Consider the following 60,948-nt stretch of genomic DNA (forward strand, 5'->3'; position numbering starts at 1 on the left):
ATTGGAAACTCTCCATGGGAAACATTTTTGGAAGGATAGAGAGAGAAAGATCGAAAACATAAAATGACATACTCATCTACTATTTTTTCTGGTGAGATCTCTAAAGAGAATGTCATGGAGGAGAATATGAGAGATGTGTGGAAAAAACCTCATTAGTCATTAGAAAAGCATTTCAATTTTTTCATGTTTTTTGTTAAGGGACTTGAATTGATATTGTGAGGTTTTCAGGTTCTACTACCTTACAAAGTGAAGAGATTTGAAATATATTTTAGCAAGCAACTAAGGAATGCACATACCCCATTAACGACTGTCTCAATCACATTTTTATTTCAAAGAAAATTGACACTTTTTGTAAAAACCTTTGACAGAGAAATTGAAGGAAACATCTTTTTTCTGGCTTCTAATCCTTTTAGTCGAATAATTACCCCTTAAAATAATCGCCCTTTAAGTTGTCTCGAGCCTGCTGGACGACCAGAACTTTGTCATTTTAGCCAGCCAAAGAACAAAACAAAAGGATACCAAAACCACAAATACTCTCCAGTAAGTTTGAATCTTTAATACCTCTCTCAGTTTAATCAATCCTTTCCCCATGGTTTAAAACTAAAATTTGGAGCTATGATATGATAAATCTAAAAGAATGCTAGATCGGTATAAATTAACACTATGAGTTCACCTCTTTTGACTTAACATACTAAAAACCATAGATTATTTCAACTTAGGACAAAAATGAGAGCACAAAACTTTCTCACATAAATAAAATGACGTCATAATAAAGTACCTCAGCCCGTCTTCTTATCCTTGTTCTTGCGGGGTGGGACCACTGACCATCCGTCCTCATCAATGACCTGCTTGGGTATTCTCTCAACAGCAGCTACAGGCTCCGAGTTCAACGCGTCCGTCATCATCATGTCTGATTCGTCTTCCTCGTCCTCGTTCATCATCTGTCTCAGCAGAAATAAACTTATGATAATAAGGTAAAAGGTGTAGTTTTGATAAGGTTTTCTTAAAGAAACATGATCCTTGTTGGAAACCCACAGAAGCCGGGTTTTGATTTTGGGAAACAAGTGGAAAAACCAAATCCACTGCATGATAAATGTATGAATGGGAAGGATCGTCGTTAGTTCTAATTATGATAATACCAATATAAGCCCACAAGTATTTTCTCCATCTTAATTAGGGCCAAAATATTTCCTCCATCTTATATAAGGCCAAAGTATTTTCTCCATCTTACAGGCCTGATTTCAAAGAACGAGAAATTAGGAATGATTCCCAAGCAAACCCAAACAACAAATGATTCATACTTCGAATCAAACAAAAACATATGGGAAACATGATTTCCAACACTAGAACCGAGAAATCCATTTTTTATTATGGAAAAACGGAGAAAGACCACATACATTGCTTTAAAAATGTATAACTAACTCATATAATGAGAAGGATCGCCGTTGGTTCTAATTATGATAATACCAATATAAGGCCAAAGTATGTTCTCCATCTTACATGACCGATTTGGAAGAACGAGAGATTCAGAATGATTCTTGAGCAAACCCAAACGACAAAATGATTCATACACCGAATCAAACAAAAACATGAAGGAAACATAAATTCCAACAAGAGAACCGAGGAACCCATTTTCATATTATGGAAAAGAGGAGAAAGACCACCTACATTGCATTAAAAATGTATAACTAACCCGTATAATCTTAGTATATCCACATATTCTGAAAGTGGAAATGATCCCAGCGATTTATTATTCATGTATATTGAATTAATAAGGAGAATAAGGGAAGAGAGTGGCAAAGTAACAGACAGAGAGAATAAAAAGTTACCATCTGGCTTTGAGAAATAGCTTGAACGCTAGGCTTGGTCATCCTTAACTTTTCAAGTGATGCGTAATTGCCTTCAAGGCATTCTTCATGAAGGATCATTAATTTCTCTGCAACCTGAGATGAAGGAACATAACAATTAAGTGTCACAAATATACATATTAAACATAAAGTCGAAATCCGCTTCAAGGGTAACAAGGAAAACTTTAATTCTACCAAAATAAACTACACCATCGCCATAACTTGAAACCGTGCCATACCTCCATAATACTGCCATCATCAATTTCCGCATTAAACGAGCGAACCATGTTTTCGTCGAGAATTGCCTCCAAGTCATCGATGTACAAAGGCTCTGAGAACAAGACAAACCCGGCAGTAAACAATCAATTTCATTCATTGAAGATGATTTAAGATATAGTTGGACTTAGCAAAAGAGGTATGATTACCATTGGTCTGAATGAACCAGGAGATGACATCAGACTCGAGATCTTTGGACTTCTGGCGTGAATCCTTGCCCCCCCATCCATCCTCCACAGCCAACTGGAGAGCAGTCCAACGAGAGAGAACGAGAGAGACCCCTTCTATGAACAAAGGGATGGCCTCTGCCGATAACTCCTGGGGACAAGGGGGTTCTGATCCGGTAGAATCCATGGAATTTTTATCTATCTGCGCCTTGACCGCACAAAAACCCCTAGAATATTTCACAATGACACATGTGAGGAGGAGGAACCGTCCAAAATCAAAATCGAAAACGAAGCAATAAAAACATGAAGGCGAGGTTCGAGATGAATAGAATCGGATGAGTAAATAATCCCACGAGATAGGTAAGAGACGAAATTTAGAGAAAACAGTAGTAAAACAATGCCATGAACAGACAGAATGAGTAAATAATCAGAAGAGATGGATAAGAGACGAAATTGAGAAAAATAGCAGGTAAAACAACGCAGATCACGAAGCAAAAATACGAGGAAATCAAGATTCAGTCAAACAAAGAAAGCAGCAACAGATCAGATCAAACCTTCGCGAAGAAACGGCGAACTCGGCAGCGACGTCCGCGGGAGAAGTGATAGAGGGTAAACAGAAATCGAATTTAAACCCTTGCGGGAGAAGAGGACGGTTAGCCTGATCGGAAATCATGATCGAATGGACGGTCGAGATCGATCCGGCCGGTTAGATCGACCTCTTGATAATAATTTTGTTAAAATATGATTAGAAGGAATAAACTTGGTATGATCGCCATGAAGACTAAAAAATGACTTTTTAAAAACTAATGCCGAATCAAAGGGAATAATAAAAATCCGATGAATGGAAGGTAAAGATATCTTGATAAAATTTTAAAGTTAACATTTTTTCAAGATGCCCAGAACACAATGGAGAAGAGTTGGGAAGGCTTCTTCTTCCCATTAGGGCTATATTTAGTCTAGCTATGAATGTATTTTAACAATAGCAATAAGAATATATTTCCAATAAAATACTCAAAATATAATTAAATTTGCAAATGTTCAAAGACATATAAACCGTTATAAAAACTAAAAAATGATCACTATATATAAGGGTGGAAGGGCAGTCAGATATGTTCAGAGATAAAGAAGAATGTTGAAAATCATTCAATATTGTAGGAATTATAGGGTTTGAATTTATTTACTCATACTGGTACGCATGATAATCTTTCTATTTAGTCCTAAATCATGTGTTCAATATGAGAATTACATGCACATAACATAGATAAGAGATATGGTCTCAAAACTGAAAACAAAGAATGTTTAACTCTAGCTTCTAATATTTAGGTCCAAAGAATGAGATGACTCCATTATTCGACTATGATATTCTTCTTCTTCATCAGTCATATGACTTTGTTTTCTTCTGCAATGAATCTGAGAAAGTGAAGTAAATCAGTCATTGGCAATAAAAAGGTCAAGGTTGCACTCCCCAAGAACGTTGATTATTATGACACTGAAATGGGGGTAGTGTGGAAAAGAAGCTGAGGCAAAGGATGAAGCAAATGTGGAAGAAGACATGTATATGTTCTGGAAGCCAACAAGGCATGGTGACCTTATTGGGTCGAAGGGGATATTTGGCTTTGGAACTTAATTTCTTATTTGTGATCAATTACAGGTATAAAATATTATGCAGCGGATCCATTGGTAAGGTATGATTTTATATTTTTAAATCATATTAACTCTTTTACCCATAAACTTCTCATGGACATATGAATTTGCATCCAGCTACATATTATGACTGAAGGGGATGGAAACATCGGAAATAAGTCAAGTCAGCATGCAAGATGGTGGGTTTGGCAGCCACCCCATACATCCATGCTATCAAAGTCAACAGCCTGGGTGCATCGGGCTGGCATGAACTACTAGTCAGAGAAAACCTGACATTATTTAATGTTGTCGAGACAACATGCCAAGTAGGCTTCATGTTGATTGTCCCACAACAATAGATCAAATGATAAATGGTCAGAATGTGGAAGAAAATATGGCATTAAATGTTATTTATTCTTCATCTCTAAATACATTAAATAAAAATCAATAAATTACATACATTTCAATTCAAAGTAGCCATCAAATGAACTTTGACCACCCATCCAACCTTTTAGAGTCAATAGTCTCTAGTGCTTCTAACTCTACATTCAACGGCTCTAATCTGGCACTAAATAGGACAACAACTTAACAGTTCTTGGGTCAAACAGCTGGATGAATCCTCATTGTCCATTAAGCTACACTGGTCTGATTGAATGATCAAATGATAAAATTGTGGATGGGAACATTAACTTGATCCAAATCGGGGCAAATATTCCCATATATCCCGGGTTTTTAAAAAGGTCCGAGATCTATCCCGGGTTTTTAAAAAGTTCCGCCATCTATCCCAGGTTTATTTTATTCCGCGATCTATCCCAGGTTTTCTAAAAGTTCCGCGATCTATCCCAGGTTTTCCCGACGATGACGTGGCGTCCGACGCGAAAGCCCAAGTGGGCAACTGGGCTGACCGTAATAGACGTGGCATCCAAGTCGGACGCGACGTCATCGTCGGGAAAAAACCCCACTCTCTCTCTCCCTCCGCGATCTCTCTCTCTCTTCTGCAATCTCTCTCTCTCTCTCTTCTGCGATCACCTTCTCACTCTCTCTCCCGCGATCTCTCTGTAATTCTCTCCGGGTCTCCCTCTCTTTCTCTCTCCCCCCCTCTCTCTCTCCCCTTCTCTCTCTCTCTCCGTGGTCTCTCTCTCTCCCTCCCTCTCTCTCTCCGCGATCAGTCTCTCTCTTCCGCGATCTCTCTTCCCCTCTTTCTCTCTCTTCCGTGATCTCTCTCTCTCCCCTTCTCTCTCTCTGCGGTCTCTCTCTCTCCCTCCCTCTCTCTCTCCGCAATCAGTCTCTCTCTCTCTCTCCGCGGTCTCTCTTCCCCTCTTTCTCTCTCTCTTTCCGCGAGACTTGGAGAGAGAATGAGAGAAAAATGAGGAGAGAGAAACTACATGTCTGAAAATTTCCTCCAGGAACCTAGAGAAAGAGAGGCACCAAAAAACCCATATGCGGCAATTTTACAGCATCCGCCGCCATCTCTCTCTCATACCATAGATAGAGAGAGAAAGAGGGAAAATTGCGGAAGACAAATACCGGTTTTGCAGAGACGCTTCTTCGGGATCGATCTTTTCGCCCTTGAATGGATTGCTCGTCGAAATTGCCAGAGAGATGAAAAGGGTTTTTTCCCCGACAATTTCCGATCGAAGATGATGACTTATTGGGTTTTTTCCGACGCTGATGTGGCATCCCACTTGGATGCCATGTCTATTACGGTCAGCCCAACTGCCCACTTTGCCGTCCGCGTCGGACGCCACGTCAGCGTCGGAAAAAACCTGGGATCAATCGCGGAACTTTTAAAAAATTGGGGATAGATTGCGGAACTTTTAAAAAACTGGGGATAGATCGCGTGGAAAAAAAAACCTGGGATAGATTGCGGACAATTAAAAAACCTGGGATATATGGGACTATTTGCCCATCCAAATCGAGAGACACCTAGAAGATCAGGGTGGAAAACAAAGCATCCCTGCTGTCGGATATGATATCATGGATGACATAGATGAATAGGCAATGACTCATCCTACTAGTTGGCCAATTTACCTCAACCTAGAGTCCTCATGTGTTCCTGTTCCAGAACGTAGAAGATTCCAAGTAGATCCTCCGAAGTCTAATAAATCTTGTGTGTGACATTCTAGGCACTTGCGCTATTCTAGTTTTTATCGGCAAAAACATGGTGTAAGCTACAACTAACCCCCAAGGTTATGCTGATAGATTGATCTATTCATGACATTGATGCCACCAGAGGGAATTTGATATATGCTAAAAGTTTAGTGTTTACAAGATGTTGTGAGCATGAAGTGAGATTTTTTCTGCACTCATGAAAAGAATAGAAGACGTACGACAGAAATACATTTACAGATTATTGAGTGGGCCTTAAATTCTAGAAGCAAGTTCACATCCCCTAGAGGTGTTGGTGGATGTAGGAGAGGATGCACTATAATCGACTTCATTGAATTTCATCACAAGAGTGTAACATTGTAAAAATCACATGTACCACTCTAATTAATAACTCCATAAGCCCAAAAAATCTTTATTCATTACCAATTAATCATTTCAAGTACCTTTTAATAACAGATCTCTTTAACCCAGGTTGATAGTGGTGGAAAGATATGTGTTCAGCTAGCCAGTCACACATCCCACCAATTGTTCACTGCAAATTACTAAAATACATTCATTATAGAGATGTGTGATGCTCATGGTGAACTCCATGAATACATGATTCAACTTATTGAATTATGATGAGATCATAATACAGAGATCTAATTATTCTTATTTGACGGATACTCAAGCCATCAAATAATGGCAATCTAGTCTCACTTACATGATGAGCATGGTCAATCCCAAAGCAATTAGTGAAGAGACACAGGATAGATTGTGGGTGCTCTTTAGCATAAAGATTTTATTTATCTGATATGTATGAATCCCTAAAGGGTATTATATTATAACGTAAATCAGGTTGTTCACGTCCTGGTTGTGTAAGTGGTCTTCAAATCTGAGATACCAAAGGCATATTGTATGTGAAGAGTCCTTAATCATGGAATTCTATGCATTATTAGTTTGGGTGCAGTAAGAAGTCTGCAAGGATGATGGAATGCTCAAGATGGGAATGTCCATCCTCAATATAAGAGGAGACATCTTAAAGAAGATGATGCAATGTAGCCCTTGGAAAATGAAATCAAATAAGAGTCCTTCCATGAGTTCCAAATGCATTTATACTAAATCGGAGGACAGATTAGTGCTCGATAGTAGACCATATTGTAAGTCATCTTATGAGCATTAGCATATTAGGAAGTACTCACACATGATAAGCAATGGTGAAAATATTCCATGAGTTACTATATCCATTGATTTGTATCTTCTAAAGCACAAGGTGTATTTTGGTATCCCCTAGTGACAGGTCCAAATTTACGGGTTTTATGTCGTTATTTTAATTCAGACTCAACCAAAAATATTTATGAAAATTTCCACTAAAATACTCTAAAATTAATAAAGGGAAAGTAACTAGTCAATCCACAGAGAGGGAGAAATTTAATTTCTGAATTTTCTAAATGAAGGAAATGAGTTTAGAAGTAAGAAATATAATTTCTGGAATTTTTCTGGATTTTAATTTGGTTTACATAATTTTCTATAATTTAAATTAAATCATAAATACAAAGAAAAACACTAAAAATATTTTACATTAATTTTCCTAATTTAATAAACACCATAAATCAAAATTAAATATTTTTAGAATTTTCTAGAATTTAATTGACACTAGAAATATTAAAAAACGAGATTGAGAGATTTTTTTAAAAAATTTAATGTTAAAATCACTAGAAACTGATTAAATTAATTTTAGGAATTTTTGCTCATTTTTTTGGAATTTGTAAATGCAAAAAATATATATATTACATGCTCCTGCGATCACTGGCGACAATGGTGGCGGAGCGGCAGTTTGGGCCTTTAGGTTCGGTGGGCCTGGTCTGGCCCATGTACGGCGGCCTAATGGGTCAACCCAATTGGGCCAACCCAATTAAGCTAGGACTTAGCCGATTTGACTAAGTCCTGCATAGGGCACTCTTTTGCCTGGCATGTGCACGCAGAGCGGTGGGTGGAATAGCACTCCTGCCAGAGCATCCTCCGCCCAGCAGCGTACATGGGAAATGAGAAAGGAGGTAGAAAGAGTTAGGGATAGATTTGAGAGAGAGATAAGACTGATCTAGAGAGAAGAAAAGTTGAAATGAGGAGATAGAGAGAGAAAATCAAGAAGGGGTGTAAAATGTGTTTGAGAAGGAATTTGAGTTGCAAATGAAGGATATTTTTATGAAATTTTTATGGAATAAACTAAGAATATGGATGAAGGTCTAGGGAGAGAAAGTAGAAAAACGAATGTTTAAGGTGAGAAAGTGATGGATTTTAAGGGTAAATGGATGGATAATGATGGGAAAATGTAAATCTAGGTTCCTAAAATGTCAATGCAAGTCTGGTGAGCCCTCAATGCTTCCTCGAAGGTCTGTATTCTTATATTTCACCAGGATCAGGCATTTTTCAATGCAAACAAGAGACGAGATTGAATGAAAACATCAACAAACTTACAATATGCAGGCTGAACAACCTGGATTCTGAAGTATGCCTCGTCCTGCTGACCAGCCACTTGCTAGGGCATGTCCAGAGTGAGGGGAATAGAGGGAGAAAAGGAGTATTTATACATATGGAGAATTACTAAAATACCCCAATGGGCATTTTATGTTCTCTTTTCTTGTCATTTTTGCCTCTGTTTCTGCATGGCGTGAGAGCTTCCCCTTGTAACTTTCAACTTCTTTCTTTGGAAGGCTTTTGAGAGCCCAATGGGAAGGTCAGGTCATGACCCATCTCTCTCTCATTTCTCTTTTGAAGGCACACAACATCATTTGCTCCTTTCAAGCTCCTTTTGAGAACAGCTAAACTAACAAAAATTCTCTAGCTCTTTAAGAACTATGTCTTCTCATTTCTGGAAATTTCTGCACCTGTGAAACTATAAAATACTCATCAGTACTAAAACTGCTTGACTTCGAAGAAGTCAAGAAGTTTAGTAAAAAATAACCATAATGTGCAAAAATTGGAATGTATAGCTTATGCATAAATATTTAGTTAATTCAAATAATAACATGATAAATTCCAAATTAATAATACCAAATCATCTAAAATGTATGCAAATACCATACATTTATCATGTTATCACTCAGCTAGAAACTCCAACTATCGGTTGGGTAGAATTGATCAGTGATTAGTTAATCTATGTAATGAGATAATTAATTATTTTATATTGTCGATAAGTTTATTGGGGCATTGGATACATTAAATGATCTTTTGGCAGCCGAAGGATATGCTTAAATTTTAGGTATTTTTATGAAAAAAATTCCACTATATAAGTGGGGTGATGGTGCTAAATCAAATTCACCCATGCTAGAAATTTTCATGTCCTTACCTTTTTTTCATTTCTCTTCTTTGCTCTTCTCAATTCCTGATGCAATCAAGACAATATGACAATGATGGTGGATCATGAATTGGCTCATTAAGTTGGACAATGTGATTTGACCTCTCAGCGATTGTGGCAAATGTTTACAGGCTACATATTTGAGAGGCTAAACATATCTTTCTTGAGGAACTAAGAGATAATGGATGTGATTTGTGCACATGCATTTTGATAAATAGGCTTTGAATGTTGTTTTGATCACATCACAATTTATTAATCATTGGATGTATTCATGGACTTCATTATGAACATCAAATCTGAATAATAATTACCATGATTGATTTCAATGAAATTAAATATAACATACAAGTGTGAGTGGCTTTGAGGACAAATAATCCTATCATACATGATGCATGTTCATCCCCGTTTCCCATTCATAAGCCTAAAAATGAGTGTAATTAAATGCAAAGTTAGTCGTGTAGTTGATGTTTAGAATTTTGCAATAATACTTACAAAAATATTTTTTCAAACTATTATTACGTCGCATAAGAAGGGATACAAAAGGGGTCAATCCACAGGTATGGGACTATCCATAAAAATATGGATTTAATTTTTTATTAAAGGTGTGAAAAGTAAAGAAATAAATATTTATGAATTAATATTTTATGATTCATTTATAATAATATTAACTTTTAATAAGAAAATTAAAATATGGAATCGACATGGAATAGAATATATTCCCAATCTAGAGAGAGAAATTGGTTTTCCCAATGTAGGTTTGAAATGCATTTGGGAATCTTAGATAGTAAATGAGAGGATAAACAAGATGGAATAATTTTATGTGTTTTTACCTTGATCTTGGATGAAATGCAATGCTCTTTGCCCTTAAACTTTTTCCAAAGATGTGATTCTGCCCTTGCCTTAGGATTTTGTAAACATTAAATAAGGTATTAAATATGAAAAATAAAATTAAAAGATCAATCCAATAATCAAGGGCATTTATTACTTCAAACTCTGTTGTAGTCTTCCAGACCGACTAGGGTTGGGGCTAGCTTCAATCATCTTTTCTCTCCCTCTTTCTAATGTTTTTTTTTATATCCAACCCTATAGATGAATTGAGGATCAAAACAAAAGGTTGAACTGAAATTTTTGGCCCAATCCAACAGTTGGATCTGAGAAATGTAAAGAAATCTGAGGCACCAGCTGGATCTAGATCCATGTCCTGATTGCTCATTGTCTGCTTATTTCCTTGTTTTGTCCACTAATGAACGATTTAATGACATATGTCAAGTAAAAAATATAGGAAGAAAGGAAGAATTATCTTTATTGATCAGTTATGGCCTTTCACAAATTTTGAGATGCCACATTTGTTCTATCTGCCTCTACAAAGGAGAAATCAAACAAAATAAAATTCATTTCAATTATTTAATAAGAATGTGTTGTCGCAAGTCACAAAGAGCAACAAATGATTTTCTCCTTTGTCTCCACACACATTCTGCCACATGTAATGGGTGTGCTATGATTACCTTGATTAAACCAAAGCCACACTCTTCACCAAATTAAGAAAAGGTAAGCTAATTGTTGTCTGAGCCAATCGTTGGCACAAACACAAGCCAATCTTTACCAAATTAATATTGGATGCAGGATATTTGTACATTTATAGTCATGTTATTACATCTTTAGAGATGTCACATCAAATGGATCATGAACAAGGTGCTTACTCAAGCACCACATCTTGGGAAACAAAATAGTGAATATCTTCTATTGGTAGGATTTGGTCCCTTAAAACTTGATCTTGTTTGGATTAGTTGGTAGTGGATGCAGGATCTTAAATAAAATTGGCTTTAAGGCTAGCGAAGTAAACATAACACACACAAGATAACGAGATACAGATATTAGAAGTGTTTAATGAGGTACTGGTTTTTATCAAAAACATCTGTGAAAAAGCAACATAAACTCTTAATTGGTGATAACATTTCAAAGCTTCACTCACAACAAAGGCATATTCCTATAACATTTAGATGGTGGTTTCATGGAAAAAAGATGCTCGAAAAGGTGTAGCCAATGTGAATAAATAAGGTATAGAAGTTGATGTGGAATGGTGACCATTTTTATCAATCTAAAAAATATATAATTTATTTGATTTATTTAAAGTCCCAATTTTCAATGAACGATGAAATTAAATAAGTAATATTGTGCATTTTAAATGAATGCCCCCATAAACGTGACCTAATTTGCATGTTATTTATGATAGATATTATGTGGCCGTCAATCCAATCACACCACCATATTGAATAAAATATTATGTTCATTATTATTCTAGTGTGATGTTTATAACGAAGTCCATGAATATGTCTAATGAAATAGTGAATTATGACGAGATCATACTACAGTGAGCATAGTCTTCAAACATGTATTCTAAATATTCCTATTCAATGGATAGTCGAGAGGGACATCAAATTATTCAATAGAATAGCACTAACTGATCCTACTTATACGATAAGTACAACTGATCTTGTGGTTATTAGTGTGACAACACTAAGGACATATAGTGGGTGCTCTTTAGAAAAAAGAGTTCACTAAATTGATCCTAACGAAACCCTGAATGGTGTTATACCAAAACGTCAATGATGTTGATTCATGTCACAGTTGTATAAGTGATCCACTAACATGAGACACCAAGGACATCTTGTGAATGGATGACTACATTTTGACTAAGACTTATGAGCCTCTAATCATGAGATTCAAAAAGGACATAGCTCGGGTGTAGCCAGAAGCTCACAGAGGTGATTGAGTGGTCAAGACAGGATCATCCGCTCTCGATATAAGATGAGATTGACTGAAGGAAGACGATGTAGTAAATCCCTGGCCAGGGTAGTGAGGATATTGGAGAAAGTGTTGTCCAATGATCCCCTTTACACATTAGTACCAATTGAATGAAGGATAAGGTTTTGACGATCAACCATACCATAAGCCATTTTAGAGTCTCCCGCGGATGATGGTTTATATATATACAGTAACTGATGACGTTAAAGGTTCCATGAGAGAGTTCAAACGCTATTTGGTATCTTCTAGAGCACAAAGTATAGCTTGGCACCCCAATGGCAGAAAATCTAACCTATTGATTGGGTTAAATCAATTCTTAGTTAATTAATCTATATGTTGATATAGCTAATTAGTATGGTGGGCCCATAATTACTAGTGGGCCACTAAAGTTATTAAATAGAATGATACATGGGCCTAAACGGTCACACGTATAAGATCACAAGGGCATTGGTGAATATATTTTACTTTATGGGTTTTTGAGAATAAATTAAGTAAAATATAAATAGTAAAGGAGCATTCATTTCAAGCACCCAGGCCAGCCAGATTTGAGAGTGATAAAATTAGCACAATTTTATGCATTTAAAGAGTTCAAAATAGAGTTGTTATCATATATTTCCATGTAATTAATTTTTCCAAGTGAATTCTGATTTTCCCTAATGTTTTGCTAATTTATGAATTTTATGGAATTTATTTATGCTTGGAATTCTGTTTAAACCAAAATGGTATGTTTGAAAAGTACTTTTAATGTTAATTAATTGAGGGGCGAATTATTGAATTTCTAGATTTTTCTAGATTTTTATTGGATTTTTTGGGAATTTATTCGAGGAAGAATGAATTTTTAAATATAAAAGGGATAGATTTATGAGGCAATATATAAAGTCAAAGGGGTTTTATTAATTTTTTGTTGAAATTATGCACTTAAAACAGCACTCGGTCGCCCATTGCAGGCATAAACATCCAATAAAATTATTTCCACAGTTGTATTGAATTACTCGGAATATTTCTATGATTTTTCTTTGTTTCCTTAGCAAAGATGGAGGAGAGAGAAAGTGAAAGGGGCATATATATATAAATAATTTTTGGGCGGCGTCCATTTGCGCGTGTTCATTAAATCAGGGACTTTTCTATAAAATTTCAGGAAATTCTTTTTCCAACCAGTAAGTTCACCGCCCATGCGACACATAGACAGTGCACACACATAAGGTGATGTGGCGCCTTGCGGTTGGCGGGCAGCATTAAAAGCGCACAGGTATGTGCAAAGCGCTATGTAAAATGTTTATTTTTCTAATTTAATTTTTTTCTATTATTTCAGCTAGGGCTGTGTGGCGCACCATAAGAGGAGCCACAAAAACATCTTTTAAATGCATTAGCCAATGGGAGATCGACGCATCATTGAGTGTAAGGGCAAAGAATTAATTAAATAAATGAATATCGATCCAACGGCTGTGATTGGTCAAAATTCATTTATTAATAACTTTTGATCCTGAAGTTTGATTGAGGTCATTTTTTTTGGATTTCCTCATCTCAACCTCCTCTGTCTATCTTTATGGTTTGATTTTTCAGATCAAGCCTTCATCTATGAATAAAAATTAATTACAAATTGGTGGTAAAATAGAAATTTTACCAATTAACCTAAATATAGAAGCTGAATTTCGAGATGAGGAAGTCATTCTGGAGGTGGCTCTATCACAGCTGCAAGACAGAGAGGAGCTTCATCCTAGATAAACCCTATTAGGTGCTCTCTATTTCCTTGTATTTGAATTTCTATTGTAATTTGGATGATGTTTAAGTGAATTTCTTCATCATTCTTCTCGATCTTGGTCTGAATTTCTAAATCGCTAGGCTTGAGCGGAATGTACAAGCCATTACTGGGATTTAGAGGATAGATTGTGAAATTTACTTAGCTATTCCATTAGCACATTAAAAAAATTATAAATAATTTTAATTTCTACAATAAATTAGATTGTGTTTATGATACAGTGGCTAGTGAATTTTGATACCCAATTCCCCTAAACAAACTAAAACAAAAAATCCTTATTAAACCCTCTAATTGACCCCTTTGATCCTTTTTATTGGATCAAAAAAGTCAATCTAGAACTCCTCACTTCATCTATTCTTCCCATCTCTTCTACCCCTCTTTATATATTCCTAACCTAATTAGGGTGACTTGATCTTCATTGAAGATTAAATTAACTCTAATTAGGATCAAATTATTCAAGAAGATAACTAATTGAATGCCTTACTAGCTTCCATTGGATGACACCCATACTTATCACTATACATCTTAAGTTTGGGTTTATAAAATTTATTGTATAAGCTAAAATCAACAATGACAAGGGATTATAAAATTGAAAATTAGAGCCCAATTTTTGGCTTATAATAGAGCCCCCTTTCTCCAATCTACTCTCTTCTCCACTCAACCAAGGAGAGTGGCTTCATGGTCAGAATATCTTCAAGATATTCAAGGAAAGTTGAAGAAGAAGTGGAGATCCAAGCGCCATGTGATTGCATGGATACTTTTAGAGGCCGGACACATGAACGTCTTCAGAACGATCTCAGAGCGGCAAAGTCAAGGGTGGAACAAATTTCCCAAAAGGAAAATTTGATCTATTTTTTTAATAGATCGATTATGAATCGATTAATACACTTCCACATCATGGAATCATGTTTTACATGAATGAACCAAGGCACAGAACCCAACATTAGTCTATATGACAAGTCCAAAAACTATGGTGATTTTTGTCCCTGTTTTGGCTCTTGAAACTTATGCCATACAATTTATAAATTTTCCTTATTATCTATTCTATACTATATATAGGGTGCAGCAAGGGGTCGAATCCACGAGAGACTGATAATTTCTCTCTTAAATGCTTTAGAAATCAATTTATAAGGATGTGAAATCGTTAGGTACGAGTTTATTCATGGTGATTTATTTTTCCTGAATTGAGATTCTTCTATGTTTTTATTCAGGATATTTTTGTTGCTAATGTTTATTTGTTAATTTATTCAAATCATAAAGTTTAGGTGAGTTGGAAATTCCTAAAATAAGTAATTATAAATTTGTATGAATTACTATAGTAATACTCATGAATTCAAATCAATTTGTATAGTAATTATAAATTTGTATGTTTATCCTCAACATGAATTCTCAAATCAATGTTCCTTGATGATTAACTCTAGTTACAATCAATCAAACTTAGTTTTGATGGAAGTACCCTAATTGGTGAAATTACCCAAAGAATTTGAGCAATTGCATCGTAGATCCAATTAAAAGAATGATTATTGAAAGTAAGTGGAGCTAATCAAATGAAGTAAATTAAAAGTTTAAATAAAAATTCAATCAAATCAAAATTTGGAATTAAAAATTGGGAAATTGCGAAATCAACCAAATTTTTATTTATCGCTATAAACGCATAAAAAACCTTGTAAACTCACAAAAATTATTGAAACAACTCCTCATATCACAATTTTCTTCTTCGTGCAACAAATTCTGCCCAAATCTGTTAGATGTGGAAATGGTTTCAATTATTGCCGGAATCCACTCCAGGGGCTCAGGATCACATTGTGCCTTCCAGGACAGAAAATCTTTGTGGCGCCATCCAGAATAAGACTCTCCCCTTCTGTTTTCTCACTTACTGTGCTGGAAAATGCAAGGTGTCTTCCGATGAGTTTGTTACGACTCATGGTCCTCCGCATGTGTGTGTGTGCATGTCAACCTGCTCAGTCATCAAAGTTCAATGTGCACTATGATTGGCCAGCCTGTACTTTGTGTGTCTCTGCTTTGCACGTAATAGGTAAGTGAGTTCATGTGGTCTTGCATGCGTAGCGCTTTGCACACGAGTGTACATTGCAATACAATTGGTTGATGAGATAGCCATGCACTCTGATTGTCTGGCACATCTTCCATGTACATTCACCTTGCACCCTACAGGTAAGTGACTTAGCGCAGTAGCGCATACATAGTGCTCTACACGTATCAATTGGCAAGCATAGGTGGTTCGTCTAGCACTGACCGTGTGCATTGGCTGCACTACTCACACACACATTAGTACATTTCATCCAATAAAGGGCTGGGTAAAATGAAAATAAAATAACTAAAAAACATTATTTAATAAAAGAAATATAATTAACTATCAAAAGTTATTCAGATTAAAGGAATAAATTATTTATGTATAATTTATTTCATCATTTTTTATTATGTTTTTCTTTCTTTGATAATTATCTCATTAGTTCTTTTAAACTCACATAAATAACCTAACTGTTTGTCAAAAACTTAATTATTGATTTTCAAATAAAGTCTTCATTTTTCCATCAAAACATTCCAAGAAAAATAGGCAATTTAAACAATATAAACCCCAAAATATGATGAAAATGAGTACTTTAATGCTCATTCTTGCATGGCATCACTATGTTACATGGTCAAGGACATGCTACTCAATCTGGAAGTATCGCATGATTCTGAGTTTATTTGTTTCTTGTAGATGGTTTTTACATCACCTCGCCGTCAAGAAATAATAGTCTAATGATATTCTAATTTTTCTCAGCAATAAACTTTAACTTTTTCACTATTTTGTGACCCCCATGGTATGATACCCTGTAGCTTCACATTGAAAAGTTATTTTCTCAGTTCTTTGGATCTCTCATTTATATTACTTCATCTGGATTTACTTTATTTAATGATTTCAAAGAAACCGACATCATTTTTAAAGATTTTTATTACCTCTAGGAGTCTCAGTGCCGTTAGCACCTTTTTTAATATACATTGAGCTAATCCCTCATTGTTTATTTAAAAATAGGATTGCAGGACATAGTTCATTAAATATTTTAAGTGGGTTTTTTTGGAACATGCTATGTGTGAAAATTCTTTAGAGTAATGGATTTATCGGGTCAGAAATTAGTAGTATCCAAATCACAAGCTCATTTGTCTATAATCTCAATATGCATTTACTTGATTGATGCTACCAATCTCCACTGTGAAACATTTGATAACTGAATAAAAATGAGGTTCAAATTGTAACCTCACCCCTTAGAACATAATGAAATAAAGAAGGTTCTTATTTTAAATTAAGACAGATATTATGTTTACATAACAGATTCAATAGCAGATCAATGCCAGAACTGGGAATTTTGCATGTAGAACTGACCAAAGTGACCGGAGGGACACCATCTGCTTTAGTTTTTGGTTGATTCTCAATCAACCAGAGCATGGACTAGATATACTACGATGCTTTGAACCTCTAGCTTAACCACTTCCTTTTGGAGGGACTATTCAGTAGAAATACTTAGACAGCGGACCACGGTTTTGACTTAAATGCTGCTAAAGCTACTCTTTATGGATCAGGGATAGGTCTAATTTTGTTGGCCGAGAAAAGTGGCCAAGAGATTTAAAAACTTCATATCAGCTGAGTCTCAAGCATCAGTACATCTTTAAGCTAGTTGATAACCAAAACCCTACCATTGTTCTATTGAGGTGATTATCGTTGCTAATGAAGAATGATGGATAAATAAAGAGAAGAAGAGTATAAAAGTAACTTCGAGCATATTCTTTTACAATTCAATGAATATTTATATTAAGAAGTAAACTGTCCTAATTATTTACTGGTAGTTGTCCAGCTGTATCCAAACAATAGTATTCTAGAGGAGAATGCATCATAGGTAAATAATTTTGCGCCAGCTTTTGCTGAAAATTCAGAATTTATTTTTTATTTTTCAATCATATGAAAACATAAAATTTTAAGCTCAATAGCTAAATATATGGCAATTGAATCATAAGCTAAATTCTGAATTATTTTGAGAAGGAAGTGGAATTCTTACAATAAAAAACATCAAACCTCTCTTGTAAGACTGAATCAAAATGCACCAAAATGGTACCAGCCATATGTAACAATGGAAGGATTTGACAAAACACCTAGAATGGTACCTTATAAAATAGAGCTGTTGGACGTAGACGAGTGACGGTTTTGGACAGGCGGAATGGAACTGAACGGACTTCGGTTCAGTTATCCATCTAGAGCACTTTGGTTCGTCCGATTTGTCGTCTGTCTGGGTTTTGTCATCATCACAAGTCCGTCATCAGTCCTGTTCTGTCATTTGTATTTTACAGAAAATGGGGCTGATAATGGACGAATGGATGACGAAGTAGACTGAGAGGTTGGAGAGAGAGAGAGAGAGATGGAGAGAGAGAGGGAGAGGGAGAGGGAAGGAGAGGGAGTGATCAAGAGAAAGAAAGAGAGGAAGAGGGAGAAGGAGAGGGAGAGATTGAGGAATAGAGAGGAAGAGGGAGTGGTCGAGAGAGAGAGAGGGAGAAGGAGAGGGAACGATCGAGAGGGAGAGAGAGGAGAGGGAGAAATCGAGAGAGAGAGAGGACGAGAGAGTGATCGACACAGAGAGAGATGGAGAAGGAGAGGGACGATCGAGAGAGAGAGAGAGGACAAGGGAGTGATGGATTGAGAGAGATGGAGAAGGAGAGGGAGCGTTTAGGAGAGAGAGAGGGAGAGGGAGTGATTGAGAGAAAAAGAAAGAGAGAGAGGAAGAGGGAGCGATCGAGAGCAAGAGCGAGATATATATATATAGAGAGAGAAAGAGAGAGCCATCGAGAGTGAGAGATAGAGAGAGAATGAGAGGGAATAATCAAGAGAGAGAGAGAGGACAAGGGAGTGATCGAGAGAGAGAGAGAAGGAGAGGTAGCGATTGAGAGAAAGAGGGAGAAGGAGAGGGGAGAGAGAGGAGAGGGAGTGATTGAGAGAGAGAGGGAGAGGGAGAGAGAGGAGACAGAGCAATTGAGAGAGAGGGAGAGGGAGAAGGAGAGAGAGAAGGAGACAACGATTGAGAGAGAGAGAGAAAAGGAGAGGGAGTGGTCGAGAGCAAGAGAGAGAGGGAGAGGAAGCAAGTGAGAGAGAGAAATATTTCCGTCGCCACCAAAAGTCATCTGTACCTTCTGTCATCCGTTTGTCATTTCCATCATCTATCATTCAGTCACAAATGACGGATGACTAAAAGCTCTCCGTTCAGTCATCCGTCTGTCACTTCGAATGATGACAGATGACATTTTTTGAACTTCCAGAATAAATAGGCAAATAGGTAGGAGAGGTGCACCAATGGTGAGCAAAAGCAAGGATAATAGTTATCAAAGGTTCTAAATAGCCAAAACCACCCATGAAAATGTACCTTCATATGACTAGTCCAAGAAAACTATTTAGTTATGGAGCATTGATTCAAGCTAGAAAATACCTCTATGTGATTGAAGTTATGACTGATTCCAAATTGATCTCTAAAAAAAATCAAATTTTGTGAACCTTGTGGTGAACTTTTTTCACCCTTGACTTTCTCCCTTGAACATTTTTTAAGGTCATTCATGTGTTTGGTCTCCAAAAGTATCCACACAATCAAGGTACTCTTCGATCACCACTTCTTCCTCTTCTCCAAGTCTTGTTGAAGCTCTTGTAGATCTTCTCACCATGGAGACACTTCTCCTTGATTAATGGAGAAAATGAGAAGGAAGAAAGCGGGTGCTCAGCTCTGGCCGGTCTGGGTACATTAAATGGGTGTTGATATAGTTGATTTTTAGGGCTCAATTTTTTTGTTATTAATTTTTAGTTTAATCAATAAAAAATATAAACATGTCTTGTGGATGGATGGTTATATTTTGACCACAAGAAATTAGCCCCTAATAAAGAGATTCATTCAAATAAGTATTAGCTTGGTTATAGCAACAATTACATGAAGGTAATCTAATGGTTACTATTGATGAAAATATATGTGGCCCATATGCTAATCACACATTCCATATCTCACTCCATGTTCATTATTATAATGCATTCCTTGTGGTGCATGTGTGATGCTTACAATGAATTCCATGAATACATGATCACACTTGGTGAATTATGATGAGATTGTAACAAGAAGATCACTAGTCTTTAAGCATGCATTCTAAATATTCCTATTCAAAGGATAATCGAGAAGGACATCAAATTATCCAGATAAAATAACATTATATAGCCTCATTCATATGATGAGTATGACTAGTCTCGTAGCCATTAGGGTGGAGACACTAAGGATAGGTAGTGTGTGTTCTTTAGTGGAAAGAGTTCACTCAACTAATCCACCACAAATCCTTGAATGAAATTATACCAAACTGTCGAGTTGATTCATGTCACAATTGAGTAAATGGTCCTTAGACTTGAGATACCAAAGATGCATTGTGGGTGGACAAGTTTCTAATCATGGGATTCTAAATCCTATTACTTCGAGTGCATCAAGACATCCACAAGGACAACTGAGTGATCAAGATGTGATTGTTCACCCTCAGTATAAGAGGAGATAACTCAAGGAAGATGATGCGATGAAGTTCTTAGCTAAGGCAGTGAAATAGTAGTGAAGATTTCTTCGATGATTTCCAAACACACCAATACTAATTTGGATGACCGATTAGGGTTTGAAAGTCAACAATACCCAAAGTCATCCTAGAGCATCAAGCGGATGAGGGACGATGGATACATGATAATAATGATGGACAAGTTCCATGAGTGAGCCGATACACACTCCTTTTGTATCTTTACAGATTGACATGAGGTATAGCTTGGTATTCCTTAAGATGAAGACTCAACCTATGGATTGGGTAAAATTCATCCATCCTTAATTACTATCTATGATGATATAGTTAAGAATGTTTGAAGGTCACTAAAGGTTTTTAGGCCATCTGAGTCGTCAATTAGATTAATACATGAGCCTAGGGGGTCATACACAAATGGTTTTTTGGATGCCCAAAGAAGGTTTAGGCATTTTATAAAAAATGCGACTCAGTAAAAATAGGGGAAGGCCCTAAACAAAATTCACTCATGCCAGATATGTTCAGGGTACTTCCCTTTCTTCTCCCTTCTTCCCTTAACTCCTCTCCATTTTAGGTGCAATTGATACAGTATGACGATTACGATATAGCATGAACATATCTTGTCAAGGGGAGGCAGGATATTTTAATTGCTAAGGATCACATGGATACATTTATAGGCTGTACACATGATCATCTCCACACGACTCGCTCGAGGATCGAAGGATTCAAGGATCCAATCCGTACCTAAGTGTTTCGTTTCAGGATTTTTTTGGTGTCGTTATAATTCTCTTTTAAGTCTTCTATTGTGAAGCATTCTAAGTTTTCATCCTATCCTCGGTGGTCCTTGTCCCAGTCCTTGTAGGTTGGTATCCCTGTCCTCGATAGTTGCTGCACCCGTCTTCGATGGTCGCCATTCATGTCATGCATGGCCATCATTCTCCTCTTCAATGGTCATCATTCGTGTCATTCCATTCCTCACTTTCATCCTCCCTCTCCCTGTGGTGTAACACGAGCCATTCAATGTCGACGTATGTCATGTTACATCAAGAATGGACGTTGGATCCCGTCTTGTCATTCCACATCACTACACCTAGAGAACTCTCGGAACTCTCGATACAAAGTACATCGTATCTGGGGACAGCAAATAGAGACGCAACGATGTGGGATGATGGAAGCGAGGTAAATTCAATGACAAAGTACATCAGAAGGGGCTGACCTAGGGTGATAGGCCAAATAAATGACACGAGGGGTCTAACATAGCGGACGCGAGGGGTCGAAGGCCGACGGGGTGGGGGACAATCACTGTCCCAAGCGTCCACAATTTTCGATGAGAGTGATACAAATTTGACGCTAGGAATGGAATTTCCTATCTCTCGGTTTGATGGCTATACTTACGACTCGAGAACTCTCGATAGAGGAGGAAGCGAGGGCCGCATTGTAAAAAGTAATGATATTGAAAGAAGGGGAGATAGGGTGTGACATGCGGTCCAGGGCCCAGATGCTCGAGGTGGGTCATAATCGTTGATAGCAAAGAAAAAAGGTGGATGTCCCCTGATACGATCACAAATGATCATATCAGGGGGCAGAGGGCCTTCGATGGCGACAAGCGACAAATGATCTCGAACAGTAGGAGTCAAATGGCCACGGTGGTGGTGGGCGCACACTGAGGTCTTGGGTTGTCTACACAGGGTTGCGGTAGCAGCTACGTTTGGAAAGGGTTGATCAAATGTCGATAGTCGATGGCCCCGACAACCACGCCTGTGGCAAGGCGGCGGTGGCAGCCCGGGGTAGCGGCCTAGGGCGACCTGGAAGAAATAGACGGGTAGTGGCCTAGGGCGCCGACAGAGGCTGCCCAATGGGGACGACTGAGGGTGACCTAGAGGTCGCGGATGACACCAGCCTAGGGCGCCGCTGGAGACTGCCCTGTTGGGTTGTACAGGCCTTGATACAGATGAAGAAATCAAAACAAGACGTAGCGGAAGACTTTTGTGAAATCGCACGGCATCAATGAAGTCATGAAACGAAGTAACCTTTGCACGGATTGCATCCATAATCTCATGGATCCCAGAGCGAGATGAGTCGAGCTGCTCAAGTGTGCAGCCTCTAGACGTATCCTCTTAGAATGTCGAATCTCCTCCTTCTCGTTGACGAACCCCGTTCAATCTCTGTCATCATCGTTACGTCGTCCCGATCGCATCAAGAGTGGAGAGGGATTGTGGGGAGAAGGGAGAAGAAGGGGAAGGCCCCTAAACATTTCTGACCTGGGTAAATTTCATTCAGGGCCTTCCTCTATTTATTCTTGGTGGGCATTTTTCATAAAAAACCCCAAAACTTGAGTATATCTTTTGACGTCCAAAAGACCATTTGCATGTGACCCTCTAGGCCCATGTATAAGTCTAGTTAATGACTCGAGTGGCCCAATAACCTTTATTAGCCTTCCAAATTAATTAACTATATCATCATATAGGTTAATTAATGTCAGATTGATCTAACCCAATCGATAGGTCGAGTCTCCAACATGTATGGTGCCAATCTACAATTCGTGCTCTAGAATATACAAAGGAATGTGTATCAACTCACTCTTGGAACCTGTTCATCATCAGTTACCATATATATTTAGTCCCTCATCCACTTGACGTTCCTTGGACGGCTTAGGGTACGGTCAACCATCAAAGCCTACTCGATCATCCAAGTTAGTACTGATGCATTTGGAAATCATTAGAGAACTCTTCTCCGATATTTCACTACCTTGGCCAAGGACCTCATCGCATGGTCTTCCTTGAGTTGTCACCTCTTATACTGAGGTTGGATGATCCCATCTTGACCACTCAATCCTCTTCGTGAACTTCTTGATGTACCCGAACTAAGACCGTTTAGAATCCCATGATTCGAGACTCATTGGCCATAGTCAAAGTACAACCATCCATCCACAAGACGTCTTTGGTGTCTCAGGTCTAAGGACCACTGACACAACTGTGACTATTGATTGGTAGTTTAGTATAATACCATTCAGGGATTTCTACGGATCAATTCAGAGAACTCTTTCCACTAAAGAACACCCACTATCTATCCTTAGTGTCCCCACACTAATGGATACGGGACCAGCCATACTCATCATATGAGTGAGGTTAGATATTGTTATTCTATTCGGATACTTTGGTGTCCTTCTCGGGCATCCTTTGAATTGGAATGTTTAGAACACATGCTTAAAGACTAGTGATCTCTATATTATGATCTCATCATAATTCACTAAGTCCGATCATGTATTCATGGACTTCATTATAAGCATCACACATGCACTATAATGAATGTTTTCTATTAATGAACATGGAATGAGATGTAGAATGTGTGATTGACTTATTGGCCACATATACTTCCATCATGCCCAATCGGTCGCCCAAGGGAAACCTAGAGGTCACGGCCTCCGACATCCCAGGGCGCCAATGGAGGCTTCCCAATGAGGATGGCTGAGGGCGACCTAGGGGTCACAGACGACGGCGGTCAAGGGTGTCGATAGTGACTATCCTGGGTGGGTGGTGCTTGTCGTCGCATGAGGAACCCAAGAGGCTAGACGCGAGCAACCCTTCGATGGTGAAATGCTGCTTGGAAGACCAAAAGCGGTCGACCTGGTGAGGTTGTCATCGCCATGCTAGCAAAGACGGTGGTCTAGCTTTGTTGGCAAAGAATACACACGGACAAAAACCATGGGGATTGTCAAAAGCTCGAGAGGGCCGATGGAGGTTGAAGGGGATGTGGTGGTGGCAGTGGCATGGAAGTCGACGAAGTTATCTCTGACACTGTGGCAACATAATCAAGTCGTAGGCGACAAGGCGGGGAGACAACGAGCGGCTAGAAGTTCCTACTATTATACAAGGAGGGACGACGTCAGTAAGCGGTGATGGTTATTCTTCAATCGACAGCAACTACTTCAACGACGATGAATATCGTGATGACTGATCATCCAGTGTTCATCCTGCGCAAAAGTAATCTAGAACGTAGCAAGATAATTCTCCATCGAGGAGAAGGCCAAGAACCCCAAAGAGAGAAGAACTCAAAGTTTCTTTGTGCATACTTTCCCTTTTGTAGGGAAGGGAGGGTTGCCCTAATGGGCCAAATTAGGGGAAATGCTCAAAGTGACAAGGACATTTCCCTAATGGCCTGAATCAAACCTAAAATTATGAATGAAACTTAGGGAGCCCAAAACACGGGAGCCCTCCATAAAATCCATAAAAACAATGCACAAAGAATAAAATAAACCCTAGGGACCTATTGTCATTATGTCGGACGTTGTCGTTGGTGTCATCCAACGAGTGATTTCTCTAACGAGATGTAACTATGTGATGTGCAAAGTCCTGGGCGGAGTGTACGTGCAGGTCCGACTCATAGGTATTCGCTGAGTTCCAAGCTCTGGGAAGGGGGCAGATGGCATTAAGGGTCACCTTTTGACCCTCGTCGGAGCGATGATGATGACTGCGGTGTTAAACAGAATATTCCATTGATGCTTGCACGTAACGGACGGGCTCACGTCATACCTAAGAAAATCACTCAACTCGTAGTTTTCTGGATAAATTCTCTCACCTAAACTAAGCCGAGCACAGTGGAGTGCAGACAATAATATACCATAGAAAGTAATGTAACTGACAAGCAACGGGATGACATACCTCATCGGTGGCATCGATTATCGTCGAGGTCTTTGTCAGTGCGAGTACCGATGCAAGAAGGTGGGCAGAGGCGTGCCGTATACGAGCTTGACTAGCTGTATTAAGGTGGTGCAGGAGCATACTATTAGAGATCGGAGGTGAGTTGGAGTGGCAGAGGAGGTCGGCAGGAAAGTGGCTCAAGCGGTCCGTCGAGTTTGGCGGATAACCCTATAAGGTAGCTCAGCACGAGCGAAGTCTGGCAGTGAATGCGAACAATAGTCAGTAGCTTGTCAGCAGTTGCAGGTGGGTGCAATGACTGGTGGAAGGTGACGCGGTGTGTTAGCTCAGAGGTGCGGCCAACGTTGCGAGGCACAGTTGTGCACGATCGAGCAGATGGCGTGCGACAGGAGTGTCCTGACCGTCCAGTTTGTTGCATTGGCAAACCGATGGCAGCAAGCAAGGCTGAACGTAGCGAGCAGCTGAGCGGTGGAAAAAAACTTCACGGCGGTGGTGATGTTGGACGAGGCCGGTCCAACACAAGGCACCCAGCAATAGCGGTGCAGCCTCGTCGCCACATATCGGTCATGATCGAGGGGGGGCGGGCAGCCTTACGGAGTGAGGCAATGCAGAGTGTTAGTGATAGCCAGTTGCAATGCAGCAACTAAGTGGCGACGGCGCAAGGTCAGCCTCAAACCAAGAGTCGACCCATATTGCAACGTCTGCAGCCCCCGTCAATCCTAGTCGACACGAACATGATCAGTCGAATCGCCCCCTTGGGCGTGGTGGCACTAACCACACACGTCAGGGCTTCAGCCACATGATCGTAGCTTGATCGCCAGGGCGACAAGACCATGTCGAACGTCCGTAGAAGTGCTGAGAGCCCACGGTCAAAAGCCGCATGCAGCGCGCACGTATCGTGCGTTGAGTAGAGCCACAAGGTTGAAATCGTCGATCAAAATACTGAGTTTGCCCAGATGATCAGACGGCGGAGTCGCCTGACAATACACGTCGACAGGCCATGTCAATGCACGACCTAGGAGGTAGGGTGTGGGGTGGTAGTGGCTTAACGTCTGGGGTACAACAGTCCTTTCGCGCATGGTCGCGTTGACCGTCACAAATCCACCCACGTCAAGTAAAAGTTGACGGTGTTGACAGATTAAGAGGATGCACGCAACGATCTGATCCAAGAAAGCATCAATGTTGCGGTGAGTAGAACCACAACCGGTGGCGTTGCCCTAGTTATTTCCTTCTTGCTTCTTTTCTTCCCCCTTCTTTTTCTTCATCCTCTTCTTCTCCTTCTCTCTTCCTCTTCCTACGTGAGATCTGAACACAGAAAATAACTTCCACAACTGCACCAGATCTCGTTTATGCCCTTTATAAAGAGTCCAACAAGGCGCCCAACAAGGGGACCCTTTTTACAACAAAAATAAACGATGGAAATTAAACAAAGCAACGATACAGATGAATACAAACACAACGATACAGACAAACACGGTGCAACGAGTACATGGACTCGACGTTGACAAAAACATGAACATGATAAAATAACGAATAGGACGAGCACGAGCCGACGAGAAATTCAAAATATGTGATGGCACGGTCGTGCTTATCACCTAGGGTGTTAAACCCGAATGTATTCATTGTAGCCTTGGTGTGCCAGTCGCACAGGGCGCGAGCCGGCAGTTCGTAAACGCCGATGATGACAGCTCCAATGACATATCCGATGGGGTAAGCTGGCGTGCTCCATCACGTCAAGCTTGATACTTGAAGCTTGAGTTCTTTGCATCAGCTCAGGCTCGATGACGCGACTACTCAAGAACTCGGGTTTGGTCTTCCTGATGGTCCTCCATCAATTCCATGTCAATTGGGCAAGTGATATTCTAAATGGGGGCCAATGCTAATGTAACATTTAAAATCAACAAGACGTAGAGACTCAGCATCAAAAAGACATTGGCGACCAATAAATCACAGTGATGGGGGTCTTGGGTATGCCATGAGGCTCCCAATGACTCATACGTTGGGGGTGAAGACCAACGGTGTGAGCATGACTACAACCTTTAGTGCGTACACACTCGACGGTCAGACCAAGGGTGTACCAAGAAGAATCCTATCCCCCAAGTCAACAATCCTATTTGACCCTGTCCTATCCCTAGTAGTGGAGACACGCTTGAGAGGTACTAAAAGAAGTAAAGACGTATAAGGGTAACGACCAGTGCATATGTGGGTTGCAAAGGCTCAGTGGCGAATTGGTAGAGGTGCAGAAGTGGCGTGGCGAGGGCGAGGCCTTGCAGGTTGGCAACGACACCGTGGGGGCGTCGACCGCTGTGACAGTTGCCACAACAGTAGTGGCATCGATAGTGGTGACTACGGCGACGGCTGTAGGCGAGTGGCGTAGTGGCAAAACTCATGGGTGGTGAGGTTCAGCTTGGGCACGGGCAACAAGAATCAGCCCAAGCTGAGTGGTAATGGCAAAGGCACAATGCAGGCGAGTCCGGTGATGGGCAAATGATGATGGCGGTGGTGGCTGTAATGAGGGCAGCAAATTTTAGCGACGACACTGATTTGAACAATGGGATACACAACGGCGTCGGCCCAAGCGTCAAGGTACCTGGCAGTGGCAAGTGCGCTGCCAGGTACCTTGACATTTGGTGCAAGCGCATAGTGTTGCGAGCACGCAACAAGTGTGGGGCGTGCGGCGGCGGCCTAAACAATGGGTGTGGTAAGAGTGGGCGCGCAGCACCGGCACACACACAGCAGCGGTGGCCTGAACAACAAGTATGTGGTAGTAGTGGGCACGCGGCAGTGGCATGCACACAACGGCGGCAGATGCGCGGCTATGGCGAGTGCGGGCGCAAGGCGCGGGGTGCGGCGACCCGGCAGTCGGCTAGGTGTGACGACAGAAAATTAGGATTTCCCAGGGGAGACCATATTCGTAATGGCAATGTCATAAATAAATGGAAATATAAAAATAACAATGAAATTAAATAAAAAATAGATTTTGTCTTCCTTTTTTTCCCTTTAGTGAGGGGGTAACCCTTAAATAAAGGTAAGTGTGGCCATTTCCCCGAGGAAATCAAGGGAAAAGCCCACATAAAGGGTCCTAATGGCCCCCCTTTGCAAAGGAAGGCCCACACATGGGCCCAAACATGTCGGCTCGACTACACTAACACATGGGCCCCAATACATAGGCCCGACATACAAACAAAAAGAGGTTATAAACGCACGGTGAAGATAACATCAACCTTTGGAGGCCCGTTTACTAGGCTGAATACTTGAAGGATAGGTCTCTCCTTCAGCCCAAGGTGATGTAACATAGTGCCAGGATCAAACGACTCGTGTCACACCACAAGAGAAAGGTGACAGTGCGCGATGTGAACGTGGATAAATGATGCGCAAGTTTTAAAATCCAATGAGAAGTACAATATAAACCTATTGATCTGAGACGATAGTACAAGTAAATGACACGAGTGGTTCTTGCATAGACAAGCTCCCAATGACCTGGATGATCGACTCAAAGGCCGATAGGGTGGGGGATAATCGATGTATGTGAGTGTCCCAACTGTCGCCGAGAATGATGCAGATCCGTCACCCAAAAGAAGAAAATTCTTAACTCGTACGTCGGTGGCTAATCCTAAGATACAAAAACTTTTGGTAGTGATACAGGAGAGAACGACACTAAGGGACATAACAATACCAAAATAAGGGGAGAGAATATGTGACATGCGGGCTTGAGCCCGAATGCTCAAAGGCGAGTCGCAACTGTTGTGGTAGACTAGGGTGTTCGAACGGGTAGACTCAGACACAGTAGGAGAAGGCGGCGGGGCATTGGCCTCTTTGGGATCGTGGGGTCAGCACGCATTATCACAACACTGAATGTGACATTCCCCAGGTACATGAGTGGGACGGGGCGATGTCTCAATACCAAAATAAGGGGAGAGAATATGTGACATGCGGGCTTGAGCCCGAATGCTCAAAGGCGAGTCACAACTGTTGGGGTAGACTAGGGTGTTCGAATGGGTAGACTCAGACACAGTAGGAGAAGGCGGTAGGGCATCTGGCTTCTTTGGAATCGTGGGGTCAGCACGCATTATCACAACACTGAATGCAGCATACCCTAGGTACATGCGTGGGACGGGGCGACGTCTCTACTAGGACCATGCATCAGGGCGGTTAGCTGCAGACAAATCAGAAGATTCAGCTATCGTAAGGGCAGTATTCGAGGAGACCATAGCCGTAAGAGGTACTCAGGTGCAGAGGAGTCATCGAGGGGCTGCCATGATCGATGCCCAGGGCGACTGTAACCAAGAGCAATGCAGCAGGAGGGGTGCGCAACGTGGTAGTGGTCTGTGCGTGCTGTGGTGGTCATGGTTGCAGCACACAGGTGATGATACGACCATAGTAGGGCCGTGATCGGCAAGGGTTGATGGATGGCTGACCCACAAGAGGGAGGCCTGGTTGAAGGTGGTGACTACAAACTCTGCTACAACGACTACGGTAGCCCGAGAGAGAGTGGTTCTCAATGGAACTCTATCGCAAGAAAAGTACTCGTGATGTAATACGACGATGGCCGGGGTCGATCGGCTCGTATTACGTCACAAGAAAAAAGACGTTGAGTGTTTTCGTAGTTAAATGAATGAATGTCGAGTTGAGAGAGTTCCCATTAAATGAGCAATATTCGGACAACACAGACAGGGATGGAAGTCGATACCAATCACTAAAAGAGATATTGATCCGGATTAAACTCCCAATGACCCGTTGGACCAACTAAGATGTCTAAGGAGCAAGGGGCGTTTGACGGCCCGAAGATGTTCGACGCCTAAGGATCAACGATTAATCTTCAACCACAAAGAAGAAACCTATCTCTCGACGATGGTGGCTATCCTATAATGATTATCGGAATAAAGCAGGGCAGAGGAAGAGATAGCGGAAGATGGCACTGGAGACAGGTAATAATATTGGAAGTAATGGAGGGGAGACGGAGAGGTACCTGTTTTGACGATAGTCCACGGTGTGGGAAGCAGCGTAGTTGACAGGTGGATGAAGGTGAGTCGACAGAAGGATCGCGGCGGACAACGGCGGCGGCGGCGGCGGCGGCGGATGGTGCGAGACCTCCGAGTGGAAGGTTTCTTGAAAATAACCACCCAAGAAGGCTGTGATAGAGGGGCGTTTCTTGATCTTCTTGAAGGGCTCTTGGAGAGTGTTGGACGAATCTTGGATGGATCTTGGTGGAGGGCGATGGCGGCGACGGACGATGACAGCGGCGGGGACGATAGCCTCCAAGAAGAGGTTTCTTGAAAATAACCACCCAAGAAGACTGTGATAGAGGGGCGTTTCTTGATCTTCTTGGAGGGATCTTGGAGAGTTCTGGGCGAATCTTGGCTGGATCTTGGTGGAGGGCAATGGCGGCGGCGGACGACGGTGGCAACAGGGACGATAGCCTCCAAGAAGAGGTTTCTTGAAAATAACCACCCAAGAAGACTGTGATAGAGGGGCGTTTCTTGATCTTCTTGGAGGGATCTTAGAGAGTTCCGGGCGAATCTTGACTGGATCTTGGTGGAGGGCGATGGCGGTGGCGAACGACGGTGGCGGAGGGGACAATAGCCTCCAAGAAGAGGTTTCTTGGACGTTTCTTGGGGCCTAACAACCCAAGATTCCCAAGGAGAGGGCGTTCTTGGTCTGCAGAGGGGTCATTCTTGGAGGCGGTTGGTGGAATCTTGGAGAGGAACGACGCTGACGCGTACCCGGAGTGATCTCGACGGTGGCAGTTGACAACGCTTCTCCCTTGATGACGCTTTCTTGAATCCTTGAGACCCTTAGGATAGATCTCGACGGAGGGCTTCTTGGCTTCAAGAAAATAACGGCTTGAATCTTTAAGCAACCCGGAGTGATCTCGACGGGTCGTTGAAACACGACGCCACGGAGTGATCTCGACGTAATGAAGCGGGCTCTAACCACGGAGTAATCTCAACGTGGGCAAGGCTAGCCAACCCTCTCTACACGCTAACTACGATATGGTGGAGACAAGAGTTGGAAACTTTCTTCAACAAATGACTCAAACCTTCACTTGGGCATGCTATCCCCTTATATAATGAGGATAGATGCCAAGTGAGAACGTGGGGGAGGATGAACCGTCACGAGATGTGGTTCGGCCTCTCCTTACAATTGAAAATAAAATGAAAATAAAGAAACAGGACAAGGCCCAACACCGGCCCAGTTCATGAAATCCAAGAACGAAAAAGACAAAACAAACAAATAAAAGGGAAGATAAGATGCTTTACGCGGAGTACTTAAACTCCGGGTAGCGAGCATCGGCGCGAGCAGCTCGTCGTGGTTGGAGACGTCCGGGCTTGGTGTCCGCTGGATGGTCCTCCATCAACTCGGCCATTGGCGGAGGAGACCGCGGGAAGCGTAGAGCGCCATAGAAGCTTGCGCGGTAGAGGGACGTTGGATCGCATCAGAAAATAGTTGATGGCTCGGGCGAGGGCCACGAGGAACAAGGAACTCACAGGTGGTGCAGGGTGACAGTCGTGTAGAGCAGCTCGGAGCCGGTATGCTCGGGAAACAACAACTCGAGGACCGCACAATGGGCATTGGTGTTTGCCTCTTCTGTGTTCTATTCGTGGTGAAACAAGAAGGCAGAATTGCCTCCGAGGGAAGGGGGGGACGTCGACGTTTAGTTGGCATGTGCAAGGTCAGTCACGGTGAAGGTTCCTCCAGTAGCGGCGTCAACGGGTCAGCGGCAAACTGGTGGTGAGTACTGCAACGGTCGCCATAAGGGTGGAAGCAGACTCAACCAACGCCTTCTTCTATGGAGTCAACCAAGAAAACACAAACTATTTCCCATGAAGGGGAAGGTAAAGATCCCGTTGATGCAAACATAGGGTTTCTTTTTTTTCTTCAACAAAATCTCCAAATTCCATTGTGATATCACCCTCCCCTTTATATAGTAGGGGGGTGTGGTTGCCCTAATGGGCCACCTTAGGGGAGGAGGTCCAACAAGGACTCTCCCCTAAGGAGGTGAACAAAAACAAACATGGTGCAACAAAACAAAGAGACGTGGGAGGCCTGTTCATAGGTGGACCTCCCTAAAGTCAAAGGGAATAACACGGGCATGTACCTTTTGGAAAACTTATTCCACCCTTAACATGCTCACTTTGAGATCATTTCCAAATCGTTCACACGTCAGGCCTCTAGAAGTATCCACGTGATCACTTGGCGCTTAGATCTCCACCTCTTCCTCTTCAACTCTTCTTGGAGACTCTCTCCTTGGTTGATGCAAAGAATGAAGAAAGGAGGGGGCTCTCAAATCAGACTTGCATGGGTGCTTAAAATGAGACCCCTTTCCCTCTTTACATTTTACTTAGGGTTTTTCTCAAAAACCCTGCAAAGTAAAGTATATGATGTAACACAACGGGCGGAATTGACACGTCGTGTTATGTCCGGCGGGTGGATTCTAAATGCAATGAAATGACGTGAAATAATGCATATGAATTGAGAAAATAATAATGAGTAATACTTCATATGTCGGATGATAAGAGACGTAAATAAGCAGACGACACAAGACGGGTCTAGTCACAATCAAGCTCCAAATGACCCGCGTAATCAGCTCAAAGGATCGACGTGGTGGGAGACGATCTTCGAACGAGCAGTTCCAAATACTGTCAAAGCGAATGACTTAACACGATGATGGTGGCTGTCCTATAAGCATTTTAAACTCTCTCAAGGCGATGAGCAAGTAGAGATCGGCACTGAAGACTGTAATTATATTGCTAAGTAAATGGGGGGAAGAGTTAGAATGAACCTGTCGACCAATGATGTACTTGGACAATAACAGATGTCGGGGTGGTTCCAAGATGGTCCGAGCACAAGAGAGGCCGGCAAATTTCAATAGTGTGGCACCGAGCAGGTGGAAAATCAAAGGGGATTAGCCCTGCGTGGTTGTGATTGATAAGCTTTGGTAGGTAGATCGGGAGCAAAAATTGCCCCCAGTGTTGAAGCTTGAAATTCCGGTATGACGAAAATAGAACAACGCCGGATAGCCAAATCCATGAGTAAATTGGCCGTGAAATGTCTTCCTCCGGCCAACTATCATTTGATGATGGAAATTTATGGCAACAATGTTGTATTTTTTTCTTGAATGACAAGAGAATAACGGTGAAGAATAATCCGTAGTGCATTTTGAGCATGAAAAGAACACGCAGATCACGACCAGACACAGCGAGAATCTGAGACCGTCATGGGAAAGAACGAAACTGTAATCTCTAATCCATGATCCTAGAAGAGTAGCCACGGAGTCTGAAAAGGCCGTCAAATTTTCAAATTCACCCACGTCGTTCAACAAATCGATCATAGCAAGCAAAATTTGTCAACTACGGGGAGAGTTTGTGAGAGGAGTTGTTGATTCCTCCAGATGATTGACTGTAGAGGAACGTGAATAACAGTATTCTTCCAAGACAGCTATGAACAAAGGAGTCGAACCAGGAAGGGGATGCCTCTGACCAACGTAAGGGCAGACGAGCGAGCAATGCCATCACGGTGATTTATCAATCAAATTCTCACAGATGCAATCAGGAAAATTTATGAGATCGCCAGGAAGAAAGGCCTGGTAGACCGATCGAAGATTGATGACCAAAAAGGAAGCAATCTCCCTGAATTTGAAGTAGAAGAAAAGTTCACCAATGTATGTTCCGTCAACGAATAAAGAACCAATCTTCACCAATGCGCACAGTCTTCCACTTCTTCTGAAACACTTCTTCTTCTTTTGCAACAAGGTAGAACGATGAACAACAAAAGTAACTGTCATAAACAAAACAAGACCTGAATTTCAACAAGACAAGCCTCCTCTCCACGTCCACTCTTCCCATTCTTATAACGGGAAGTGGCAGTTGTGGAAGGGGAAGTGGCCCTATTGGGCCCCCTCTTAAGGGGGAGCCTATTGGGCTTCCCTTAAGAGGACTCTTTAGGAGAGGAGAAACCCATCGAGGTTTTCTTCCCTTAAAGAGGACACTTACTCATAATATAAATAAACGAAAATATTCAGGTTGCCGGTACTCGCGCAGGAGGGGCCTCTCGATAATCCAATGATGAAAGAAAGAAAGAACGTAAAGATACACGACGCGAAGCAATAAGACAATGTCTCTTCTCAAGCTTGGTAGTGGAACTGTAGATTATTCATGTCTGCTTGGGCTTCACGACGTGGCTGGCGACAGATTGGGGCGTGACGGGTAGGATGGTCCTCCATCTGTATATCCACCAATGGCCTAATATGACCTTGTGCGTGTGACCCTCGAGGCACATGTATCGTTCTAGTTAGAAACTTGAATGGTCCAATAACATTTATTGACCAACCTTATTAATTTACTATATCAACATATAGATAAATTAAATAAGGATTGATTTAACCCAATCAATAGGTTAAGTTTCCATCCCGTGGGATGCCAAGCTACACCTCGTGCTCTAGAAGATACAAAGCAGTCTCGAACTCTCTAATGGAACCTTTACCATCATCGGTTGTCGTATATGTATAATCCATCATCCGCGCGAGACTCTCAAATGACTTAGGGTATGGTTTATCTTCAAACCCTAATCCGTCATTCGATTAGGGTACTAATGCGTAACCGAGATCAATGGAGAACACCTTCTCTAATATCCTCACTAACTTGGCCAGGGATTTTTCTACATTGTCTTCCTTGAGTCAATCTCCTCTTTTACTAAGGGCGAATGATCCCGTCTTGACCTCTCAATCATCTATGTAAGCTTCTTACAACATCCGATCTATAACATATTTGAATCCCATGATTAGAGGCTCGTAAGTCATAGTCAAAACGTAGTCGTCTACTCACGAGATGTCCTTGGTGTCTCAAGTCAATGAATCACTTATACAATCGTAAATTGAATCAACATGATTGACGTTTAGGTGTAATACCGTTCACGGATTCGTACGAATCAATTCAGTGAACTCTTTCACCAAAGAGCGCCCACTATTTGTCCTTAGTGTTGCCACACAAATAGCTAAAGGATCAGCTATATTTATCGCATAAGTAGGATCAGCTAGTGCTATTCTATCTGGATAATTCGATGTCTGTCTCAAATATCCATTGAATAGGAATATTTAGAATACATGTTTATTGGAAACATTCCTAACATGAATTCCCTCGTAACCTTTATCGTAAATAGAATTTATAAAATTTTAATTAATCAAATATTATTTTATTGAATGAACTTAAATAAACATGGTAGTGTGATTGGCTTGACGGCAACATACTATCCTTCAAGGCTGTCGACAAGCCTGAGGTTGATCTTATGGATGGTCCTCCATCACAAGATCCACGTGCTAGCTGAGACTTATCTTTGGTGTTAAATGGTCCCCACCATGTAGCTTGGCAACCCACTAATTAGAGACTCAGCCTAGCGATGGGTTAAATCAATATGCCATTAGTTAATCTATATGATGGTATAGTTAATAATTTTAGAAGGCCAATAAAAGTTTTTAGGCTATTAGAGTCTTTAACTAGTCTGATACATGGCCTAGAGGGTCAAAAGGAAATGGTCTTTGGGACGTTAGAAGATACACTTAAGTTTGGGGGATTTTATGTAAAATACCCGCTGATTATAAATAGGGGAAGGACTTGAACAAAATTCACCCAGGCCAGAATTGTTCGTAGGCCTTCCTCTTCTTCTCCCTTCTCCCCACACCTCCTCTCCACTCCCTATGCGATGGGGACGGCCTAACAACGATGATGGCGGGTGAATGAAGCTTGTCAAGGCAAAGGAGGAGATTTGACATGCCATGGACCGCGTTGATATGTCTAAAGGCTGCACACATGAGTAGCTCGACTTGTCTCACCCAAGGATCCAGGAAATCACATATGTGATCCATGCCGAAGTGATTCATTTTAATATTTTGTTGATGTCATTATTATTCGTTAAAGCCTTCCGCCACACATCATTTTGTGTTGTTCATCCAAATCAAGGCATCTAGAACTCAACAAAATATGCCTCGTAGTACTACCATTACTCCATTGTGATCAATGCCTTCAATGTTATCAGCCACGGCGTGGTGGTGTCCCGCTCCATCAGCATCGCCCTCCCGCGTCTCTACACCACCATGAACATCGTGTTTTGGATCATGATCACTAAGTGCTTCATCCATTCGTTGAAATTCCCCATCGACGCTGCCCTTTGTGATGGCATTCGCCTACAATGGTTTCTCTCTAGTTCAGAAAGGAGCTGGTTGCGGACGCACACCTCCTCCCACACCTCTGCTATGCCAGGTATGTTGCCAACACCACCTCTGCCCTCGTCTTTAGAGAGCCATGGCAGTGCTGTCATTAAGAGTATTGACAACAATGTCTTTCTCGTCTCCCCCCCCTCTCTCTCGGTCTCTCTCGGTCTCTCTCTCTCTCTCTCTCTCTCTCTCTCTCTCTCTCTCTCTCTCTCTCTCTCTCTCTCTCTCTCTCTCTCTCTCTCTCTCTCTCTCTCTCTCTCTCTCTCTCTCTCTCTCTCTCTCTCTCTCTCTCTCTCTCTCTCTCTCTCTAGAGCTCTAGAGCTCTAGAGCTCTATCTCATTTTATCTCTTTGGGTCATTCTACACACTCTTTTTTTCACTCTCTCCTCACACGCACTCACTCGCTTTGTCTTTTGCACTCTCTCTCTCTTGCACTCTCTTTTGTCTTTCTTGATCGCTCCTTCCGACCTCTCTATGCATGTTTAGTTTATTTCATGACGGAGTTATGTTTGAATGAGATTAATGACGAAAGGATGACAGAATGAGATTAATGACGGAGTTATGACAATGATGAAACATGGATGGATGACCAAATAGACAAAATGCAATGTTGTGTTTGGATGACCAAATGGAAGTCTGTCCATTCATTAGATAGCGAGTAGACATCTGGGATCGGATCATATCAGATTGTCTGAATCTTGATCGAAATATCGGAATGAACAAATGCCGATTCGAACAGATTTGTTCAAATTGTTCGATCAAACAGATCCTTTGTTCGTGTTCGATCGAAAATTTCAAACGAACAATTTGGTTTGTTCTTGTTCGATCGGCCATTTGTTCGAACTTGTTTGAACAAGTTCAAAAAAATTTGAACAAATGGCCAGGGGCTGCCAGCAGCACCAATGACCGTTAATGACTTTCTCTCTGGTAGCTGTTGGTGGTCGATAGCGTCCGTTGGCTGCCGCTGGCCGCCACTGGTGTCCGCGGGCCGCCGCTGGCATTGCTGGTGGTCATTAGCGTGCGGCCACTGACGGACATTGGCTGGCCACTGCTAGCGGTCGCTGGCATCCACTAGCGGTCGCTGGTATCCGTTGGCGGTCGCTGGCATCCGCTGGCAGTCACTAGCTGGCCATCAGTGGCAATCACCGGCATCTGCTGGCCGCCGCTAGCGGCTAACTCGATACTACAGGAGCTGAATTGAACACATAATCCGGATTCGAACAATGTGTTCGAATCCAATCAAATTCGAACATTCAATCTGAACAACCATCTTGTTCGAACAATCTTATCCGAACTCGATGCACATATCGTGTTTGGATCGGATCTGCACTGGACAGATCGGTGTTCGGATTTGATCGTTTGAATGCCCAATCCAATCGAACATTCGAACGATCTGTCCGAATCCCCGATCCCTAATAGATAGTGATATGGAGAAAGAGATAGAGATAGAGAGAGGTAGGGACATATAGAGATAGAGTGATATAGAGAAAGAGAGAGGTAGAGAGAGATAGAGATAGAGAGTGATATAGAGAAAGATATAGAGGTAGATAGAGATATAGAGATAGATATAGATAGAGAGAGGTAGGGAGAGATATAGAGAGATAGAGATAGAGAGTTATATAGAGAAAAAGATAAGAGATAGAGAGAGGTAGAGAGAGAGATAGAGAGAGAGATGGGCATAGAGAGAGAGAAGGTGTGTGTGTGATAGAGGGATAGATAGATAGAGAGATAGATAGATATAGAGAGAGACAGATGATAGATATATAGATAGATCGATAGATATATATAGAGAGAGAGAGACAGATGATAGATAGATAGATATAGAGAGAGATAGATGATAGATATATAGATGGATTGATAGATATATAGAGAGAGAGACAGATGATAGATAGTGAGAGAGGAAGATAGATAGATAGAGAGAGGGAGAGACAAATATATAGATAGAGAGAGAGACAGATAGATAGATTGATTGATTGATATATAGACAGACAGATAGATAGATGGAGAGATAGATAGATCGATAGACATAGGCAGATAGATAGGTAGATATATAGATAGATAGATAGACATATAGATAGACAGATAGATATATAGATATATAGATAGATGGATAGATAGATAGATAGACATACAGACAGACAGACGTACAAATAGATGGATGGATAGATAGATAGACAAACAAACAGACAGACAGACGGACATATAGATAGATAGATAGATAGATAGACAAACAGACAGATAGATAGATTGCTAGACAGATAGATAGAGAGAGAGAAAGAGAGGAAGAGAGACATATACATGGACAGATTAACAGATATATAGAAAGATAGAGAGACAGATATATATATCTGTATATATATCTCTCTCTCTATGTATAGAGTATATATATATAAAGAGAGAGAGTGTGTGTGTGTGTGTGTGTGTGAGAGAGAGAGAGAGAGAGAGTGTGTGTGTGTGTGTGAGAGAGAGAGAGAGAGAGAGAGAGAGAGAGAGAGTGTGAGAAAGAGAGAGAGAGAGAGAGAGAGAGAGAGAGAGTATCCGTCCGGTCGGGCCGGATCGAACCGGCCAGAAATTTCGGTCTGGCATGAAAAACCAGACCGACGTTGTCGCCCGGTCCGACCGGTACTCCCCGCAGCTCCACTACAAGTTAGGGTTTTTCAACTCAATCTCGTTTCTCTTATCGCGTGTGGCACTCCCGCGATCCGTCCTCTGCCGTTGACGACGTGGAGACGATTCCTCGGCGACCGCAAACTTCCCCCATTCTCTCCAAAGTACGGTTCTTCATCTCTGTTCTTCGTTTTTGGGCACCAAATTTGAGTTCTTCGACGGATATCGCGGCGATTTTTGAAACCCATCGCTCTTTTGTCCAAGCAGAGCTCTCCTCTTCTGTAATTCGTTGGTGGGTATCGAGAAAGTTGTGTTCTTTTACGGATTGGAGATGGTCAAGAAGAAGGAAAGGGGCTCCAAGGTTTCCGGGAAGCCTAAGCACTCCCTAGACGTCAATCGCAGCAACAGCAAAGGGTCAGGAAATGGAGAGGCGCGGTCCGCGGCGACTGTTCGACGCCTCAAAATGTACAATATCAGGCCAAAACGCGATCGCAAGGGGAAGATTTTGAAACATGATCTCCAGTCGAAGGAGCTCCCTTCGACCCGGATAGAGCCTGACCGTCGCTGGTTTGGTACGATGAGCAAAATCTCGAGCTGCTTGCTGATTTTTGCTCGTGTTCCTGCTATCTTATTTATTATTTTTGTCGTTTCATTCACCCAGGAAATACGAGAGTTGTGAATCAGAAGGAGCTTGAGTTCTTCAGGGAGGAGCTTCAGACTCGACTCTCTAGTAACTACAATGTTATCTTGAAGGAGAGGAAACTACCGTTGTCGCTTTTAAACGATCATCAGAAGGTATTTATCTTCTTCAATTCTCTTTACTTCCTCCCTGTTATGTTGATTTCATCGATTTTGAATTTGAATTTTCTTTAAATCCTTGAATTGAGGGCTAATCTTGAAGATGAGATTTTTAATTTTACTACCAGAACGAAAAACATTGTAAAAATTACAATTTTCCGCGAGCTCTAGTTCAGTGTTGTGCGATACATAGTCTCTGGAGTATGTGAAATTAACTCCTTCATTTCCCTTCTGTATTTACCTTTTCATGTACAGCAAGCCAGAGCTCATCTTCTGGATACAGAGCCATTTCGAGATGCATTTGGTCCGAAGAGTAAACGAAAACGCCCAAGGCTTTTGGCGACAGACTACGAGTCTCTTATCAAGAAGGCCGATGGTTCCCAAGGTATACATGACGATTACTCTATTTTTCAATTATTTCTTCTCTTAATTATTCGTTTCTTTTTTCGCATTTTCGTATCAAAATTCTAAGAAAATGGCTTATCTGAACTTTCACTAGATACATATGAAGAAAAAGTTGCTGAGAAATCTGGTGATGCAAATGAGGAAGACGGACTTAGAGACCTGGTCCGCCATTCAATGTTTGACAAGGGCCAGAGTAAGCGTATCTGGGGTGAACTCTACAAAGTCATCGACTCCTCAGATGTTATTATTCAGGTACTCTTAATGTATTTTAATTATTTATTTTCAATGGTCACACGTATGTCAGAGAATTTCGTTGGTTAAGAAGGAAAATTGTAATGATTAATATATTGAAATGGTTTAGGTCCTGGATGCGAGAGATCCCCAGGGCACTCGCTGCTTTCATTTGGAGAAACATTTAAAAGAGCACTGCAGGCACAAGCACATGGTTTTTTTGTTGAATAAGGTACTCTTAAAGTCTTTTTTTTTTAATTTATTTTTTGAGGATATCATAGATGAGTTACTCAATTTATCTTCACCTATCCTGATAAAATTAGTGGTTTGTCCCAGTGTGATTTGGTTCCTGCGTGGGTTACAAAGGGATGGTTGCGTACACTCTCGAAGGAGTTCCCTACGTTGGCATTCCACGCTAGCATCAATAAATCGTTCGGAAAGGTGAAAAAATATCTCCTTCTTTCTTCTAAATTATTAATAAATCTAATGCTAGGCACCCAAGCGAAGATCAACGTCATTGTCCCTCATTCTTTGACGATATGGCCAACGAATTTAGGATGGCTGACAATTGACAAGGTTACCATAGATAGTTGACCAGGACGAGAATGACAGACAGTTGATGCCATCCATCAACATCAGCCGCTAACTTAGTAAAATTCTAGATTCGTAATCCTCAACCCCATCAATTATAATTATTGATGTCAACCGGCCTAGTTGGCAATGGCGGCAGTGACGATGACTGTTATATTAAGTATGGATGGTTGATGACGAAGGCGATGTGCGCCCCCGTTGATGTTGACAACATCATCGGCGAATTGCCATCTAAAGTCAATGTGTTGCTTAAGCATGGCCATGGCCGACTACCATCCATTGTTGAAATTCTCAGTCCTTATCATCATCGTCAATTGGCCTGGTTAATTTTGACATTGACCGTTGAAATCTTGATCTTATCAGCGAACCATCAATTAATGTCAACATCATTGCGACACATCAATCTGTTGCCAGCAATTCCCTACATAATTTTTTTTGAACTCTGCTTTGTTGTAATTATTACAGGGTTCTCTACTCTCAGTTCTTAGACAGTTTGCGCGGTTGAAGAATGATAAGCAAGCCATATCTGTGGGGTTTGTGGGGTATCCTAACGTGGGGAAATCTTCAGTAATCAACACTTTGCGTACCAAGAGTGTGAGTTTCTCTGTAGCATGAGTTTGATTTTTTTTTTTTTGAATCGTTTGTTCTTAATGTTCAGCAATTTATTACTTAATGCCAGGTCTGCAAGGTCGCCCCCATTCCAGGAGAGACTAAGGTGTGGCAATACATTACACTTACTAAACGGATATTTTTGATAGATTGCCCCGGAGTGGTCTATCAGAACAGTGATTCTGCGACTGATATCGTTCTCAAGGGAGTTGTAAGTGCTCTCAGAAATATTTGATTTTAAAGTTTTCCTTTTTATTGTTCTTGTGGCAATCATTGTTCAAATAATATAGAAAAGTGAGTTGATTTTTAATTGTTTCGTTCAGGTACGCGTCACCAACTTGGATGATGCTGCCGAGCATATAGGGGAAGTCTTGAGACGCGTGAAAAAAGAGCACCTGCAGAGGGCGTACAAGATACAGGAATGGTTAGTCCCTATTGACGTCAAATCATCAGAAAATACTGTTCGTGAATTAACACTCATTCCCACGGGGGGGGGGGGGTTGTTTTTGTTAATTATCAGAAAACACTATTTTTAGGTTGGAGATCGTAATATTTATTGCGTGAGCTAGGTATTTTTCGTGAGATTATCAGAAAAATTCTGCTTGTGAATTCACGAAATTATCAGAAATTAACTTTTACCGCCTTTGGAAGGGTATTTTTGCAAAATTATCTAAAAATTATTTTTTTAAGCTGAAGACAGACATTTTCTCCCATGGCCTGGGCATTTTTCATGAAATTACCGGAAAATACTGTTTTTAAGCTGAATAAAATTAACATTTATTCTCATGGGCAGGACCGACGATAACGACTTCCTCGTGCAGCTGTGCAAGGCATCTGGGAAACTACTGAAGGTTTAAAGATTTCATCTTTATTCAGATCATTCCATTTCAGTAATTTTTATTCAATAATCACCGTTTTTTGAATTTTTTCCCCAGGGAGGAGAACCAGATCTGACCACGGCAGCCAAGATGGTTCTCCATGATTGGCAGAGGGGCCGGATACCGTTCTTCGTCCCGCCGCCACGTCAGCAAGGTGACGTGGAGCCTGAAAAAGATTCAGAAGAATCCCTCGTGGCAGATGACCCTTCGGTCAACGCCGACCAGACGTCGGCGGCTATGAGAGCCATCGCCGGTATCATCTCTGCCCAGCATGCCATGAACGTCCCAGATAACAAGGGTTTCTTCGGCCATGACATCAGCAGGCAAGAAGATGAAGAGGAGAATTCCGAAATTTAGTAGTGGATAAAACCCACCTGCTCGGTTTTCTGTAAATCTGGAAGAGCAGATTTTTAGCAATTTTTTAGTTGGGTTTTTTGTGTTTTGAAGGTTTTGAATGAGTCGAACAATACTGTTTTTTCTTTGCATAATTATGTTGATTGAAAGACAGAACTCCTGGTTTCAAGAATAAAAGAAATCCATATTGATTGGCATTATTTAGAATTTCGTTTCGTTACGTGACTAACATTCTTCGTGGTTGAAGCCTTGATCCTCCAATGCATTTTTTTGCAATTAGTTGTATTCATTCACATTTCAACTTCTTAAACAGTGTATCTAAATGCTGGGCAAAACCACCTGGTGTAGTTTTCTGGGAATATGAAAGAGCTGATTTCTGCAATGAGTTATTGTGTTGTAAGATTTTAAAGAATTGGGTGTTGTGAAGACAGATTTCACAAAATCATTAAGTACACAAGGCCTAAAGGGCCTTGAGACAATTTTAATTTCATTATTGTATATTGCACACTGTTGGATAAATCACAAAAGTCTCAAACAATCCTTATTTTGAACTTTCTCAAAAAAAAAAATCATCAGAGATGTATGGCACAATCAAATAAGACTGCATTCATAGTTTTCTCTTTCTGAATCAGCCTTAAAAACTTTGATCAATTGGGTTTTCTTTGTCAAAGAGAGAAGGGATTCACCAGGGAATTGGCTGGCCATCCCACGCGAACAACTTGCCACTGTCTGAAGGTTTTGCAGTCTCAATGATGGAGAGAAGCTTCTGAACGGAGTACTGGGCAGTGAAGAGCTTCCCTTCTGGAACACTTCTCTGGAAGGGCTTGGACAGATCGGTGTCGACGGTGCCCGGGTGCAACAAAAGACAGATGATCGGCTCCTTCCTCCGAGCAAACTCCAAAGCGGCGTTCTTCGTCACTGAATCAAGAACACTCAGCCAGTGTAAGTGGTGTTCTTGAGGGTCAACGATTTTGGGTGATCTTCCTTATTTTCTTCAAAAAGATAAGTGAAAGTAGTGCTCTTGGACGAGGATGATTGTTTTCATCGTCGTCCTTCCATTAACGAAATCGACCAAATTCAATAACCAATAAAGATTTTACATTGGTTTAGGGCCGTCTTCGAAGCTCTGTAGGAGTGCCAGCCGCCAAGGCCGTTATCGCCGATGGAGCTGACACGAGCGCTGAGATTTGCGATGACGGAGAACTTCTTCTCGGGATCGGTCTGGCCTCCGAGCTTCAACAGCGGCCACATATACTGCTAGTCAAGAACGAAGAGCGTTGGTCAAACTGTGGTGGGTTTTGATTCAGGGAACTACCATTCATAATTGCAAGTCCTTTCACGGTCTGCTATTCCTGCTTTACTTTATCCTTAAGCATCAGGATTTGTAAAGAACATTGAAAAGCGGAACAATCTGATTGCAGATCGCATCGAGTACATGGATAGATCAAGATAGCTGATCAATCCCATTGGCTTCGATCGTTGACCAAACTCACAGCGGATTGGCCAGATCGAAGGCAGTATCAGATCGGCAATCCGGTCAGTCATTCGGAATGAAACCCACTACTTTGAACGGTTGAACTTGAGTGGAGGGACCTTCGTGACTAGGGTGGGTCCCACGGCGTTGACTTCATAGGCGAGCATCAGTGATGACTTCTCCACCTTGGTCAACGATGTTTCTGCAGAGATAAGGAACTAAAATTGAGGAAATCGATCCGATGAACAAAGTTTTAAAAACTAAGCAATACGGAAAATTGAGGAAATTCTTAGTATTTTTTGTATACATAGGATGAACCAAGCAGAGGTTAGTTGAATGTGTAGGACAAAAATCCTTTTCTTGATCTCCCTGAAGGATGTCATCTTTGGAGAGGAAGAAGATGAATAATTGTAACAGAACTCAGCCCATTACAACCATTGAAACCAAGCCTTCTGTTGGTTGGAAGCAAAGCAATATATATATATCAATTTATCTCAAATGGTGATTATCCATTTCTGATTACCCATCAGTCTGAGGGTGGTAGGAAGATCTGAAATGAAGCGGGATGCTTTGAAGTTCTGCATATTTTATGCCAGAAATGACTGGTGAAAACTTGGTGGCTGACAAAAATGGAATATGCTCATTGTGGAGTTAGATAATGTTCAGTGCGAAGACTAGTGTAATATCTTTGATAGTAAAAGCATGTCTCAGGGATACAGGCTTTAAATCTCTCTCTCTGTATCTCTTTCCCCTCTCCCTCTCTCTCAATCTCTGTCTCTCTCTTCTCACCTCTCTCTCCCCCTCTATTCTCTCCTTCTCATTTCTTCACCACATGCTAGACACGTTGCTTTTATTGTTCGAATAGAAAATAATTCCAAATCCTACTCTATGAATTCCAGCTCAGTACCTGGCTGAAGAACCCCGGGAATGGAGAGCACACCAGATGTGTTGACCAGTAGATTGAGGCATTTATATCTTTCTTTTATGGAGTTTGCCGACTCCTGCCACAATACAATCATTCATGATTGTCGATGCTTACACAAATGAAAAAATACTTCGGACCCAAAAAAGAAAAGATAAAGGAGAGATATCTGTGGCACATGGTAGAAGATAAGTGAATAAATTACGCTCGAATTTGCTTGAAAAATCAACAAAATGAGGCTATACCAGTCAACGTCTGAAAAATAAGTGAGAATGGTCAACAGGCTCTTCCTCTGATGTAATTCGACCGACTAGAAATGTATAACAGTCTCTAAGAGGTGGAAGTTTTTATTCTTTAAACCTCAATATTTCTAGTGATAACTACTTTACAACCGCCTCTCTTCTACCCAGCTTTATCACCCATTTCGTGATATTGATTTCATGAAACCCACTTTAATAAAAGAATGGAGAATACAATCAATAATCATTCCCAGACAATTATCCTATTGATACCAAAAAATAATAGTACTCTGCATTAAGAGGGTGGAGAAATGTCAAAAGGTAAATCCCTTTTGCGTCGTGGAAAAGGGAGAGACTTCACATAAGGAAGAGTAGGCCCATTTCTAAGCAAGAAGTCCACTGAATATTGAAGATCTTGATACACAGGCTTTACCAGATTGCAATAAAACATTTGAGAAGAAATGTATCGAGCAACAAAATATTAAGTCCACCTGTATGGTGTTTTCGTTGGTTACATCCAGGGCCAAGATATCAAGACGATCAAAGTACTTGCTCTTCAGTTCCTGAAGGGCTGTGGCCCTGCTTGGGTCACGACAAGTAGCAATTACTTTACCTTTCTCCTTGTTCTCCAGGAGTTGCCTTACCTAGTTTAAAAAAGGTTCAAGGTTTTGTTATACTGAGAAAGAAATACGTTATGCCAAGAGTTCACAAGTGCAACCGTCAGTTCTTTCATAAAAGCAGACGAAGGAAAGGACATTTTACTTGCACAAAACTTGTTTATCAAAGACAAAAGAAAGGGAGGTCATTCATCAACAACTATCCAGTTTTCCCCCAGCTTTCTATAGGCAATAGGATGACTATGATGTTCCAAAGATCTAAAAAATTCAACGTTCGGAAGCCACAACTCGTACTATTCTAGCGGAACTGATGGTAAATTAACATTCGAATAAACACAGATTGTGGGAATGGAACTCTAGCGACAAATTTCCCAATGATATCCTCCTATGATTTTTGTTGGTGGAGCTATATGTTAACCTTATTAGTCAGTATATTACCTTTATATCCCTGTTCATTCTTTCTTGACCATCGCATTCCCTGACGAAACCAACGACTACAGGATCCCGTCCTGTATAAAACTAGGCCTCTTTGCCCGTCATGCAATGTGAAGTTTTGCTCGTTTTTTCTCCTTCCCTACTGTACTGTATATTGGGATCAAACCTGGAGCAGAATATTCGACCGGGATGAGGGATCAAAGGGACTGTACAGAAATATTTGGAAATGAACTGATTACATTGTTTTCACTCTACTACAGAACAGTTGAAAGCCGTGCGCACCATTTGTAAAAGACCAACATATTGGAAATCAAAAATGTGGAAGATTGCTCACAAATTCAAGGCCAATTCCTCTCGAAGCTCCCTGGATCATAGAAACACGGTCACCATGTTCCAACGCCATTGTGGTAAAAAATTTACCCCTCGGGATTGATCTCATATGTGGAAATACCGTTGCACCAACCCGCAGCATTGTTGATGTTGCTCCCCTCTCCAACAATTTTTTTTAAAAAAACAAAAATCATAAATTATATTACTTAAAAACCATAAATGCAAAATGAGCCCCAAAAAATCGGATTAGAAATGGTACTTTGAAAAATAACGAGACATAAGTCATTTTATGCAAAAAGCATAAGTAGCTTACAAAGAATATGCGCTAGAGATAAATCAAAGAAAAGATATAATCAGAATTTCTTCAAATGTTTTTTTGGAATTATATCCTGATATAGTTGGACGATTAAAAATAAAAAAAAGATAATGACATTCATGATTTGCCGGGTCAAGACCATGAACAACTTAAATACACTAAAATTTCTATTAAAACTGACAGGGACATGGAAATAGACTCTCTCGTGAGTCAATTGAGAACATGCCTAGATACACGATGACCCTTTTCGAAGAAATCATTTACTACCGATTATCGGTAGATTGCTGAAAATTTAACACTCGTTCACTTCATTTTTAAGAAAGAGGAAATGAAAAGAGATAGACAGAGAGAGAGAGGAGAGAGAGAAGACAAGTTAGTAATTTGACAGATGCCTGAGCGCAATCCATCCAGAAACAAGGAAATACGTGTGAAGATGGTAAAGGCTCAAGAACTACTGGATAAATTAGTCTTCATTCCCCATCAAGACAAATGCAACTCCCACGGACGGAAGGAAATTCATATTAAATATCAAATCCTGTCCCCGAAACTGATACGATCTACTGGTCGTATCTCAGGGTACTTTAGTCATTGAGCCCCTAGGGACATTTCTGTCATTTTCTCTTCATATGCATTTCCCTTTTGAGTATGGCAGCCCTCCCTATAAACTAAGCAATATGAAGTATTGCCACATCCCGTGTGATCTTCCCTAAGCCCTGTGCATTCTGCCCAATGATCATTCCGGTGTCTTCTCCCTCCCTTCAGGTCTTCTCCCCAAAAAGAACTTCAGATTGTTGACAGATGGATGGGTATAATACCCTTACAAAATGAAGAATCATTCTTAACTTTTCCCCTCTCAAGAAAATAAGGGGGCTTCTCGGGTACCTTTCTTGGCTTCCTTCTATAAATCGTTACCAGTGTTCTATCATATCTCTACAGAACTGAAGGGGGAAGATGCAACGAGAGATATGAGACAAGGAGACTGTAGTTTGGACTACAGTGTGAAATGAAAAAGAAGAAATCTCTTGCTGACTAGAGAGTGAAATGGGGGAGAGACATTAAATTGACGATTCGGAATTGAAGAAAGAAAAAAGAGTTTCCCGATGAATGTTCTTATGTGACATGAAATAGAGAGTGACAAAGAGATTAAAGAGAAATTGGAGATATGCAGTGGGATTTTGACATGACTAAATTCAGATTTCTAATTATGGACATGAGCGAAGACATTAAATTGCACAGAGAAGTTAAGATGTTGTAATCTGTGCAGAGCTCCATGTCAACTGCTGGTTCAGATGAGAAAAGTACGCTGCCAGGCGTCGGTGTCCCACATCTGACTAGCACAATGAGGTGGGTACTGGACTCTTAGCCACAGACCATAATGCATTGTGGGATGAAATATTTCGAACATATGTACCATTCGCTGGAAACAAATTCATATTTTCTGCAGGAGGAAAGCTATTCTAAAGTGGGGCACAACGGGTTTAGCCCAGGCCTTAAGTGCCTCAAGCAGCTACAGATCAATGTCCAAGGAGAAGCAGCTCAATGAGAGAGACCAGATGGCCTCGAAGAAAATAGGCCTGATAGAGAAAAATATTAAGGAAATAAGCATGATAATTATCGTGCAAGTCTAATGGAATACTGTTTTGCAATTCACACAGATGGGATAGTGTTAAGACCCCAGCCTTAACACATGAGAGGCGCCATAAGGGATAAGCCACATGCATGGGTCATAGTTGACTCGCTTGCCAAGGATTTATAAATAGAAAACCTCCAAAAGGAAAGACTCAAGATACTGGTATTCTCTTTCACTCTGTGTGTCCCCACTAGGATAAATGCGGCGTCCCTTGTGATCTTACTTTCTCAGATCTCTTCCATCAGAACCAATCCAACACTGAAAATTAGTATCTCACTCCTTCCTATCTTGCATACCGCTATAAGGTTGTCTCAAGATTGCCAGGAGTATTCATCAGATTGATTGATTTCTCTCGGGATGATCAGGGTTAGGTGATAACAATTCACGGCCCAAAGCAGAGAGCTCTTACCTATGCAACTGATAATATTTTTTCATGCTTTCAATGGTATTCAGTAGGTCCATAAAGTTGGAATGTATAGAAGATGATCACATGTAAGCTCTTTCAAGCACAGTTGTCAAACCGTTAGGTGGATGTTATAGAAGATGATCACATGTAAGCTCTTTCAAGCACAGTTGTCAAACCGTTAGGGGGATGTTATAGAAGATGATCACATGTAAGCTCTTTCATGCACAGTTGTCAAACCGTTAGGGGGATGTTATAGAAGATGATCACATGTAAGCTCTTTCATGCACAGTTGTCAAACCGTTAGGGGGATGTTATAGAAGATGATCACATGGTGCAGGGGACCAGGATTTGGAAGTATTCAATGCATTAGGTACTATCTACTTTTTAGATGTTCTACTGCCGCCCAACAGCACCTCCAAATTAATTATTGGAGATCAACACTTGTAAGCTCTTGGCTGCAAATGAATAAAACCATGCTCCCTTACTGATTTAGTTTGGTTTATAAGGGGTCTAAAGTCGAGTTGAAAGGACCCCAGCCTGCCAAAATGCTGCACGTTGTCGAGGATGAATATTGATTAAGTTCCTCCATTTTCCGTTTGACGGTTATCACTTTCGACTGTTGTATCACATTCGGGTATGGATCATCCACTTAATGGATGTGCCTACAACTGTATTATATAAGGAGACTGTTGTAACAAATTCTCTCTCTCGTCTGCACTTGATTCCTGCTACTACTAAGCTCGCCTTTGCCAACTGAATCCCATGGTGCTACATTTTCCCACAAAAGTTAATAAATTCTACCTCCTACCATCTCTGAAAATCAGTACACTCATGGAGAGAGATACCTTTGAGTACCAAGCAGAAGAATATATGACTTTCATTGAGAGGGGAGAACTTTCTCTAATGGTTGTTGATGGGCAACTGTATAAAAGAAGCGATTCAAGAGGGTCCCATCCTTCTATTGGATCCATACACTTCCCTAATTTAGAATCTTCAGGTCTTATCAAAGATACCAGTTGGCTTCAAATAACGGAAAGTTCTGTGACTTCCATAGTCCTTGAGACTGGACAGGGTATGTCAACTGCTCAACTCTTTTTGAAGGTAATGACGGCAAAGTTTTTAAATATGTTGCAGAAAGCCGCATCTGTCATCAACTCGAGTTTGACTGCCAATCAACAGCAGGGAATTTACTGCTGCTTCCAGTTTCTCAAAACCTATCGAAAGACCTCACATTGGATTTATAATAAGGTCAATGTAATAATGATCATGGCGGATAGCGTTCCAAAACATGGTCATTTCATAGCCATGAAACGTGATTTTACTGCCAAAGTTATGGCACAGATCTTCACACTGAACATTATCAAACTTAACAAAGATCTAACTTGTGTGAGGCACTTAGTTTTCATCAGTCATATTTGTCACGGAACATTCAAAACCTCAAGGCATCCAGCTGATGGCAAATCGGAAACAGATAATTGCCTAATGAAAACTGATATCCACTGTTCCAATAGTCGTCTTCGGTTGAGCTCTGATACAATTCTTAACGTAATTCCTTCACAAAGAAGACATTTTCAGAGCTCTGATCCAAAGTTTCCATACTACCATGACCTTGATCAAATACTATCTAGAACATGACTCTGCAATATGAAACATCACCCTTGAGAAACATCAGCTTGTTCTAGGATGCCAACCAGGGAAACATCATAACTATGTCATCATCATTGCAAAGCATCAAAACTGTCTACAGACTACCACAGTCTATCCTTTTTTTTCTCATCACCAACTCCAACTCCTTCAAAATCTGGTCAACTTTCCGCATTTCAGCCCATGCTCAATCACCTGCCAGAAACCAGCGCACCTCACCACCAACTTCAATTGTGCTAAGCCCTGGCATCTTCCCCACCACGCCGAGCTCCTTCATCAACCTCCTCACTTCACCCATCTCTCCCCACCTCCCACTTGAGGCTAACACTTCCATCAGCGGCAAGTATGGCCCGGCCCGTTGGACGCCGAGCTCCGCCAGGCCACGCGCCGCCGTCTCCGCTACACCAGCATCCACATGGGCTCGGCAGCTGGCCAACAAAGCCGCCCACGCGTCCCTGCTCTTCGCAGCACGAACCAGCTCCAGCGCCAGGCCCAGCTCCCCCCCTCGGCCCAGCAAGTCAACCATGGCCGCCGTGTGGTCAACCCCCGGGGTCAGCCCATGGACCCCTTCCATCTCCCTGAAGACCTTCTTCCCCTCTGCCAGAAGACCACTGTGGCTGCAAGCCGAGAAAACCGCTGCAAGAGTAGCCGCCGTCGGCCGGGCCGCCTCGCTCCGAAGCATCTCCTCGAAGGTCTGGATCGCCATCAAGCCCAACCCATTTGCTCCATAAGCGCCAATCAAGGCCGTCCACACGGCGGCATCCCTTTCCTCTACCTCGGCGAAGGCGGCGGCGGCCGACTGAGCTCCGCCGCACTTCCCATAGAGGTCCACTAGCGCCCCCGCCACGTGGGGCTGCCGGTGAAAGCCCAGTCGGAAGACGAGGCAGTGGAGACATTGGGCCTGGCAGAGAAGGCCCAATTGAGAGCAGCCTGATAGAAGCTTGGCCATGGTTACGGCGTCGGGCGGCGGCCCCGCCGCCAGCATCCGGCGGAAGACGTTGAAGCATTGGTGTGGCCGGCCGTTGAGGGAGAACCCACCCAGAAGAGCAGACCAGGCGACCACATCCTTGGACTTCATCTCAGAGAAGAGAGCTTCTGCTTCGTCAATGTCGGAACACTTCATGTAAGCATCAACAATGGCGGTTCTGGCAGTGGAATTCGACTCAAGCCCTCGCCGGAGAGCTTGCCCATGGAGAGTTCTCGCCGCCGTGGAGTCGGCGGAGGCGGCGGCGGCCTGGAGGGCGACGACGACGGTGGCCCGGTTGATGGGCACCCCAGAAGCGGCCATCTTTATATAAAGGAGGAGCGTTTCCGAGGTCCTGCCACTGTTAGCAAAGAACCCAAGAACACAAGTCCAGGTGACGACATCCCCAGCGGCGGCGATCGCGCCGAAGATCTTCCCCACATACCCTTCGTTTCCCATCTTGCAGTACATGTTGAGAAGGGAATTGGCCAAGGGGAGATCGGAGAGGAAGAAGCCATGGCGGAGGGCGAACCCGTGGGCGGATTTCCCCCAAAGGGAAGCTCTGATTTGGGTCACGGCCGAGACTACGACGGTGAGGGTGACCGCATTAGGGCTCGGGCTAGGGTTAGGGTTCCGGATCGTGGTGGAGAAGAGCGTGAGGGCTTCGAGAGGCAGGGATTTTCTCTGGTAAGCGGTGATCATGGCCGTCCAGAGAGCGGTGTCAGGGTTGGGGAAGGAGGAGAAGAGGGCGGCGGCGGCGGAGATGTCTCCGGCGGCGGAGTAGAAGCCGAGGACGGCAGCGCCGATGAAGGGGTCGGCGGCGAGAGGGCTTCTGAGAATGTGGCCATGGACGGATTTTCCCCTTCTGAGGTTTCCGGCCATGGCGCATGCTTTGAGGATGGCGGGTATTCGAAATTGCAGGGCTTTCGCCATGGATCGACATTCATGGATTACATCGACGAAGGAAATTTGGAGAAGGGAAGATCGAAGGAGAGAGTTCTTACCAGAGCGCCCGGCTTCCTGTCCTGGAGAATGAGATGTGATTTGAAATGGAGCGGGCGGGTTTATATAGAGGGGGAGAGGGGGTACGTGGCGGCTGGAGAGCGTTTTATTAGGGGACGGCATGTTCGGGACGGGACGGGACGGATGACGATTCATGACGGACGTTGGAAAAAATCCGTCGCACACGTCACGTGTCCCCCGTTGCGGCATCCCGTCATGTCCCCGTCACCGAACAGCGTCATTGTCACGTGTGACGCGAAGAATAACCAGAAGGAAGATCACTACCCCCGCCTCCTCTCGCTCATACCACGGTCCTCTCTCCCCAACTCCTGTCGCCCAAATCTGTCATGGCCGTCATCTGTGACGGCCGTCCCGTCACGTCCCCGTCACGACCAATCCGTCACTGTCACCGTCGCCGTCACCATCACGGCCCCCTAACTTGATCACCGTCACTGTCACGTCATCCGTCACTGTGCCGTCAGCGTGACGTGTGACGTGACGAATGACGGATGCAGAATCATAGTTTATAGTTGTATAGATTGTGATGATGAACCTTTGTTCTGGGTAATGGAAATCTTTTTCTTCTTAATTATTGGATTTAGGAGTTCTTGTGTAGCCTAAGTCAGACAATAAAACATTTTTTAAATAATTTTGGTCATAACTTTATGGATCTGATTTTACTTTCCATATTGTTAGGAATTAATGATTGGTTCGGTATACGATGATTTTGTATGGCACATAATGGTCTTGTTTACACTTTTCCAGTTTCTTATGTAGTAATCATACCACTGGTTAAACAGTAACCTGAGATTATTACTTTTGCTATAATATTTATTAGTTATTTTTAATATAACATTGATAGTCAATCCTTCTGTGATATACAATTTTCAAATATTTGATTTTCCATTATTTGAATCATGTCTCTCCATCCGTGTTAGTGATTTATCATTTGATTGATGAATGACACTGAAGAATTTGCTGTATCTCCTTAAGTCAATCCAATTTGAATATTGTTTATACTTCAACCTTTTTAGTTTAATTACGTGTAATCCATTACAACCGCATGAATTTACATGTGACATGGTTTCAATTGCAGAAGGGGGGTGAAACTACTTTAGAAGTGAACAATGTTCTGCGATGCCTGACTTTGGATTGCAAAGTAAATTCATCGGAAGATGAACAAATGGATCATTAAAGGTAACAACTGCATGAATTCAGAAGAGACTTTAATGGCATCCAACATCGTTAAAATCTCCCTCTTATGTCTTCTTAGACATCCTCAGGGCTTGCATTTCTAGAAATTTATGTACCAATATATGTAGATGTTAGGAAACATTAAATCAAAATTTTAAGGATAATTTTAAATAACCATCAAGTTGTATGAATGTGTTGCTTTACATGTGAATGAGGACCATGCTTCGTGCACCTCAAGGATTTATTTAATCTAATTCCACCGCGATGATATCAGCTCTAACTTTAATGTTAGTTTGAAGCAAACATGTTCTATTGAAAATGATTTTGAGGAGAGAGAGAAATTGGACAGGGGGTTGGATTGAACATTTGTAAATATATTTGATTAATTATCGTGTAAACATGGTACCAAGGATTGCAAACATCTGACTAACGTTTGTAATTTGTATTCCATGCATCAATTTCAAGAAATGAACAATTTTTTGCCTACGCAAGTGATTTAGTAAATAGGTTTTTCAGATATTGCAAAAAAAATTTACAACTTTGAATGGGTCAGTAAATCAGGTATTGCTAAACAGGGAAACAAATAAATAAAACATCATACCAAATTTCAGCCTAATAAATCATGTGTCCACATAACCAGTTATATTTTAGATGTCATTCATAACATAAATATCTTATCATTCTCCCTTCATTCAGAAATGCCATATAAATCTACAATGACCTCATAAAATTAAATTAAAGTTTCGACGACTAGATATCATGAATATCTTGACTCTTTAAAACTATTTACTCGCTCTCCATAAACCATTTGGTAAAAAATGACTCTGATTCATAAACACAATGATACTTCTCCAAAGCGAACCTCTACATTATAAATGAATGGATGCAATAAGTCATACATGACATACCTTATGAATTAACCATGGCATTGCTTCCAAGCCATCGAGTGACCCGTATACTGCACGTCTTCAAAACAATCAAGTGAGATTTCTTCCCAAACCCAAAAATTCAAGGCTTTTGATTAGTCGAGGGAGGTGGTCGGCAACAGCCGCAGCCAAGCGGCGATCTCATCTCTGCGGTTGAGCTTCCTGACCCCGCCGTAGAAACCCGCCACCTCGTTCCCTTCTTCTTGGCTGCCCTCCCGCCTCAGAATTGCTCTTCTCCACCGTGACCCCGCGCTGTACTGCTTAAACTCCAGCACCACCTCCCCTGCCCATAAAAAAAATTTATAATAAAAATCTCATCTACTAATCCAGCTAAGCACTATGCTTTAATATATTCCCTCTCTAATGACGATGACAATGATGATGATGAAGTCAGCATTATCATTGGTCTAGAGGAGGTAGGGATGGGCCCATCATTGGAATATATGCCCTTTGCCCAGCCTAGATTCACTTGACCCACCCAGCAGGGCTTCGGGCTCAAATGTTTGAAGAAAAATAATAAGAAATAAATATCTAAATAATGTAGATGAGTGGCAGCTATTTAAAATCACTAAGTTAGGGTCAAGTCTGCAAGCCCCAATGCCATATAAAAAAAATAATAATTGGCATTAAACTTAGTAAAACTAAGGTGTTGGGGGGACTACTGCTCACATGCATTCTACACACGGCTCCATGGGTTTGAGGTTGACTGATAACATCAACCATCGGTGATACACCGTTCACCATCCATTCAACATTTGGGAATGTCATCGTCAATGAGGGTTGATAATGTTAACATTGACACGATGGTTGATCAGAGCAGAACTCTACTGCCATGGTGATGACGAGAGGACAATGAACAGTCATCATCATCTCTGTCATTTGTCCTCCGCAGTAGGATGATGAAATTGCCATCGGCGCTCGTCATCGTCTCTTTGTTAACATTGCTATGATGAGGAGAGACGGCAACAAAATCATCATTGTCATTCATGTCGACTAATGATGATGATAACATTAGGATGCTGTAGTCGAGCACTAACCACTTGTTCCACAATGACAATGGAGCTCGTCGCCACTGCACGGAGCAAGATGCCCCACAACGCCGTACCACCAGCCTGCCATGGCAGCGGAGGAAGAAGAAGAAGAAGAAGAAGAAGAAGAAGATATATCAATTCATGGCGAATTTCAAGCTTAGAGTGCTGAGCTGAGCTCTCACCGTAGGGGAATTCCTTGTTCCTCCTCCACTGAACTTCTACATGGTCCCCCGGACGAAGATTGGCGAGCGAATTGGACGAATAGAGATCATAAGCTGAGGCAGAAACAGGCGGAGCTCGCAGCCTTTCCCACGTCACGTCCTCCTCGATCGCTGCCGCGCGCCGGCCGTGCGGCGGGTACCTCGCCATGAAGGTGTCGGTGACAGAGTCGTAGCTGACCTCTGCGTCGTAACATGACAGCATGAACCCCGGATGTCCATTCTGTGATTGGTCAATGACTTTGTCAAGGTCAACATCAATGTCAATGTCAACCACTCAGGGTTATCACGGGTCAAGGTGACAAGTATGATTTACGCGTGCCTCTATTTATTGGGGTCATCCAGTGGACTTAGACGCTGACATTGTCTTTAATCGCCTACCTCATGATCAACCGCCATGACAAGGGCAAAAATTAGTTAAATTAGTCATTGTTCAATGTCATTGACAATCATTGAAGTTGGCACTGGACATGCCAAACCTCAGCCCTGGAGACCATAACTATCAATGTCAGTGTATAGGTTGTTGACATTGACATTAATATCGATCTCAGCATCAACATCAACATCCACATCAGACATTGACATAGACATCGACATGGACAGTGACATAGACTATGATGGTGGCATTGACATCGACATTGTCACTGACAGTGACATTTACATTGCCATTGACATGGATTATGATGGTGACATTGACATGGACATTAAAACTGAGAATGACATTTACATTGCCATTGACATAGATTATGATGGCTACTTTGACATCGACATTAACACTAACAATGACATCTACATTGCCATTGACATACATTATGATGATGGTTTTGGCATCAACATTAACACTGACAATGATATTTACATTGCCATTGACATAGATTATGATGGTGACATTGACATTGATATGATCACGGCAGACACCCAAACAACAGTAGAGATAGTGCTGCTAGAAGCCAACCGTAGCGTCAAAGTCAACATCTTACCATACCATGAAGAACTTTAACATTCAGTTTCACAAAAAAATTAAATCTGAAATCGTCAAAAAGATAGCCGATGAAGATGTCGTGATCATCGACAAAACGCGAATCAATCGTCAACGCACCTCCCGATTGAAGATTTGAGCAGGGAAGCAGAGTCTGCCGGTCTCGATCGATCGGTAGAACGCCATGATCGAGTTCTTCTGATCAGGGATGAATTCCAGCAATCTTCCCCATTTCTCCTCCAAATGCCTGCTCCACAGACGATCAATTCCGCATCTGTGGCGGAAGGAGCGGCAGACGGCGGCCATGGCGCAGAGCCCAGAGGGGGGAAGCTTCCCAAGAACGATCTCCAAGGCCAGATCCGGCAAATCCAAGATCGAAATCCCAGCCGTTGGATCCGCCTTCGCCGCCAAGATCAAGGTTTTCCGCCGGCGGCGGAGCAAGCCGAGGAGCGCACTGGACGGAGGTAGGGAGAGCAACCTCGCCTCGCCGGCCCAGGGAGGGAGGGGCGGCAAGAACAGAGACTTGGACAGGAAGAAAACGAAGGAGAAGCATGATAACAAGAACAGCAACATCGGATCTAACGGAGGCAATGATCAGCAACGACGATTGTCAATAAGCAATCCTTCTCAATAAGAATCAAGAGCAAAAAATGGGAAGAATCGATGAGAAATCCAGAAATAGAGAAGAGAAAGAGAGAAGATTCGGCGTTTGTTGATGAATCAGATCTAATCCTGTTCTCAGATAGGTCTGTAGATGTCGTGCAGTCGAAAATCCGGCATCGACCGCGATTGTCAATGAACAATCCTTCTCAATAAGAATCAACAACAAAGAAGGAAGAATCGATGAGAAATCCAGATATCGAGAAGAGAAAGAGAGAAGTTTCGCCGTTGATGATGAATCAGATCTAATCCTGTTCTCAGATAGGCCGGTAGATGTCGTGCAGTCGAAAATCCGGCATCGACCGCGATTGTCAAAGATCAATCCTTCTCAACAAGAATCAACAGCAACAAAAAGGATGAATCGATAAGAAATCCAAAAATCGAGAAGAGAAAGAGAGAGGATTCGGCGTTGATGATTAACGGCGGATCTCGTGCAGTCGAAGATCCGCCATGAACGGGTCCTCTACTGCGAATTCATAATCCTCAGTACTCCCGCCATTACTGTTGTTGAGGTGCACGTTTTGACACGTGTCTTCCTGTTATTGGCTGAACACGTTGAAGACTCTCCTCGGTAACCGCGCCACCAGCTTTCGGCGGAATGAAATAATGCATCATAGCAGAGGGGTATATTGGTCATTTCGCAAATGCCCATTTTCCCCCATAATTATTTTATATATATTGAGATTTGAGTTTATTGTTTGCCTGTCCACTATCAGATATGAGAATTGATATTGGATGTCCTGATGAAATTGAGACTATTTCGAACGGATATCGAAAATTTACCCGACACCTGATATTAGAATCATATATCTCAAATTATCAGAACTTTTATCTCATATAGAAAAAAAATGTAATTCTTTAATGTAAATTGTGTTATAAGTAGTGTCTTGTAACCTGTGGTTGTAGTTCAGATCTTCCAAGACATGGACAAAGGAAGGGATGCGACAAAGATCGTTTGATGCAGGACAACTAAGGGAGATGGTAATGGCGATGACGGGTGGAAGATGCAGGACGACTAAGGGAGAGATGACTAGGGACACGGGTATGACAATGATGGTGGAGAATGCAGGACGGGTTTGGGTAGAGGGATAAAACAGACTGCAAAATTCACACGTTCAAATTCGAAAACCTAAAACCGATGAAATGATGGCGGTGCACTCCCGTTCCTCGTCGAGGGCGGAGTACTGTCTTCAACCACCGCGACGATGCCAAAGCACCAAATCCAATACTCAAATTCACGTTCGCGGGAAATCCCACGAAAGGAAGAATTTTAAGGAAAGAGAAAGATATTCTAATCAAATCTGACGGCAGTGGAAGAATCCTCGCAGAACACTGGACGAAGAACACTCGACACCAAAGAGTTCACGCGTACCTCGGCACCGGAGTGCGTGATGAGGTTGCGGGAAATTCAGGTCGTGACGTGACTCGGCGATCCGGGCGTTGTAAGGCCCACTGGACGAAATATCTGGACGTTCCGAGGCGTTGAGCGGCCCTGGCAATGAGACGGCCGGAGTGCTTGGGGGTGGGGCATTGTTGGCGGGACGATTGATGTGCGCTTCGACAGGGTGTCGCGGATCCAACTGCGCGGTCAGTTGGCGGGGTGTCGAGGGGGGAGTTGCCCCCTTGCGGGGTTCAGGGCAGCGCCCCGAAACCTAAACGATATGCGTCGCGGCAAGTAGCTTTGAGGGCGTCCGAAAGCGCGGCAAGTTACTTCGAGGGCGTCCGGAGGCGCGGGCGGCTGGGCGCGCGACGTGCGCAGGTGCTTGCGTGCGTGGGCGGCCGGGTGCGCGGTGTGCGCGGGCGCCGGTGAGCGCGGGTGCTAGGCGCGGATGGCCCTGAGCAGGGCGGTCGGCGCTGGGCGCGGGTGGCCCTGAGAGGGGCGGCCGGCGCAAGGCGACTGGCGCTGGCGGCCCTAAGTGGGGCGGCCGGCGCTGGACGCTAGGGGGGGCGGCTCTGAGCAGGGGCGCCCTACGCTGGACTCTTGGCGCGGGCGGCCTGAGAGGGGTGACTGATGTTGGGCATCTTGGTGTTGACGGAAGAGAGAAGGAAAGAAAGAGAGAGGGAAAAGAAGAGAGAAAGGAGAGTGGGTGGTAATCGACGGCGGCGACGAGGGCGGCGACGACAGTGGCGATCTGAGGAGAAGGGGAGGCTAGGGCAAGTCCTCCAAGAAGAGTTAACAAAAACTCAAATCCTAAATTATGACTTGCCTATCTGTTTCTTGAAACATTGACCTATACATATAGGACTTGGAGGAAAGAGAAAATACAATTAGCATAGAAGGGGTTAGGAGAGAAGGTGGGGACGCATCTCCATATAAGAAGAGGGTCATTGTCTTCGTATCAAAGTAATGAGACGAGGCCGCATGCGCCTTGGTAGTGCCGCTCCTGAGCTACACGCGTGCCCCCCAGGCGGGGCGCCGTGCGCATGTGGGCATGGCGCTCGGACATCTACCAACCCATCCCAGCCTTTACACTCTGCGTTGACACCTATCGTGCGTGGTCCACCTGGCTAGCACCATGCTCGCCGCCTCAAGTTTGGCATTGCACGCCCAGCACTACACGCGGGGCGCCGCACGTCCGCACCATCTCGGCGCTCACTGTGTGACAATGCCTCAGTATCTTGACAAAATGTCTTTCGCCCTGCAGCCGCACACGCAGTGGCGCACAACCGCGAGGCTCACCTGCACAACTACGTGCACAACACCTCGACACTGTTGCCCAGCTTAGCGCCCGCGCGTGCTCACACTCTTGGCCGCCCGTGCGCGTGCACTCTCGACGACCAGCGCGCCCAACACATGTGGGCCTCCCCTGATCTGCCACACTTGAGCGTCGACGAGCACGTGCACCACGGGGTGTTGGCCGAAAAGATCAGGATCCAGCATCGCCACCTGTAGTGCGTGTTGTAACATCGCACTCAAGGACTCAATCTCCAATCATGAGTTTAGTACACATGCATGTCCCCATAGTAAGCACACATGCATTTGTGCAAGAATGTTGTGTACTTTGGGCCTTACATTAGAACTTAGTCAGAATCGTCTTGTCTAGAGTTTGTCCTGTCCCGAATATTTTTTTGACCACATCATGACGTTGATAAGCCAAAATAGGGGTGAATTATGTAATTTTTTAATCC

The 60,948-nt window shown here is 42.3% G+C and overlaps 4 protein-coding genes across 5 annotated transcripts; 1 reads left to right on the forward strand and 3 right to left on the reverse strand.

Annotated features, from left to right (window-relative positions):
• Window positions 1–651: 651 nt before the first annotated feature.
• LOC144708833 (uncharacterized) lies at window positions 652–2,949 on the reverse strand. The gene is made up of 5 exons (XM_078582279.1): window positions 2,845–2,949; window positions 2,273–2,517; window positions 2,087–2,178; window positions 1,830–1,943; window positions 652–941 (listed from the first exon to the last, which is right to left on the reverse strand). The coding sequence occupies exons 2-5, from the start codon at window positions 2,475–2,477 to the stop codon at window positions 780–782; spliced, it is 573 nt and encodes a 190-aa protein (XP_078438405.1). The 5' UTR covers window positions 2,478–2,517; window positions 2,845–2,949; the 3' UTR covers window positions 652–779.
• A 36,029-nt stretch (window positions 2,950–38,978) lies between these two features.
• On the forward strand, window positions 38,979–43,029 carry ATNUG2 (GTP-binding family protein). The gene is made up of 12 exons (XM_078582287.1): window positions 38,979–39,130; window positions 39,234–39,538; window positions 39,628–39,761; window positions 40,020–40,149; window positions 40,264–40,421; window positions 40,531–40,632; window positions 40,737–40,841; window positions 41,457–41,585; window positions 41,671–41,811; window positions 41,924–42,024; window positions 42,394–42,451; window positions 42,536–43,029. The coding sequence occupies exons 2-12, from the start codon at window positions 39,298–39,300 to the stop codon at window positions 42,833–42,835; spliced, it is 1,599 nt and encodes a 532-aa protein (XP_078438413.1). The 5' UTR covers window positions 38,979–39,130; window positions 39,234–39,297; the 3' UTR covers window positions 42,836–43,029.
• A 331-nt stretch (window positions 43,030–43,360) lies between these two features.
• Window positions 43,361–52,864, reverse strand: LOC144708850 (NAD(P)-binding Rossmann-fold superfamily protein). 2 transcript variants are annotated; one of them, XM_078582298.1, is made up of 7 exons: window positions 52,814–52,864; window positions 46,854–47,009; window positions 45,959–46,111; window positions 45,214–45,307; window positions 44,426–44,508; window positions 43,933–44,086; window positions 43,361–43,750 (listed from the first exon to the last, which is right to left on the reverse strand). In XM_078582298.1, the coding sequence occupies exons 2-7, from the start codon at window positions 46,989–46,991 to the stop codon at window positions 43,515–43,517; spliced, it is 858 nt and encodes a 285-aa protein (XP_078438424.1). In that variant the 5' UTR covers window positions 46,992–47,009; window positions 52,814–52,864; the 3' UTR covers window positions 43,361–43,514. The 2 variants fall into 2 exon arrangements, with proteins under 2 accessions (XP_078438424.1, XP_078438431.1); XM_078582305.1 differs by having other exon boundaries at window positions 46,854–46,900; window positions 52,576–52,854.
• Window positions 52,865–54,799: 1,935 nt separating this feature from the next.
• LOC144708865 (F-box protein At2g32560-like) lies at window positions 54,800–58,371 on the reverse strand. Its single transcript, XM_078582316.1, has 4 exons — window positions 57,280–58,371; window positions 56,145–56,403; window positions 55,969–56,043; window positions 54,800–55,214 (listed from the first exon to the last, which is right to left on the reverse strand). The coding sequence occupies exons 1-4, from the start codon at window positions 57,730–57,732 to the stop codon at window positions 55,027–55,029; spliced, it is 975 nt and encodes a 324-aa protein (XP_078438442.1). The 5' UTR covers window positions 57,733–58,371; the 3' UTR covers window positions 54,800–55,026.
• Window positions 58,372–60,948: the final 2,577 nt, after the last annotated feature.

This window comes from Wolffia australiana, chromosome 1 (assembly GCF_029677425.1).
Source record: "Wolffia australiana isolate 7733 chromosome 1, ASM2967742v1".
Lineage (NCBI taxonomy): Eukaryota > Viridiplantae > Streptophyta > Magnoliopsida > Alismatales > Araceae > Wolffia > Wolffia australiana.

What these genes read in the sequence shown, in the direction of transcription:
- ATNUG2 (XM_078582287.1), top strand. Translation starts at nt 39,298, where the DNA reads ATGGTCAAGAAGAAGGAAAGGGGCTCCAAGGTTTCCGGGAAGCCTAAG. An exon ending in ATATCGTTCTCAAGGGAGTT is followed by an intron (nt 41,812 to 41,923) that starts GTAAGTGCTCTC and finishes TGTTTCGTTCAG; the next exon opens with GTACGCGTCACCAACTTGGA. An exon ending in GCGTACAAGATACAGGAATG is followed by an intron (nt 42,025 to 42,393) that starts GTTAGTCCCTAT and finishes TCTCATGGGCAG; the next exon opens with GACCGACGATAACGACTTCC.
- LOC144708850 (XM_078582305.1), bottom strand. Translation starts at nt 52,756, where the DNA reads ATGAATGTCGATCCATGGCGAAAGCCCTGCAATTTCGAATACCCGCCA. An exon ending in TCCCGGGGTTCTTCAGCCAG is followed by an intron (nt 44,509 to 45,213) that starts GTACTGAGCTGG and finishes TTATCTCTGCAG; the next exon opens with AAACATCGTTGACCAAGGTG. An exon ending in GAAGACGGCCCTAAACCAAT is followed by an intron (nt 43,751 to 43,932) that starts GTAAAATCTTTA and finishes TTCTTGATTCAG; the next exon opens with TGACGAAGAACGCCGCTTTG.
- LOC144708865 (XM_078582316.1), bottom strand. Translation starts at nt 57,732, where the DNA reads ATGTTGCTGTTCTTGTTATCATGCTTCTCCTTCGTTTTCTTCCTGTCC. An exon ending in GAACAAGGAATTCCCCTACG is followed by an intron (nt 56,044 to 56,144) that starts GTGAGAGCTCAG and finishes CTGCCATGGCAG; the next exon opens with GCTGGTGGTACGGCGTTGTG. An exon ending in TTGTCATTGTGGAACAAGTG is followed by an intron (nt 55,215 to 55,968) that starts GTTAGTGCTCGA and finishes TTTTATGGGCAG; the next exon opens with GGGAGGTGGTGCTGGAGTTT.
- LOC144708833 (XM_078582279.1), bottom strand. Translation starts at nt 2,477, where the DNA reads ATGGATTCTACCGGATCAGAACCCCCTTGTCCCCAGGAGTTATCGGCA. An exon ending in CTGGTTCATTCAGACCAATG is followed by an intron (nt 2,179 to 2,272) that starts GTAATCATACCT and finishes TCTTGTTCTCAG; the next exon opens with AGCCTTTGTACATCGATGAC. An exon ending in CTATTTCTCAAAGCCAGATG is followed by an intron (nt 942 to 1,829) that starts GTAACTTTTTAT and finishes CTGCTGAGACAG; the next exon opens with ATGATGAACGAGGACGAGGA.